Source organism: Xenopus laevis, chromosome 1L (genome assembly GCF_017654675.1).
Source record: "Xenopus laevis strain J_2021 chromosome 1L, Xenopus_laevis_v10.1, whole genome shotgun sequence".
Classification (NCBI taxonomy): Eukaryota; Metazoa; Chordata; class Amphibia; order Anura; family Pipidae; genus Xenopus; species Xenopus laevis.
Genome location: NC_054371.1, coordinates 28,854,236 through 28,926,324, shown reverse-complemented (window position 1 = coordinate 28,926,324; position 72,089 = coordinate 28,854,236). Strand labels below are relative to the sequence as shown.

Here is a 72,089-nt window from a genome sequence, read left to right as displayed (position 1 = left end):
TACCTAATTTTACCTCCAAAAACTGGGAAAGCTTATTGACTCGAGTATAAGCCTAGGGTGAGAAATGCAGCAGCTTCTGGTAAGTTTCAATCAAAAAATTGAGGGTTTCTGCTCCCATTGGAGGTGCCGGCGACCATTCTTGGACACTGGCGAATATTCTTGGAGACTATTCTTGGACGCCGGCGACTATTCTTAGGCACATGCGACTATTCTTAGACGCCGGCGACCGTTTTTGCGCTTGACCCGAGTATAAGCCGAAGTACAGTTTTTCAGCATATTTTGGGGGCTGAAAAACTCGGCTTATACTCGAGTATATATATACCACTCTGGGACGCACCACAGAGCAACCACATAACTTACTTTGATCAGCACGTATGAACTACTCATTTGCCACATCAGTTTGATTCGACCCACCATTCATGTGAGTAAATCATCAACAAAGCAACAAAAGAACCAGCAACTAATTCAAGGAATAAGAAATAAGAAGGTTAGGTGCTGTATTCACCTCATGTGTGTGGAAATATTAACTAACATACAAAGTTGACAGGCACACCAAAGAGCTGCTAACAGATGGTTCAATCTATTGAAATATAATGAAATCCATTCATTCTCCAAATACTAAGCCTGGATGGGCGAACTGGGCATTTGACAAACATGGGAACATTTATGCTCATTTGGTAGGTTTTTTCTCAAGAAAAATAAGAAAATGGTGCAATGTGCCAAATCAAAAATTATGTAGAGGCACCAACCAAATGTGCAACAGTCCAACTGAAAAAGTAAATAAAGACAGGGGAAGGATCTCGCAGTTCACCCTCGTCTGAGTGTACATATTTATAATCAAATGACAATGTGAGTTCCCCAAAAATAAAAGTTTTTTTCTCAACGTGCCCACCCAAATGGTGAGGAAAATCTTGATGATACCATCGTTTGGCCCTAGATCTTCAGGAGACTATCAATCTGTGCATTCCTGTCAGGAGAGGTCTGCATCCATGGCCCTATGCAATTCTAATTTGATGGGATGGTCTAGTCTTCCTGTTCAATATTAGAGTATGTCCTAATCATATATCATCAGCTAGACTGACACTTTGGACCCATAGTGATGCCATTTAGCATCTCCAAAGACTGCAGACCCTATAGCCAATATCAATTAATGTATGGTCATCTTTAAAGTAGAGTTCAACTTCTTTGACGCTGTATACGGTTATCCAAAGATAAGCAGACGTTTGTTTCATAAGCAGAATTCTGTCTGGTCTGTAGTCAGGAGCTGCTAAATTATCTATTCACCATATATAGGGCAGTGGCTTTTTTAGGACCTGTAGAACTAGTGCTATCAATGACCAGTACAGCTATATAAATATAATGGCTACTAGTGATGTAAGGGTGAGAAAAAGCCCCCACCTGACCCTAACCCAGAAAACCTTAACCAGAACCAGCAAAATGTTGACCTGCACCCAATCTGTGGTCTTTTAATACTGTGCATCTCTGGTTCTAAGACAGGGAATCTTTGGGAGCAGAGGAGTGTACTTCCCCAGTCTGACCCGCACCCAACCCTAACCTATAGTGATGGGCGAATAAATTCACAAGGCACTAGTATTCGCAGCAAATTATCGCGTTTGACCACCGGTGAATAAATTCACGAATCTACCGCAAAAATTTGCCGGCGTCAATTTCCAATTTTGACGTTTTTTTTGTGAAAACGTTAGAATTTCAAAATGTTTTTGTGAAAACGTTTGAATTTCATGTTTTTTTTGTGAAAAATTTCGAATTTCATTATTTTTTAGTGAAAACTAAAAGAATTGCGTTCCACCACCGGCGTATAAATTCGAGATTCTCCCGCAAGAATTTGCCGGCGTCAATTTCAGATTTTCATGATTCTTTAGTGAAACCGTTACAATTTCATGATTTTTTTGTGAAAACGTTTGAATTCCACGATTTTTTAGTGAAAACTAAAAAATCGCGTTTCGCCACCGGCGAATAAATTCTCCCGCGAAAAATTGCTGGCGTCAATTTCCGATTTTCACATTTTTTTTGTGAAAACTTTTGAATTCCAAAATTTTTTCGTGAAAATGTTCGAATTTCACAATTTTCATGAACTTTCTGATTTCACGATTTTTCCTCCAGTTTTTCGCCGTTTCATGAATTTTGCGGGAAATTCTCAAATTTTCGGCTAAGCGAAACAGGAGAAATTCGCCCATCACTACTAACTCACAATTGTTGACCAACTTTCAACCCAAATCTGCCCAACAGGTGGTAAACCCACGGGTCACTGCAGGTTTCAGGACATCTGCACATCACTAATGGATCATAAGCACATATCAGTGTAGATATGATGATGAGCTCTATGGTAGTTTAGCTGCAAAATGCCCCTGCAAATGATACAACTCTGGTGCCAATAAAAAATATATATGTATACAGTATAGCCTGATACTAAGGGTGCCAGGAGAGTCAGTATAATTACCAACATGGATGCCCTTCAGATGATGTTTTTCATTGCGAAAAGCAACCCAAGTGGATTCTTTGAGTTTGGAAAATTTGAAATCCAAACTGCCTGTTTTTCTTTTAAATAACATAAACAAAAGATTTGATTCCGAAATATATATATATATCCAATATATTCAAAAGACAATATAAGTCAGATGCATAGAACTCGTTCTCTGTTTATATACAGCACTTTATTCAGTGATCTCATTTTCATAGAAACACTTCCATGGAATTTTATATTTCATGGCATTATGACATTTTTTGCATTAGCCTTCTGCTTTTCCTGATCAAAAAATCAATTTTTTTTTCCGGAAAATGTAAGGCAAGATGAGAATTGATGCCGCATTCTTCAGGGAATCGTATGATCGTCGTGTCAGTGGAGATGTAGCAGGAGAGCCATTTATAAGGCAGATGCGATGGAAAGGGCAACGCTTACAAGGAGGTTAGAATTCCTTATGTGTCTATGAACCAGGGGAAATATCCAGCACTAAACAGAAGAAGCGACCGTGATTTCGATTTAATGAATTTGAATGAAGATTATGCAATTTCTGCTTTTCTGATAATGCAAAGGATTTCATATTCTGATAACCTATAACCGGATGCTTTTGAAAATTATTTTCTGAATCTAATGGGGAATGTGTATATATTTGATTTGGATACAGAAAGTGACTCATGAATTTCATATATACATATCCCTGAATTCCAGAGGGAGGTGAGCCTGGATTCCTGGAGATGAACACTATTTTTTTACACAACAACCAAACACATTGCGTATCCCACAGAACAGATACATAATTGGTCACTGCTGATCTTTTGTAATTGGGATTTTAACAGCAAGTGGGTTTTAAGGGAATTGGTTAAAGGCAGGCGCGTAACTACAGAGGAAGCAGACCCTGTAGCTGCAGGGGGGACCAATAGGTATTGGGGCCCCATGAGGCCCTAATTTATATCCAAGTTCAATAAATATTGGTAAAACAGGTCAACCGCTAGACATTTTGGGGGTCTGAAAAGTAATTTGCTGTGGGGCCCTGTAATATCTAGTTACGCCACTGGTTAAAGGGGCGGTTCACCTTTAGTATGTTATAGAACTCTATAGCAACTTTTTAAATTTGTCTCTTCTCAACTTTCAAATGGGGATCAATGATCACATCTAAAAATAAAATGCCCTGCAAGCCTACAAATGTATTGTTTTTGTTGCTTTTTATCACTCATGTTTCTATTCAGGCCCTCTCCTATTCATATTCCAGCCTCTTATGAAATGCTATGTTGCTAGGGTAACTTGGACGGTAGCAACCAGATTGCTGAAATTGCAAACTGGAGAGCTGCTGAATGAAAAGCTAAATATAGGCTACATTTTTTTTTAGGTAACCAGGTTCTCCCATACATTTTCTAACATATGGAGCATTAACTATACAGTGGGCTCATATGTAGGTCATTATAACAACTCTATTGTCTTTACTAAGGTTCCCTGGACTTGTGTAATGTAATGTATTTGCTGCAAGATATACGTCCATTCAACTTTAAATTTCCTGCCATATGCAAATTAACCTGAGCAAAGACCTGTAACAAAGTTGCACTAGGCAGAAATGAACGCTAGCGCATCTTCGCTTTAATTTGCTCGCATTGCCGAAGTAACGCTAGCGAAAATTTGCCGGCAACTTCACATTTTAGTAAATTAGCGTTGTCTGAGCAAATTTTCGCCTGGCAAAGTGTTGCAATGGCTGCAAAGTTGTTACTGGTGAATTTTCACCGCTTAGTAAATTTACCCCTAAGCATGATCCCTAGTTTTATTAAAGTCTGTCAACAAGCAACTATAATGGTTCTGTCAGTAACTGATCCCAAAGAGGAGACTGCTAGCTGTCAATCAGGTCCCTTTTATGAAGCAGGAGGCCCCTACATAAAAAACTGTTGTTAATCGATGCCCTTCTGGTGCCCTGTGTTGTCCATAGCAGCGCCTATAAGGAAGCCACTCTACTTCAAGTAGTCAGACGGTGGTTCATAGACAATTGGGAGGAACTGAAGGTACAAACAAGGCGGATAGGCACTACAGGTAAACACACTGAAAGAATAAGACAGATGCATAGCCAGGCAGAAGGTCATGACAGTTAGGAATTAACAGTGTGGATAATGAGGCAAGGGTCGAAATCAAAATCATTAAAATGAACAGACTTAGCACTTCATGCACACAAAACAACACTAATTTGGCCATTGGTATAAACCAACTGTACAAATTATAAAGTGTCTTGGTGCCAAGAATTTCACTGCATACAGTCATGTTTCTTATAAAAACGGTACACACTTTTTAATTAAAGTATATTGGAGATCGGTTTCTTTTTCATTAAAGAATGTAAAAATGGGATTTTATTTTTTTGCCTTTACATGTCCTTTGAGAGATTATCCCATACCGCCAATGCGTTTTGAACTGTCATATGTAATTTAAGATTATTTTATCTGTCCCTGGGATGTATCCAAGGTAGTGAAGCAATCTGCTGCTGCAGCTGATGCTGTTCTATTTGGATCCATTCTTTCTGATCTTTATGATGAAAACAATCTATGAGTCGGTTACAGATTGCAGCATGTCAATAAGTATAAAGGTCAGGTAGTCCTGCCCCCCCTTTCTGTTTACGTCTGTGTAAAGTTGTTAGTTTGATACGGGGTGGTTTGTTAGCCCATACAAATTGTGAGAATTCCATTTGCAATCTGAAAGAAGCTCTTTTTAGGTGGCACTTGGAGAGTTTGAAAGAGATATAGAATCTTCGGAAGGATTATCATTTTGATAAAGTTAATCCTCCCAAACCATGTGAGCTTTGATTGGTCTACCTTCTTCAGATCAGCTTTAATTTGCTAAGTAATTTGGAGTAATTGAGTGTTGTGGCTAAAGAGCTGTCTCATGGCACGAGTATCCCCAAGTATTTGAGAGGTTTTGGCTGCCATGTAAAGGGAAAATTGTTAATGCCTCTGCATTAGATAAGGATACATTCATTGCTTCTGATTTAGTTTTATTAATTTTGAAATTACTATGGAGGCCAAATCTCTCAAGCTCTTGCATGATTGGAGATAACAATAAGAAAGGGGATTTTACATAGACCAGTAGGTAGCAGTAGCAGGCCCGGATTTGTGGAAAGGCCACCAGGATTTTAAGGGGGCAGCATGCTGCTAAACCACACCCACATTGGTTCAAAAACACTGGGGATGCGCTGGAGATATTTTTTTAAATCCCCATTGCTCCGGTCCAGATGATGAAAATTTGCACGAATAAAGGGGAGGGGACAGGGGCGACAAATGGCAGTGGGCCTAGGGGCGCCCTCTATGTAAATCCGGCCCTGAGCAGTAGCAGCTGTATTTACTTCCCGGCTACCTATTTTAACTCCCTGTATTAAATTGTTCACATTTTAACAGCTTAGAAGAGAAAGTTGGCAGCCTTGTTTCTGAGCTTCCACTTGAAAAATGAGACGGAATATAACCCTTCTAACACCACATAAAAGAACTATAAAACAGATGAAAACAACTGTATATTTTCATAAAATGTAATGGAAAACACATTTAAAATTGACCTGCTAATGAATATGGAGGATTTACCCTTTAGCAACATAAATCATGGCAGTGGTGTTATATTAATGTATAAACTGGTATATCCACCTTTCATAAATCTTTTTACTTTACAAGATGTTTTATTTTATGTTTTTTTTCATCGTCAATATTGCTTTGTCTGAATTTAGTGATCATTAATACTAATCTAATTAATTTTAATTCTATGCCATTTTAGCATGATGCTGAAATTAAGACTGATGAACTCTCAAAATGTCAGATGCCTGTATTATAGATGAAGATATAAATGGGCATGAAATTACAGTTTGCTGAAAGCTAGGAATTAATTCCACATGAATTATTTACAGGACAACTCTAAATAATGCAGACATCCAATTTGGTAGAGTAATTAGCAGGGCAGCATAGAGCATATAGATTGTGTCTGCAATATGGGAGTCTCCATCTGTTGTTGGATTCCTGCTGCCAGGTATGGTCCTCAACTACTCGACAACTCCAAGAAATGGAGAAATCCTAAACAGTCACACTTGTATTGTCATTTTTCTTCAGTGGAGCAGATCAAATAGCAGTTAGGCAGCTTTCATAGAGGCAGCATTCTTGCATGACTGGATTGGCAGAAGACATTTTCAATTTTGAGCCATCGGATACAACTGCAGAGCCGTCAACTTCCCGTATGTTTTCAGGAGTTACCCCATTGTTGCCCCCTCCCCCTGGTCTCTTGTCACCCTACTGCATTCTCCTGATTATTTGGAGGTTCTCTTTAAGTTCCAGGGGCACAGTAAGCATTCAGGGAGTGTGTGCGCATGTGCTGTGAGTTGCAAGGTTTTCAGAAGCTATTGACATCAACTGTATCTTTTCAGGCTTTATATTTCATCCTTTAAAGGAAATGTATACCCCCCGGAACAATGTAGGTCTCTATAAAAAGATATTGCATAAAATAGCTCATGTAAATAAACCGTTTTCATAATAATATACTTTTTTAGTAGTATGTGCCAATGGGTAATCCTAAATAGAAAATTCCCATTTTAAAAAATAAGGGCCGCCCTTGGGATAGTAGGATTCACGGTGCACACAAAAAAACCAAACAAACCATACATTTAAGGTCACATGAACCAATTAACAGACAAAGTTGTGCCTTTTGCTTCCTCACTTTTTCCTGTTACAGTTAGAGCTGCAGTATTTCTGGTCAGGTGATCTCTGAGGCAGCACACAGACTATCACAAAATGGTGGCTCAAGGCAAGAGATGTAAAAGGGTAATATTTACTCAAATATTTAAACCAGTTTGGTAAGATTCTTTAATATGTCACTTAATATGATATGAACGATATGTTGCTTATAGGGATGCACCAAATCCAGGATTCAGGTCTGAATTCGGCGAGGATTTGGCCTCTTTCAACAGGATTCGGCCAAACCGAATCTGAATCCTAATTTGCATATGAAAATTAAGGGAGGGGAGGGAAATCACGTGACTTTTTGTCACAAAACAAGGAAGTAAAAAATGTTTTTCCCTTCCCACTCCTAATTTGCATATGCAAATCGGATTCGGTGCGGTATTTGGCCAAATCTTTCATGAAGGATTCGGGGGTTCGGCCGAATCCAAAGTAGTGGATTTGGTGCATCCCTAGTTGCTTAAATTTTCATTTTGGGGTAAAGATTTCCTTTAAGTGCTGAGTACCAGCAGCAATCCCTATGTCTATTACAGCTGCAGGCTTTTTAAGCAGGATTAAGTTCTGCTCAAGCCACATTGCAGTGAGTCCGAATCAACCCATATGGCCTGCCTTGTTTTGGAACTGGTTGAGCAGGGCCAGAACTATGGGCAGGCATAAGAGGCACGTGCGGTCAAGTATGGTACGTACATAACTCTGCTGGACCATATACATACCTGCCTCATGGAAGCACCCATTTGTAATAAAAACAAATATCTGTATTAAACCAGCTACATAGTTATATAAATAGTTACTAAAGAGAAAAAAAACATCCATAAAGTTTAAACTTTTGTCCAATTAAAGCTTCTTGTTACCTGGAAAGGAGTGAGCAACTGGATCATTTAGTGTAGTGATTGAAACCATTTTGGTAATCCAAAGAATAGCACCTTCATCCTTTAAATTGTCCTTGAAGTCTATTAAAAGTAGTCCATACTTTTATTATGAATCCAGCAAAGATGCAGCAGGGGGGCAGAACTGTACTTAAAGGGGTTATCCACCTTTGAGTTTACTGTTAGTATGATATAGAGAGTGATACTCTGAGACAACTTGCAATTTGTTTTCATTTTTTATTATATGTGGTTTTTGAGTTGAGTTTGGTTTTTAGCTTTTTATTCAGCAGCTCTTCAGTTTGCAATTTCAGCAGTCTCATGAATAAAAAGAATGAGAAGTAGAAGGCCAATAATTCAGAAACTATAAAAAAAATTAAGGCTATTTTGAAGAGATGCTTAGAATTAGCCATTCTATAACATACTAAAAGTTAAGCTGAACTATCCCTTTAATGTCACCCATAAGAGAAGTGGGAAACAACTACATTTCTGAGCAACAAGAGGCCACAGGGTGGAATGAGAAGAGGACTTTATAAATATATATATATATATAAATTATAGCCTTATAAACGGTGACTTCTGATGTCATAAGTTATAAGCAGTGAGTTCTGATGTCATTTCTGCCTTCAGCCTCATGTTTTTATATGGTCATGAAACTCCTCGGTAACTTATAATATCCTTATAATTTACAAGAGGGGGTACTTTATTCACTATATATATATATATATATATATATATATATATATATATATATATATATATATATATATATATATATATATATGTATATATATATATATATATATATATATTCGCAAAGAAGGATCACACTCTCAGGTCTTATGAAGAAATACAGATGTTTATTTCAGCAAGAAAACAACTGACGTTTCGGCTAGTTCTTGAACATCAGTTGTTTATATATCTCACTGCACCTTTATAAGGGCAACTAAAAATGAAAGACCACACAGACCTGTATAGTAGATGCAGATCACACACTAAGCAACCATAATCCATCATAGTGATTGAAAGAATTGTTTTCCCCTTTTGCCCTACGTAGGTTTTGGCTTTGTAACAAAATAAGTGTCAACAACTGACACTGTTCTTCTGCGGGAAAGTTGGAAAACTAGTGTCCCTCTTCTCATGAAGGTCATTATTCGTGTAGAAGTGGGAACAGTTTCAAGGACAGACGAGCCAAGTTCCTGGCAGTGAGCTTTGCTTTGTGTGGTGGAATTATGGCACGTGCATACTAATTCGTTGTACGTAGCTGCAAGCACAATTACATTTTAATTGGGGATTTAATAGAACTCTACGCAGAGGCTGCTAAAAGTGGTTACAAGGCAGATGAGGCCATCTACTGGATTAAAGAAAAACTGCCTTCAATGTCTGTGTAGCTGGATGAAGCTGATGTAATAAAAAAATGCAAAGATTGCTACTGTCATCTGTTTAAAAGCAAACGTCTTACTGGTTGCTATGGGTTACTGTACCTGGGCAAACTTAGTGCCTTTTATTACTTACAGGGAGGAAAAGTCCTTACACCCCCATTCTGGAACTCCAAGACCTGAACCCACATTTATTCAACGGAATATAGACTTGTGCAATACTGGGTCACAACTACTGGTCAGTAATACCAGCATCTGAATGTAATGTGGAATTACTAGTGCATATGATCTGTTTGCTGAACAGAAAATATATTAATAAAATATAATTTATGTTTGATTTAGGGGGTTCTTTATCAAAGGTCAATTTTGTGAGGTGAATAAAACCCACAACTCAAATGTTTGCTTATTTATGAAAAAAACCCTAATGTGAAAAAACTTGATTGATTGCAATCGGGGGAAAATAACTCGAATACTCGAGTTGATCATGTTATTGGCAAAAAAAAACTTGAATGCCTCAAGTTTCGAGCATTAACCAGTGATTAATACGTGAACATCATGAATGTTAAAAACATCTTCATATGGTTCAAGGGACCACTGACATTGACATCTACATGACCTCGACAGGTTTTAGCTGGAGTATTTTTGGATCTGGGCTTTTTGCAGTTTCAGGGCATAATAAATCTCGAAAAATTCAAGTTTTTTTAATCTCGAAAATTTTTTACTGAAACTACCCATGAAAAACTCAAATTTTTCAGGAAAAACTCAACTCGACCCTTAATAAATAACCCCCTTTTTGTCTTCTTTCTCTTTCCCTTTTTATTTTATACAGTTATGGGATTTGTCACTCGGCAATCCATTACCCAGAATGCTACGGATTATGAGAAGGCCATCTCCTATATCCTAAAACCCCAGGTCCCAACCATTCTGGATAACAGGTCTCATGTCTGTACCTGATGTGTGCCTTCTCATTTGTGCTGAGAACAGAATACCTATAGAATGTATATTCAATTATTGCAATTTAAATTATTTTTCTCCTGAATATCACAGTCTACATCATACCCAAATGTAAAGGGAATATCAACCCATATATTTTTGCCTAATAAATGAAAACATAATTCTAAGCAACTTTGTAATATACATTCATTACAAATTTGTTATGGCTTGCAATTTATCTCTATATGTATTACTAAAAAACTAAAAAGCAGTGTTTATGTGTCCCTTTCTATTCTCTGTCCTGGTGGCTCAGACTGTTGATACAAAGTACGACAAGGTGATTAACAGACCTGTCTTTGCTGGGGAGCTAAGACTTTTGCAACATTGTTTAAAAAGTAACCAGGTCCGGACTGAGAATTAAAATAGGCCCTGGCTTTTCAGGTACACAGAGGCCCAATCAGCCCACACAGAGGCCCAAACAGCCCACACCAGCCCACTAAAAAGTGACTTTCTATGGCACCTTATAGAAGCCCCTCTGGCATTTGCCAGAACCCACAGATTGCCAGTCCAGGTCTGAAAGTAACGACCAGGAGTTAAGCAAATGCTGCTTTCAAATAACTTTAAAAGCACTGAAAATTTTTAATAAATGAATATTGGAAAGTTGCCTAGAATTATGTTTCTTTTTATTAGGCAAATTTTTATTTTGGAGCTGACTTGCCCTTTAATTTAAAGGTGAAGTACCGTAATTTTCTGCAGACTGTGGCCAGTAAGCCACGAACTGCAGGTGGTTGCTGTTGATTCAAATTTATTATATTGGCTGCATAAAAGCTAATAATTATTTGAAGAATATTATAAAATACAATGAATGTGAATTGCAAGAGCATGCTGTACAATTTTTACCTGAATTTGATTTGATGGCTTACATTTCTTTAAAAAAAAAAAGAAAAAAAACAACAATAATCGCTTGTTAGGGAGAGACCCGTGGTACTGATGTACCCATGCTTAGGGCTTTTAACCCTTGCAATGCCCCTGATACAATGCCTTAGTTAAAATAGATATTTTGAAATGCTGTTCCAAGATATGGATATATGCAGATGCCGACTGAGAATTAAAATAGGCCCTGGCATTTCAGGTACACAGAGGCCCAATCAGCCCACACCAGCCCACTAAATACTGACTTTCTATGGCACCTTATAGCAGCCCCTCTGGCATTTGCCAGAACCCACAGATTGCCAGTCCAGGCCTGGATATATGTCAGGCCTTTGCTAGAGATACTACATACAGCTTTGTATAGAAAAGGAAAAGGGCAAATTCATGCATTATTTCTGTCCCCATTATTTTTTGGTTAATGAGACCTGTCTGTACACCAATGTTTCTAATTCCGCAACCCCATCTGTGTAATACAATACTGAAAAAATTAAAATAAAGGCTTTTGCTTTGCCTTTGGGTATCAGTGTTAAAGATATCATTCTTCTCTTACATTTATACAACACACTGAGCATTGTTATAACAGTCTGACATGAGCTGAAAATCAAGTCTACGAGACCCAGTCTTGGTCCCAGTTTGGTACCGTTCAGCAGACATCCTACGTTACTCTTTGTACTGTAGCCGTCGTTGTGATGCCACATACTCTCCATGCCGCTGTGCTTATTAATTCATACACTCTGCCTACATTATTACAGACAATTGGCAAATCAATGCACTTGTGATTGCAATAAAGCAAACCAAATTATGTCCTGATCCACAGGCTTCATAGTTATACAGACTTGTGCCAGCAATGTAGTTTTCTTTTGAAATGCGCAAATCAAGGTCTTATTAATTAATTGAATTGTTTGGCAGCATATGGAATTATTACAGAATTTTCAAACTGCTTCCAAGTATTCGTTTACTAAATCTACCAAACAATAAATAAAACACTGAATTCCGAAGCATAAACATTACATACTACAGCTCTTCTACATGTACTGCACATATTCACCACAATGGAAGAGGAACAGCATACAAGATATTGACAGTTCCATTACAGAAATGAACACTCCTCTTATGTTCTTGCTACATAAGTAAAAAGTTATGCTGTCAGATGGCACTGGCCATAACTGGGGGGGGGGGGGGGGTCAGTGTAAATTGGGATGTGATCTTCAAGTGTTTGTCCACCATTACGTTTAGTATGATGCAGAGAGTGATATTCTAAAACAATTTGCAACTGGTTTTCATTTCCATTATTTGTGTTTTTTGTGTTATTTAGCTTTTTATTCAGCAGCTCTCCAGTTTGCAGTTTCAGCAATCTGGTTGCTAGGGTCCAAATTACCTTAGCAACCATGCATTGATTTGAATAAGAGACTGGAATATGAACAGAGGGTCTTTAAGAAAGATGTGTAATAAAAAGTAGCGATAACAATATATAAAGAGAATTAGTTTTTTTAGATGGGGGTCAATGACCCCCATTTGCAAGCTGCAAAGAGTCAGAAGAAGGCAAATAATGAAACAATTATAAAAAATAAATAATGAAGACCAATAGAAAAATTGCTTAGAATTGGCCATGTACTAAAATTTAACTTCAAGGTGAACCGCCCCTTTAGTTGTCCCACTGTTCTGATGTTGGAAGGTGTAATTATAAATAAGTAGGATCTATTTTTGTGTTTAGTTAAAAGTCCATGACCTTGAGCCCCAGTAACTTACTGCATAGATTTATCCCATTGAATAAAGGCTCAAACCTGATAGGAAGGGAAAACAAGTCCTGTTTTCGTGGTTTTGGGTCTTTTCGCCGCATCTGGATTTTGGCTTTTCGAAACTTCCGCATTTCGGCTGTTCGGGACTTTGGAAGGGCGGCACGGTTTCGGCTCTGTCAAGGGGGGGCCAGCTCTTTCGAAAAGTTCAGCACTGCCGGGCCCCCCTTCAGGCCCGGGCCTGATACACTTGCACCCCCTGATGGCCGTCCTGCCCTTGGGTATAAGGTCCCCCATTCTGGCACATACACAAAATTTTGGGATGATACAAAGCTTGACTTAAAGGGGTTGTTCACCTTCCAAACACTTTTTCAGTTGAGTTGGTTTCAGATTGTTCACCACAAATAAAGGCTTTTTTCTAATGTTTTTATTTTTTACCATTTTTCCAAAATGTAAGTTTAAAAATTTAATGTCCCCGTCTCTGGTGTTTGAGTCTGGCAGCTCAGTAATTCAGGTGCAGATTCTCAACTGTTACAATTTGCTATATTTAGTTGATACATTTCTCTGAAATATCAGCAACTATTGTATCTTTCTAACTTCTGCCTTTAATGATACTGAGAGATTCTGCTCATAGATAAGAAATGTATCAACTTAGAATAGTTCAGAGAGTCGGTGCACCCCCCCCCCCCACAAACCTCCCAGAACTGTTTAAGAAAGGTGAAAATTTTGATTTACGCTTCAATATTAGAACAGGCACACATAGTGGTGAACTGTCTGAAACCAACTGAACTGAAAACATATTGGAAGGTGAACAACCCCTTTGATAACAGTGTTCACAAAATGACAGCTGCTGCTTGCTGTGAATCCCAAGACAGAAGGAAAATGTAAATAGTTTATATAGTGCAAGAAAAGTTTATTTTGCTTGTCAAACCCAATAATATATAATTTGGAATTATTTAGGATGACAGGTGCTCCTTTTTAAGGATATAATAACTGGCTAAGCTACCAAGGGCCAATTCCCTAACGGCCAAAGAACTGGTTGCAGTAAAATAATGCCACTTGGCTACCTTAGCAAATGCTATGTCTTGAACCTGCTTAGCACCTACCTGTATTAGATAGATAGATAGATAGATAGATAGATAGATATTAGCAGGGGCGTAACTATAATGGAAGCAGACCCTGCGGTTGCAGGGGGGCCCAGGAGTGTAGGGGGCCCAGTGAGACCCTAATTAATTAGCAATTTTAATATATCTTGGTAAAATAGGCCAACTTATAAATATTTTGGGGCCCTAAATTGAATTTGCTATGGGGCCCAGTAACAACTAGTTATGCAACTGGATAGTAGAGATGCACCGAATCCACTTTTTTGGATTCGGCCGAACCCCCGAATCCTTTGCAATAGAGTCGGCCGAATACTGAACCAAATTAGGGGTGGGAAGGGGAAAACATTTTTTACTTCCATGTTTTGTGACAAAAAGTCACATGATTTCCATCCCTGCCCCTAATTTACATATGCAAATTAGGATTCGGTTGGCCTGGCAGAAGGATTCGGTCGAATCCGAATCCTGTTGAAAAAAGGCGAATCCTGGCCGAATCCTGAACCGAATCCTGGATTCGGTGCATCCCTAATAGATAGATAGATAGAATATTATAGAATGGCCAATTCTAAGCAACTTTTCAACTGGCTTTTATATTTCATGGTTTTAATTATTTATTTTCCTTCTTCTACTGACTCTTTCCAGCTTTCAGATGCGGATCACTGATCCAATGTAAAACAAATGCTCTGTAAAGCTACACATTTATTGTTATTGCTACTATTTCTTAATAATCTTTCTATTCAGTCCCTCTTCTCTTCCTATTGCAGTAGGGTCGGACTGGACCACCTCATGGGCCCTTCCTCCAGCCTGTGGCCCTGCCCCTCCCGCCGTCAACACGCCATTGCGCGTTTGTGCGCACAGCAGGAAGAACTTCAGAAGTGTAGGGTGCGAATCTGGGCCAGCGGGGCCCACAAGAACTGGGGCCCACCGGGTTTTTTCCCGGTGTCCTGTCTGGCCCAGTCCGACCCTGTATTGCAGTCTCTCTCAATGCATGGTTGCTAGGGTTATTTGGACTCTAGCAACCAGATTGCTGAAATTGCAAACAGGAGAGCTGCTAAATAAAAAGTCAAGTAACCCAAAAACCACAAATAATAAAAAATGACAACCAAATGCAAATTGTCTCAGAATATCACTCTCTACATCATACTTAAAGTTTATCTAAAGGTGAACAACCACTTTAAATGGCTAAAAGCAATGCTTAAGTGCATTTAATGCATTAACGATTCTGCAGTAGACTTGACTCTAGACCGTAGGGAAGTGGCCTTGTGCTTTTTAAGCTTGGGAGTATTAGAGCAATACGTAGGTTTTTAAATGAGAATGAATCACTTGTTTTGGAGCTTTTTGCAGTTATGCTTTCCACAGAGAAGCAGCTGTATTTCTGTATTCTAAGCACATTTTTAGCTACACATTTCAGAAGATGGACGACCCAGGAGAAATGAAATGCCCAAGAGATAATGACTTGTATTGCTCGCTGGAGATCTAATCATCATCTGAGAATAACCCTTTTCTCTAAAGGACAATTAATTCCCTTACTTTCACCAGTCCCATTAAAGAGCAGCAGAGCTTTGGCTTGTCCGTGACACAGATTGCGAGAGACAAGGATTGCTCTGTTTAATTTCAGTGTGAAAAACTGGAAGCTGGATTCCTTGGTAATTTCAGTATTGTTCCAGAAATCACTTAAAAACATACTGAAAATGATTAGAGGTGTCAAGTCCAAGGCCAGTGCATGCCACAAGGCATAAACTCCTTCTATTCAGAGCTCTGAGCCTGTTGTCTGGCCCCTGTTATTCTTGCTGCCAACAATGCAGTCAGTCTTGCCCATTCCAACTGCTACAGCTCTGCCTTGACAAGAACATCTACTGTATAAACACACAACAATTACAAAATACAATTATACGCCACGGAGGCCAATTTAAAGGGTGCTGTAGTGTAGAATGGCCAGTTCTAAGCAAACTTTCATTTGGTTTTCGTCTTTACATTTTTTTTAAAAATTTGCATGTTTACTAACATTGGAAGTAAATATCTGGAGAGATTTCTGGAGATGTTGCCCATGGCAACCAATCAGCTATTAGATTTCAACAGCCACCTATAAAGCTGGCCATACACGAAGAGATCCGCTCGTCTGTCGACATCGCCAAATGATCGGATCTTTCCCTAATATGCCCACCAATGGCAGGGTTATATAGGGGTTATCCGAACATTCGGCCCTAGGGATTACAACAAGGAGCAATGGGATCAAGACGGGTTGGTCACCGGAAAATGTAAACCTTCCCAATCGATATCGTGGCCAGATATCGATCAGGAAGACCTGTCGGAAGCCCCCGTACACAGGCAGATAAGTTGCCAAATTGGCCTAAAGGACCGATAATGGCAGCTTTATCTGCCTGTGTATGGCCACCTTTAGTTAGAAAACAAAAGCAAAGATCTGATTGGTTGCTATGGGCAACATCTCCAGAAATCTCTCCAGATATTTATCTGCAATGTCAGTAAACATGCCCCTTAATTTTAATTATTTTGCCTCTGTGCGGCTACAATTTTATTGTGATTGCAACTTTTTATAACTGATTTTTCTATTCGGGTCTCTTCTATTCATATATATCAGTCTATCATTAAAACCACTACCAGGTTGCTAAGGTAATTTGGACCCTAGCAACCAAACTCCATACTGGAGAGCTGCTGAACAAAGAGTGAAATAGTTATAAAAAAACTACAAATAATAAAAAATTAGGGTCATTTGCAAATTGTCTCAGAATATTACTGTATACATCATAATAAAACTATAAACCATGATTAAAAGGCTGATAGTACAAAAATAAACAAATAAGGAGTGTATAATTCATAATAATGTATAATAATTCATAGTTTACTAATAATAATAATGACAATAATAACAGTTCAGACCTTCTCACGCAAGCCCTCCAAAGATATTTTTCTGATATGATTTCTCTTGGTAAGTAGGCAGGTCCAAAGAATTTCTGCTTTCATTTCAGCACTGTGGTTTTAAATTTCTATTTAATCGTTGCTTGGACAAGACAAGTACACCGATCTGCCAATAGCAAGATTTGACCTGTTAGACGCAGACTCCTTCCTCATAGGCCTCTGCAAGGATATCTATACTACGTGCCCTGTCCCGAGGACAAAATAGATAAAGGTGGCCATAGACGCACAGATAATATCGAACATAATTAATTTTCGTACATGGTGGGAAACAAGCCGACCGATACCGGCAGAAGACTTGGATATCGGGCGGCTCGTCGATCGGGCTGGACGGAAAATTTTGATCAGGTGACTTTGAAGGGACCCAAACATTGACCAATGTTAGTGCTGAATCGTCTGATACAGGTAGAATTCTATTGTATATCTGACAATTCAGCTCTACACGCGTGTATTGAATGAACGATCTTTCTTGAAAAGATCTTTTCCAAGAAAGATTGTAATTGTTACGTATATGGCCACCTTAGGTTACAAGATATACAATTGACCAGTTGCATTTGCTACATATGCATACCGTGAGCAGAAAAAACTAAATACACCCCCTCATTATCACCCATACTTAATTTTGCCTTATATCATCTTTTTTGGAGACAGGAGCCAAATAAGGAAAATACATATAAGATACAATTAGGAAGGAGACCTTTCTCTTGGCCTGCTGTTTTCTGCCTCATTAGTCTGATAAATGCACGCAGGTTTGCCCCAAGCAAGCTTGGCTGAAGTTTAATCTAATTTCAGCACTAAATACACACTAGGGGGCTTCAATAATTAGCCCAAATCATATTACAGCAATTCATATTAATTAATACAAGTATACCAGCAAGACATAATGACAAATAACCATATATAGTATATATATATATATATATATATATATATATATATAAAATAATTTTGTGTTGGCAGATACTCTAGATACTTAATCTGGCATAATAACAAAGTAGTGCAAAGATAGGGGAAGTGACTTCAGGAGGGTCCGGAAAACAGGGGACCTAGCGGTTGGTGGGGCCCAGGTCACAAGTTGCGCCCCACATTCAAAGTCTCAACAAATGGCTAAGCATTTGCTGTTAAGACTTTTATAATCTGTCAAAAATAGAATGGAATAAAAATTCCATTTTATATCATAGGCATTTCTTTATATCAAGGCACACCATTTAGCCTACTTCACTTGCACCTCCATCTTTTTTTTCTTTTTCCTTTTTTTCTCCTCTCCTTCCCTTCTTTTTCTTTGTCTCCTTTAACGTTTGTCCCTAAACCTTCTTCTATCACTTTGAATGTAAAGCATCTCCTATTTCTGAACAATTGTTTATTTAATATATTGAACCTAAACAGCTACTATGGCAACAGGCAGCTACCTTCTGAGTTATGCAAAGCATCATTTTTGTTGTTTTATTGTTATTTCTCTTTGTTTTTACTCTAAGGGAAATATGAAACCACTGCACGGATATAATGTTAATAACTGTACTGAATTATGCTCACTTGGGAGGATAAATACACAAGAAATAACTAAAAACAAAGAATTGTGCCATTGCAGTGTGAGAATTGTTTTTGGAAAAATATGCCCCTTGGGCTTTAGGTAGACATCTATATGAGGATCTTCTTATTGTGTTTATAATCCCATACTTCCCAACTGTCCCGGGACAGTCCCGATTTTGACAGCTCAACCTGCAGTCCTGGGTTTGTTACTGAAATGTCCGGACTTTCTCTTTGATAACCTGCACTAAACAGCCAGAAAAAGATACAACGTTTCTAACTTTAATTAGCTTTTGGCAGAGAGCCCATAATAGAACCTTACATAATTTTGTAACAATTTAAGATAAGCAAAGAAGCAATTGTAACAATTTGAAAATATTTTTGTCCCTCTTTCTATTTCCAAAGGTATTCCTCTGTACTATGCACAATTCTGCAGAATGCTCGGCACCTGGGGCTTTTCGGATAAAGGATCTTTCGGTAATTTGGATCTTCATACCTTAAGTCTACTAGAAAATAATGTAAACATTGAATAAAGTACAAGGCACTGATTAATCATTACAGAGAAATCATTTTTAAAACTTTGGATTATTTGGATAAAATTAAGTCTATGGGAGATGGGCTTTCCATAATTTGGAGCTTTCTGGATAACGGGTTTCCGAGTAACCCATACCTGTACATATAGTATATAGTTGTCCTTTAAATAGATAAGAGTTAGGCAAAATGCATACTGCAAGGTTGTTACGAAAACTACCTTCGGCAATTTCCGCGGCTTTCGGGCGCAGTTGTTCGGGACCGGAAAATTGCTACAACTGCGCATGTTCTGATACGCCTCTTACTTACTAAGGACTACCAAAGTGGTGAAGATGGCCCCTGTGAGCTCCGCTGCGTTGACTCTGCATCGAGGATAATTAAAGATGTAGGTGGCATTTACAGGTATTAACACCTGTGCGGAGGGGAACTATGGAAGGTAGGGGTTTTCATTAGTTTGGGGGTATCTTCTCCTTTAAAAACCTGACTCATATAACATTTATGATTGGCTAATTAGCAGGTGTATATGGCAGGCTGCAGCTGTTTCTGGGCTGCTACTAAGTGTGAAATCCTGAAACCTTAAAATCTGAATAGTTACAAAAAAAGATCAGTGCAGCTCCCACCGACGACTGCTTTTACCTAAATTTAAATCTTTGAATTAGCATTTTTCTTGGTTTTTAAATTTAATAGATACTACATTTTTACTACAGTTTTACAGAAGTAAAAAAAAAAAAAAAAAAAAACCCACCACATTTTTAGAGAAAGTTTGATTTGTGGGGAAAAAAAACTAATTTGAATTTCAGTAAATAGGCCCCTAGAAAAGCTTAAGTCCTCCGGCTACCTTCGGGTGTATAGCTTCTTACTGCTACTGTCCTGCCACCTGGTGGTGGATACTTAGTCCCTGTGTCCCACAGATGAGAGAATCCAGTTGGGCGACTACTGTATCTGTGCATTCATGTGGCCCTCACTGGATCCCTGTAGGCCTGAAAATCAGAATTGACAACACTGATTGGATCTGCCTTATTTGGCCCCATAAATGAGTTTGACAACCATAAAAATTGACCATGAACTAACGCAAGTACATTTTTAACATTTCTAACCCAAAAGCTGACCAACTAAAAACATTCAGCACTGCGTTTTTCTTCTTCATTCCAGTGAAGCTTCAATGTAGGCTCTACCCACAGGCCTCATGAGGGAAGCTCACGAAACAGCTGTCTTTTTACCTCACAGGAACCAATCAGCATTTGAGTCTAATCAAATCAGGGAGTAAAGCAATAAGTACCACAACCTGACTGGTTCCTAGGGGTTACTGTTCCAGAGTAACGTTTCCCTCATGGCTTCCTGACTCGTCCCATGTTACCCACCAGGTAAATACTTTTATAAATTCTCCCCCTTTTTTTTGTGATTTAACTTTCACTTCTCTTTCCAGCTTTAAAATGGGGTGTCTTTTGCACCCCCCCAAATTAGTTGACAATCTGTCCATACACAGTAATATATGCTTGAAGTTGCCAGATGAGCAAAGCTTGCCTTGATTTGGCCACAACCCCCTCCCCTGTGTTTCTTTTTTCTGAAACTTTATGACTTTCGGGAAATGCGCAGTAGATCCTTACCCATAAATCCCTCTACTGCGCATGCGCCACCAAATGCCGGCGAATGCAGGAAGAAGAGCACACAGGTGAACATGGCTGCTGTGAACTCAACATTAAAGTGGAGTGGCCCTTGGGCATTCGCCCGAACAGGCACTTTGCCAGTCAGGCCTGGCCACAACTGATTCACATGGGGGGTCCTTGTCTGTGGTCCCATACAAAGGCTGTCTACCCAGCCTGTGACCAAGTTTAGGTAATAGGTTAAAGAGTATACTCTGATTATTGGCTGCACAATCATGCCCCACACAAATCAATTTACTTTAGTTAAAGGGGTGGTTCACATTTTAAGTAAATTTTTAGTATGTTATAGAATGGCCAATTCTAAGCATCTTTTCAGTTGGGCTTCATTATTATTTAATTCTGCATAGATTCTGAATTATTTGCCTTTTTTTTCTGATTATTTTCAACTTTCAAATGGGGGAGGGGGTCACTGGCCCTATCTTAAAAAAAAACAAATGCTCTGTAAGGCTACAAATGTATTGGTATTGCTACTTTGTATTACTCGTCTTTCTAGTCAGACCCTCTCCTATTCATATTCCAGTCTCTTATTCAAATCAGTGCATGGTTGCTAGGGGACTTTGGACCCTAGCAACCAGATTGCTGAAATTGCAAACTGGAGTGCTGAGTAAAAAGCTAAATAACTCAAAAACCATGAATAATAAAAAATGAAAAGCGACTGCAAATTTTTTCAGAATATCACTCTCTACATCAGGGATCCCCAACCAGTAGCTTGTGAGTAACATGTTACTCTCCAACCCCTTGGTTGTTGCTCCCAGTGGTCTCAAAGCAGGTGCTTATTTTTGAATTCTAGGCTTGGAGGCAAGTTCTGGTTGTATAAAAACCAGGTGTACTGCCAAACAGAGTCTCAATGTAGGTTGACAATCCACATAGCCCTTATTTGGCACCCCATGAACGTTTTTCATTCTTGTGTTGCTCCCCAACTCTCTCTTTACATCTGAATGTTGCTCACGGGTTCAAAAGGTTGGGGATCCCTGCTCTACATAATACTAAAAATGAATGTTAAAGGGGTCCTTTACTTCTGAGATAACTTTTAGAATGATGTAGAGAGAGTCTGAGACAATTTGCAATTGGTTTTAATTTTTCATTGTTTGTGGTTTTAGATTTACAGTATAATTCCAATTTTACATTGGTCAGGGAACTAGAATAAAATTGTGTAGAATCCGGGGGAAATGTAAAATCAGGGAAATGTTTTATGCTTAATATATAGGTAGGACCACAAAACAACATTTTAAAATCAGGGGATGTAAAATGGGGGTTCTACTGTATATAGCTTTTTATTCAGCAGCTCTCCAGTTTGCTGTTTCAGCAATCTGGTTGCTAGGGTCCAAGTTACCCTAGCAACCATACATTGATTTGAATAAGTTACTGGAATATGAATAGAGTCAGGGAGAAGCTTTGGCTATGAAACCTCCAGTGCAGCAGATGTCACTGTCCGCTAGATGTCGCCCGTCAAATAACTCCTGGCTGGCTCCCAGAATTCCATGGTGGCTCCGGTTCAGGTCTTGTAAAGCAGCTGCTGTGTTTTGTATAAGTAATGAAACACGGGGTTTGTATCTGTTTGCTCCCAAATTTTTCGCTGAGCTCCGCTACCGGGAGGTTTGTGGCTGATACGCGCTCTCGTTGACTGACGTCATGGCCAACCCGGTGCCCGGAGATCCCAAGCTTGTGTCCCAGATAGTGAATCACCTGAAGAGTCAGGGGCTGTTTGACCAGTTCCGAAGGGACTGCCTGGCTGATGTGGACACCAAGGTAACATGGGGGCAGCGAGGATGCTCGCTTTAAACTGCCGCGGTGGCTCATGGGAGCTGTAGTTTCTCGGCTGTATAGGAGGAGACTTCTCTTCATTAAAGACACAACATGGTGCAGCATGAATGGAACTACAATTCCCTCTTTCCTCTGCGCCACTAGTGCCAGAGATTGTCGCTGGTTTCTAGAACTGAGGGACTGTAAGGAGATAATGAATGAGATCACTGTGCATAAGTGTAGTACAGACATTGGGGGCAATGGATATGGCGGCCAATAATAGGGAGAATCCTTGCTTCCCCCCCTTTATATGCCATTTGGCATTGGTACCTTTGCTGTGAGCCAGGATGTGGCCCTGACCCAAAAGGGAGGCTTGAACTGATTAAAGGAGAAGTCAACCTCATCGGTGCTAAAATCCCTCCCCCTCCCCTGTGTGTTTCTTTTTTCTGAAACTTTGTGACTTTCGGTGCATGTGCAGTTGATCCTTACCGATAAATCCCTCTACTGCCCATGCGCCACCAAATGCCGGCGAATACAGGAAAAAGGGCGAACATGGCTGCCGTGAACTCAACAGGAGAGGAACTGCACAGAGGGGTCAGTAACAAGTGTGGGGGGGGATTTTAGAGCCGCAGGGGTTGAATTCTCCTTTAAGATCACAGGGTGGTCAGGTCTAATTTTCAAAACCAGCCAAAGTCGGCTACAAAACCAGCCCAAAACTAGCCGAGAGGCACTTCAGAAATGGCACAATATGTGGAGTAAAAAAAAGTCTAAAAAATAAATATGTGAATACACCTTTTTCAAATGTTTTCCATGAAGCAAAATGGGACAGATTCACCAGGGGTGTAACTACAGAGGGGGATCCAGGAGTTATAGGGGCCCCGTAATAAATAAATATTGGTAAAACCGCTCAACCTCTAGACATTTTGGTGGCCAGCAGATTTTTGCCCCCAAATTGTCTGAAAGTGATAAAAGTCAATGGAAAATGCGAGAATGCTTAAGAGTAATGGGAGACTGAGACACAGAGCCTAAAATCTGGTAACTCCCAACTTCCACACAACTTAGTCCCATAGCATGCTGGGTATTGTAGTCTTGCATTCAACTTGGCAGTAGGCATATTGTTATTAAAAAAAAAAACAAAAAAACACATTACCCTACATGCATTGCAGGCTTGGCACTTTAGGGCAAGAAATTACTTTGGCTGGTTTTCTAAAGTACAAACCAGCCAAAGTCCCAAAAAGTAGCCCAAATCTGTACTTCAAAAGCCCTCCTGGGCTTTAAATTAGTAGCCCAATTTGGCTGGAAAACTGGCAACCCTGCTCTGCCAGTCTGAAAAATCTAATGCTCGTACTATTTAACACTGCGATGGATCAATTCTAAGGGGTGGTTCACCTTTCTGCATTCTAAATGCAGATATGTATGATCTAGGACTGTTTGCAATTGTGTGTGTGGTTTTTTTTTTTTTTTTTTGTGTTTTTTTTTTATAACTGCTCTCCAGTGTGGAATTTTCAGCTATCTGGTTGATGGGGTTCTGTTTACCCTAGCAACCATGAAGTGGTTTGGACATCTGAAAAGATTGCTGTTTTGCATTATGCACAGTATTTTATATGCACTTTAAAGACTGTCTACATTTGTCCCTAAAGCCATCCTCTGTAATCCCTGTCTGTACAGTGAATGGCAGGTTATTGGCTGGAGGGATTTATTTCTTATTCCTTAAAGGGGTTTTTCACTGTTAAAGGAACAGTTCAGTGTGAAAATAAAAACTGGGTAAAATAAAAAATGTTTCTAATATAGTTAGGCAAAAATGTAATGTATAAAGACTGGAGTGACTGGATGTGTAACATAATAGCCAGAACACTACTTCCTGCTTTTCAGCTCTCTAACTCTGAGTTAGTCAGTGACTATAAGGGGGGCCACATGAGACATAACTGTTCAGTGAGTTTGCAATTGATCCTCTAGATTCAGCTCAGATTCAAAAGCAACATATATTACCCACGTGCCCCCTCTCAAGTCTCTGATTGGTTACTGCCTGGTAACCAACCAGTGTAAACCAAGAGAGCTGCAAAGCAGGAAGTAGTGTTCTGGCTATTATGTTAGACATCCAGTCACTCCAGCCTTTATACATTACATTTTTGCCTAACTAACTATATTAGAAAACATTTTAGCAATCTATTTACCCAGTTTTTATTTTTACACTGATCAATTCCTTTAAATTTTAACATTTAGTATGATTTAGAGAGTGATATTCTGAGACAATTTGCAATTGGTTTTCATTTTCTATTATTTGTGGTTTTTGAGTTATTTAGCTTTGTATTCAGCAGCTCTTGAGTTTGCAATTTCAGCAATCCAGTTGCTAGGGTCCAAATAACCCTAACAACCATGCATGATTTGAATAAGAGACTTGAATATGAAAAGGAGAGGTCTGAAAAGTAAGATAAAAAAATAATCCGCAATAACTACATTGTAACCTTAGAGCATTTGTTTTTAGACTGGGTCATCGGAACTAGAGTAATACTTTATTTCTTTTCATCCAGCTCTTTATGGTCCAACTGTAAGTTGCAACTAGTAAGTCCAACTAAAGTTTGGTGAGCTTTCAACAATTGTGAATTTTAACGTCAACTCTTTAAAGGGACACGGAGGTGTATTAAATTAATATTGCTAAGAACATTCATTAAGTGATTTTTTCATTAATAACTGTTATACTTAAACGCCTTCTTAACATTGGTTGCTCTCTTTGTAGCCAGCGTATCAAAATTTGCGTCAGCGAGTGGATAACTTTGTCGCCAGTCACTTAGCAAGCCATACATGGAGTCCTCATCTAAACAAGAACCAGCTGAGGAACAACATCAGGCAGCAGGTGCTTAAGTAAGTCCTCCATTTTAACAGTCGCAAGGCAAAGGTTCTCTGTAGGACTGACCCACTTAAAGGAGAACTAAACCCTACAATATGAATACGGCTAAAACTGCCATGTTTTATATACTGAACTTGTTGCACCAGCCTAAAGTTTCAGCTTGTCAATAGCAGCAATGATCCCGGACAGTGCTGTCCAACTTCTGTGGTACCGAGGGCCAAAATTTTACTGGCATATGTGGTGGAGGACCAATAATGGAAATCCGTGTTGGCCTCTCCCCCTTTTAAACCACAACCACTGTAAACTACAGCCATATTACCACAAAAACTTTTAAGATCATATCCACATTAACGGTGGTAGCACACCAAAAAACCAAATGGTTGGTGCTCACTGCAGGGAAATCCCTCATCACTCAATCCGTATACCTCATCCTCCCCTGCGGATAATACAGCAACCCCCCCGAACACTTGATTAAACACCTTAAGGGCCCTTAACAACAATTTCCAAATGCTAACAAATCCCAAGAACAAACTCATAACAGGCCACAGGTAGCGTATGGCACACCCAAGCAGTTCTGGGCAAGCAGACAATGGCACATCCAAGCAGCTCTGGCCAAGCAGAGAATGGCACACACAAGGAGGGAAGGCAGAACAGAGCAAGAGACAGGGAAAGCTATCATTCTCATATGTACTACATACAGTGACACAGTGCTGGTGCACCATTAGCATTTTGAATAAGGTGTGAACAGGTAAACAATGTGGGCAGTTTCAGTCTGGATCTCGAATGTGAACAGTACAGGGGATTAGAGTCTGAATTTGAGGTTTAAACAATGCAGGGGACAGTTAATCTCTGTAGTGATACCTGTTAAAGCTTACATATGGTAAACAGACACAGCATGTGGAGGGCCACAGAAGGGGGGGGGGTTGCGGGCTGCATGCGTGCCAGTTGGGACAGCCCTGATCCAGGACTTCAAACTTGTCACAGGGGGTCACCATCTTGGAAAGTGTCTGTGACACTCACATGCTCAATGGGCTCTGAGCAGCTGTTGAGAAGCTAAGCTTAGGGGTCGTCGCTAATTATCCATCAGAAAATGAGGTTGGCCTGTAAAATAAGATGATGATGATACAGGGCTGATTTTTAAATTCTGATGCTAATTGCACTGGTTTATGTGCTGCCATGTAGTAATTATCTGTATTAATTACTAATCAGCCTTATATTGTGATATTTCTATTCTATGTGTACTGTATATTGTGAGTGGGTCCCTAAGATCAATAAGTGACGGCAGCACAGAGCATGTGCAGTGAATCAGCAGAAAAGTAGATGGGGAGCTACTGGGGCATCTTTGGAGACACAGATCTTTACTGCTAAAGGGCTGTGGTTGCTTTGGGCTGATGCAGAAGCACAAAACATAATGTACAACATTTCTACCTACTTCTTTAGTAAAGGCCAGTTAGGTTAAATTTGGACTAAACCACTATCCTTGATTTTTGAGAGGTTCTTGAATAACCTAAATGCATACATTAAGGGTTATTCACTGGAGGGTTCCAATTTGTTAGACCACCCCCAGTGCGTTTAATTAGACCTGGAATTGGCACACCCCTTTGCTGACAAGTGCACTGGTCCCATGTTTAAGAATGCAGGGGATCACTGTTAGTTCAGTGGGAAAGTACCCCGAACTTGTACACTATTCAGTAAGGACTGCACCAATGTGCAGTGGACAACACACTGATTCATCTTTCAATTGATTGCCCGTATCCCTGAGAACCTTTGTATATTTTTAGTCAGACATTTGTTTGTGTCTATAGGTCACACATAATCAGACCAAATTTAATGACCCTTTCTTTACAAGCTGTCCCACAGCTCCTCAGGGGCCTTTCTATACACTGCTTATACATATTTTTATTCTTTATTTTATCGTATTCCAATTTGTCGAAAAACAAATCTTTTTCTTATTTACACATTTCTTTTGGTGCTCTTGACAGGTCTGGAATGCTAGAATCTGGCATTGACCGAATTATTTCACAGGTGGTTGACCCAAAGATAAACCACTTATTCAGGCCTCAGGTGGAAAAAGTCGTCAAAGAATATTTGGCCATGAAGAATAATAAAGAAGACGGAAATGTAAATACAGAGCAAAACGAGGAGAGATTGGAAACCTCAATCTCTGTTCCTGGTATGTATGTGTGTTTCATGATATGTGTATGTATGATATCAATTTAGTAGCTACATTTTTCTTTCTCAACCAGCCATAGTTTCCAGATGAAAAACAAAAAATGTATCTAAGGGGCAGATTTATCAAGGGTCCAACTGAAAATTAGAATTAGAATTTCATAATTTTTTTTTTTTTTTTGGTCAAAACTGTGAAATTCAACTAGGGAGTTATTTAAATTCCAGTTTTTCAAAAAATCCAAATTTTATTTTTATTTTTTTTTATTTTTTTGAGATTTATAATATTCTGGCCTTTTAAGGCCTCGAATTTGACTATTCACCACGTAAAAACTGCCAAATTTCTGTAAATCAATGGGAGATGTCCAGGGATCAATTTTGGAGTTGTTTGCAGCCTTGCTGAATTTTTTTTCAGAGAATAAAAACTTCAATGGAGTTTTTAAAAAGTTAAATACGATTTGAGTTTTCAGGTCGATCCTATTCACCCGAGTTTAATTTTTTTTTATTTTTATAATAAATTTCGATTGGTCGAATTTCGAGTTCGTAAGTAGTTTTGAAAAAAAAACTCATTAACTGCCTCTAACAGTATCTTACATTTTCTTCTCAAGGTTCTCTTCCAGCAGTTGGGCCTAGCACCAATGTAGCGAGTGATGCAATGTCCATTTTGGAAACAATTAGTTCACTGAATCAAGAAGCAACTTCTGCCCGTTCCCTGGTGGATACTACAAACCATAAAAACAGCGACAAAGGGGCCAAGAGAACAATACAACAAAGTGTTGATGTTACAGCAGAAAAGGATTGTACTTCAGAGGAAACTCCAGAATTGGAAAAATCTGTCCCTGACATGCTCGTGGCAGAAACAGAGCTTGATATAAAGACAGAAGATTCCATTGATATTTCCTCCACTGTAGAAGCTTTGAAACTGCCTGATACAGCTGGTGTCTCACAAAGCAAAGATGTTCCAAATATAAGTGAGGAACCCAAGCCTAAAGCTGTAGAGAGTGAAAAGAAAAATGAGGTCAGTGAAACAGAGAAGAAAGAGGAGAAGAAGGAAGCAAAGACTGAAAAAAGGAAAGAGTTCCCCAAAAAAGGTGATGATGCTGTAAAGGAGGAAAGGACTGCGAAGGAAAATGAACTAGACAAGAGCAGCTGTAAACAGAAGGCAACTAGTACCTTAAAAGAAGGTAGGGTTTTTCTGGGTATTTTTGAATTCTTCCCACACTCCAAGAGAATACAGGCAGTTTAACTGGCTTCTGATAAACCTGCCCATAGTTATTGTGATTATGATGTGTAAACTCTGTAAATAATATAAAGATATGCAAGATGGCTCAATTCAAGCGTTTTAGTCCAAAATAAACTGCAAACCACATCAAAAACATTGTATCAGATTACATTGGAACCTAGATTTTTTTTAAGTCCCCTGATTTTAGGTGTTCCTGCATTTTACATTTTTTATTTGTGGTCACACCAATTTATAATGCATTTCAATGTAAGCATTTCCCTAACTTTTTAAGTAACGTTTTCCCGAATTTTACATCCACATTTTTGTCCTGATGTTCCCAAAAACTGCTTTTTTCCTTTATGAATGTATTATTTGCGAGATAGAGGTTTAAAATACTAAACAGATGTATATTTTACCATGGTTCAGTCTGTAAATGGTCAATTCCAACTAGTCTGCACCTTATTCAGGCCTTGCACATGCCCCCCATATTAACACTAAATATTGTATATCAAAGTAAAACAGACTTATATCCTTTCAGTACTTGAAGAAAAAGCTACTTTAACACGTTTTTCCTGATTTTACGGTTTCCCAGATTAGTCATTTTACATAATTTTTTCCTGGTCCCCTGAAAAACTTAAAATGGGGGTTCTACTGTACATTAAAACACACCACAAGGCAATTTTCTAACAGCCACAACTCCTCCGATGAAGCACCCAATGGCTCGAGACACCTTAGGAGGGCGTGGCTGACATGAGGTATGCAGACAGAGGGAGGACATTGCCTTGTGGTATGTTTTTTAATATAATCTGATACAATGTTTTTGATGTGGTTTGCTGTGATTATTTTGCACTAAAATGTTTGAAGTGAGCCACCTTGCATATCATTTATACTTTGTACTATATGTTATTGGACCTTGTGTCAAGGGGTTTAAACAGTAAATATTCAATTTGTGTTTGCTTAATTGTAATCTCTGTAGAATATATAATGGAATTCTACATTTATGATTTTATCACATTCTCTGTTTTACATTGGCAGAGAAGAACACTTTCCTGCCTATTAATTTTAATTGCAACTGCCTGTCAATGTGTACATGGGGCAAATTTTGGTTTGAAAATGCTAAAAGGTACCTTTTTTGGACCAAAATCCATCGTATTTGAACAAAGACAGGTTGTTGTGTTATTAAAGTGATCGTCTGGTTGCATGGACTGTATCGTACAGTCGTGTACTGCCATGTGCACTGCTGAAATGATAATGGGGTTGATTTGGGGTTAATTACATAAAAGGGAGTCATTTACTTCATTTAATAAGGCTTGTGCTGAACATACTTTTTGTCTCTTGTGAAAATCTCTTATTTCTTGAGCTAAATGGCAAAGTGGAGTCAGAATGGGGTTGAATACTGGTAAGACACCTAGGAGCTATGGTATATTGGGTCTTCTTATTTGGTTAAAAATATAACAAAAACCATCGTTTTTGTTGTGAGTTAAACAGTAGGCAAATTGAATATCTTGTTTATGCCCTAGTGTTGGGAAATGGGGTATACTGCCCCTTTACGCTTCCTTCATTTTCAGTATTTAAAACGTACTTGTGTTTTTACTCGTTGCAGAGAATCTCTCTGTAGATTCAGATATTGATGATTATACAGATGTCACCGTCAGCTCTGTGCATACAAGTGACCTATCTTCGTTTGAAGAGGAAAGTGAGGAAGACGCAGTGGTTTCAGATAGTACTGAGGAGGGAGAAATTACCTCCGATGGTAAGTTTTTTTTTATGCAGTGCTTTTTCAGGCTAAAGTTCATGCCCCTTTATCAGTGCCCACATAGTACATAATACAGAGATATGTAAACTATAACAAGTGTACCATTGCTCCAGGAAGCATTAATCTCCTGTTTAAAATCACCCCATTGACTTTATGGGTTACTGTATGCAAGCTTTGTGCCTCTTTATTACATTACACCTATTTGAGTTAGTTACTTTTCTGTAGTTCCTGGATCATCATGAATCAATCGTAGATCTTCTCATTTTAATTAATTTTCTGTAGTTCCTGGATCATCATGAATCGTAGATCTTCTCATTTTAATTAACTATCTGAATGGTGCCTCTTTCCTCCCCCGAAATGTTAGCTCCCTTGGCACAAAATTCCCATAGTTCAGGGTCTATTGTGTAAATCCTATCATACTGTAAAGTGAAGATGGGCCTGGTGCTGTTTTTAAACGTGTTTTATCTTTATTTTTTAATTTCTAGGATTTGAAATAATATTAGTATTAGTAGTATTAGTATTAGTATTATTATTCTTGTGAGCAATCATGCATACTTAAAGGGGTGGTTCACCTTTAAGCTAACTTTTAGTATGCTATACAACGACCATTTCTAAGCAACTTCGATTGGCCTTCATTATTTTTTTTCTTTTATATAGTTTTTAAATGATTTGCCTTTTTACTTCTCTTCCAGTTTTCAAATGGGGGGGCTCTTATCTAGAAATCTAGAAAACAAATGCTATGTAAGGCTACACATGGATTGTTATTACTCCTCTTTCTATTCAGGTCTTCTATTTATTTACTTTTTACCCTAGCAACCAGATTCTATTCAAACCTGTATACAAATATTTCTTAGATGAAGAGGACAAAGTAGATGACAAGAATATTGCCAAGCCAGAAACTGAGCAAAACGAAGTAAAAACCAAGTCGAGTCGTCCGCTGTATGTGCACAAACCATACTTGTACTACAGTGATTCTGATGATGAACTGTCAGTGGAGCAACGTCGGCTGTCCGTTGTGAGTTTATTAGTGGGTGTTTCTATTTGCTTGCTGCACTATAAAAATCTCGCCCCCTGCTGTAATTTCTCTCCTCTTCCCTAAGCCTCCCATTAAGTGTAAAGGTGGCCATACACATTACAATTACAATCTTTCTTTTCAATACACATGTGTAGAGCTGAATCGTCAGATACACAGATAGAAACAATAGAATTCTACCTGTATCTGACAATTCAGCACTAACAATGGCTGATGTTTGGGTGCCTTCAAAGGCACCTGATCAAAATTTTCCGTCCAGCCCGATCTATCGTACGAAAATTTGTTTTGTATATTACCTGTGAGTCTATGGCCACCTTTAGTTGCTGTGAACAGGGCCGCCAATGAAAATCTTGGTGCCCCATACTACTTAGTAGGGCCCTCCCTGCTATCCCTTCCCCTCTGATGGAGGGATAGCAGCGAGGGACCTGTTAAATAGTATGGGGCACCAAGATTTTCATTGGCGGCCCTGTTCCCAGCAACAGTAACCAGAAAGTAAGTAAAAAAATGCAATGCATGGATTTAGCTTTACATTGTCACACTGATTATTACTTATGATGTGTCTAAAAGCTCACCAGTTAATTAATTCAAGAAGGGAAATTCATGGGGAGGGTATAGAAGCCCTTGTGCATTATAGTGGTGGACATGAATTCGTCAGTAGGGGCACCTATTTATTGTTACATAAACCTTTCAAACATGAGATTATGTCTTTAGGTATTCAGCTTCTTTAAAGAGGGGACCTAGATCTTCCGAGCACTTAGCAATAGATTTCTTTCATTTAATTTTCATCCATTTATAAGATACTAGCATTTTTAGATGCCTAATATATTGCTGTTGGCTCAGCAGCATTGTCACAGATGTGCTCAGTTTATTGAACATGCAAGCAGCATCTCCAGTGAGGTGATGCTCTCATGTTCTGACATTCGTATAGTGAGTAATAGCTGAAGCTGTGCATGTTTCTGGTACCACACAGTCTAAATGTTGGATTTTATTAATGATCTGACATGCTGAAATACACAGGCTGATTTTAACCCCTGCTGCAGGCAGTGTTTTTTTTCCTGTTCTCATCCAGAGCCATTCGGCATATTTCAACAAAGCAACGCCAGACTTTGCATCCCTGCGGTAGGGACTGGAATTGGCCTACATATTTCAGGTCCCATGTGGGCCAAAATAATTGAGTGCATCAGTTTCATATAAGGTCACTGACTGAACCCATTGGGTTTAGAAACCTATTCTTATCTGGAGGGAAACACAAGCATAACACAAGGCAGCTTTGCCAGCTAAAGGAACTGTAACGTCAAAAAAATGAATGTGGTTTAAAGGGGACCTGTCACCCTAAGAAATAATTCCAAATTATTTTCTATCATTAGTTGAGCAAAATAGAAGTCACTTAGATTACATTTATTATTTACATTTTGTTTCCTTCGGTCTTGGAATTGCACAATTACAGCACGCAGGCAGGAGCCATTTTGTGGACACTGTTATTAAGACAAGTTGTATATCACCCCAAAATCTTGGGTATGTGCCCGAATGGGGGACCTAATGCCCTACACAATTATAGACTGTAAGGAGGCAGGGGGAATGTGCGCAGAACAGTGATAATGCAGGAAGTGCTGAATGGAAAGTAAAAGTAATTGACTGCACCACCTCTATGCCTCAGGCATAAAGACGGGGCAGGTAATCTATGATTGACAGCTCAGATATTTAAACCCCTTTTATAATGGGTATGGATGTTTTAATGAAAAATAATTTGGATTCCGTCTTTAGTTTGCAAATGACTTTAATTATACCACTTATGTGTTTGCTTTAGGAAGTCCACTATAATTTATATAAACAAGCTGCTGTGTGGCCAATGGGGCCGGCCATTCAAAGCTGAAAAAGGAGAAAAGGCACTGGATACACATCCAATAATATATAAGCTTTGTATTATACAATGGGATTCTTCTGAACTTATCTACGGTGTATAATGTGCTTGAATGGCTGCCCCCATGGCTACACAACAGCTTGTTTATATAAACGATATTTGTTTTTCCGTAGCAAACACAATCAGTTTTACCAGAGCAGGCAACAGTAAATTATATTGTCATTCGTTTTAAAACACTTCCAATGGTTTTGGTGTTACTGTTCCTTTAAATCTCAATAAGCGCCATGATGGTTAGAAATCAAATTAATTGCATAGCTGTAACAATTCCCAATTCCCATTAGTGTAAGCTTCCCACGCCTTTGCTTTTGACACAGTTTCTACTTATAGGCTATGGAAAAAGAAGAGAGACTGCTGAAAAGACGAATGAAAAGGGAGAAATTGGAAGAAAAGCGTAAGCAGAAAGCAGCTGAGAAAACAAAGCACTCGAAAATCAGCCAGGGTAAGTGTACCGTTCTGATGCAAGATTGTAATATTGACCTTTTGCTTGATTGACATTTGCTTGTGAGCTTAAACTTTAATCTGCCATTGTTTAATGGTACATGTATCGGATCCGTTATCCGGAAAGCCATTATTCAGAAAGCTCCGAATTATGGAATCCTATGGACTTATTTTATCCGACTAATCCACGTTTTGAAAAATTATTTCCTTTTTCTCTCTAATAATAAAACCGTACCTTGTACTTGATCCAAACTAAGATCTAATTAATCATTGGATTGGGATGAAAAACTATTCTATTGGATTTATTTAAGGTTTACATGATTTTCTGGTAGATTTAAGGGATGAAGATCCAAATTTCACAAAGATCTGTTGTCTGGAAAACCCCAGGTCCCGAGCACTCTGGATAATAGGTCCCATACCTGTACCTCTCAAAAGGATTTGAAAATACTTCTACTCACTATAGCTGAGCAAGAATGAGGTGCATGTCATAGAGCTCACACTCGCACCAGAAAATGCTCCTAGCAAGCAATAAGAATCTCTTGGTTTTGGCACGAGTGACCCAGTGCGCTTCTTATGTGCATGCGTGTGATGCAGCATCGATCAAAAGAAACTAAAAAACACCCAAACTATTGATTGATTCTGTTTTGCACCCCTGAATAGTTATGGCTGGGTTCTTCGTGATTGCTCATTTTCAAGCAGGTTGAAGAATTGTGACTTGTACAAAATAGGGGAGTTAGATGCCATTTTGTAATTTTTTTTTATTTATTTTTTTATTTTTTGTAAATTTACATTTGTATTTTTTTTGTAATTGCTTTTTTTTTCCTTTTGTAAGTTGTTCAAAATCGTTGGCTTACCAGAGATGCATGGGTGTTTGACTCAAACTAGGGTGTCGCAGGATTATATAATGAATTGCAACATCACTTGGATTTAGCAACTTTTTGTGCAGCATAAACTCCTTTTTCAAGACACATTTTTAACTTGTGTAAATAATAAGCTAAATTTTGGGTTTTTTAGGGAAAGCTGGAGCTTCCAAACACATCAAGGCAAAATCGACCAGCATAAAGGAGGTGCTAAAAGAACAAATGTTTTTAGAAAAAAAAGTAGCAAGGAGCAAGAAGAAAATAAGAGAGTCACGGTAATCCATCATTTTTGCAGTGTACAAAATAAATAAATCTATATATCTCTAGATAGATAGATAGATATCTATATAGATAGATATCTATAGAGATATATAGATATCTGTATAGATATCTATATAGATAGATATCTATAGAGATATATAGATATCTGTATAGATATCTATATAGATATATATATATATATATCTCCAAAGGAATGGTGCACTCCGTAGACAAAATTAATACCTGGGTGCCAGCATGGGAAATAAGCAGTGAAAAAGGATTGCGGCACTCACAGGGTTTTAGTGAAAAAAAAAAATGTTTTATTATTAAGCCTCAACGTTTCGATCCCCCACAGGGCTCTTCGTTTTTGCTCCTGACGAAGATCCCTGTGGGGGATCGAAACGTTGAGGCTTAATAATAAAACATTTTTTGTGTTTTCACTAAAACCCTGTGAGTGCCGCAATCCCTTTTCACTATCTGTATTAAAAAATGTTTTATTTTTTTTTATTTCAAAGCACTGGAATTCAATTCTTTTTGTTTTTAATGTGACTTTTTTTGCAAGGAAAATCTTTTGTGAATGCTAACTCACAATATGTGGTTTATACAAGTGTTCAGTATCTTTGTGCTGATAGCTCTAAGTTTGCACTTGTGAGAAATCACTGTGCGTTTGCCTTTTGTTCTGATTGGCCTCCACTGGTTATTGAGGAAACATAGCTGACACATTGTCTGAATAAAGTGAAGAGATTCTTTTTAAGGTGAATCTGAAGGGTAACTGCAGGCAATGGAAAGACTGAGGGGCGGTTTTATCAAAAAGTGAGAGAGTATACCACAGGGGAAAAAAACTTTCTATTCATGAAAGTGAGTATTCTATTAATCAAATGGTGAACTCTACCTTTCACTCATTGATAAATACACTTCTAAAAATGAATAAAGGTGGATGCATTTTTCTGTGGTAAACGATAATCTCACCTTTTGATAAATTTACCCCTTAGAGAAAGTATGACCAGTACAAAGAGAGAGGATTCAATATTCAAGTGTTTACTGAGGCTACTGAAACCCTAGCACTGATACAATCTTATTCATTATGGGCCAATGCCCCAACCAATGTCAGACCTTCTCCTATTTGTTCCTGTAGGATATCTAGCCACTTAAATTGTTGGTTTTATAGGGTAAGGGCCTCCTGTTTTCCTATTTCTTAACACATAATCTTTGTAAGTTTTCGTTATTTACTAAACCTTGGATCTGTCATCACCCTTTTTTTTTTTTTTATTAAAATAAAGTCTACCTAACCCCCATCCATGAATTGAACTCATTTATCAAGAAATCAGCTCAAAAAGTTGGTGCAGGAAAAGTCTTTAAAAAATTGTGTGACGATTCAAAAGGTGCGAATTCATGCCTGAATCACTCAGTTTTTTTGTTTTTTTTTGAGTTGTCGACAACCCCCCCCCCCCCAACTTTTTTGGATTATCGTACAAAAACCTCTAAAAATGAGTTTTCCCCTTTAAAAACTCTTATCACAAAAAAATCTAATTTAATAAATAGACCCCTTAAAGCGGTACTGACGCGTTACTATTTTCTACTATTCATAGGAATGGGTTAGTATCCAGTAACAATAGTTCCCCTCAAAGCTGCCCCCGGCCCTGCAAACCCTTGCGAAGCCGCTGACACAGCCAACTGACCTTCTGCCTTGCTTCTGTGTCGCTGGGCTGGGGGCTGAGCGATCCTTCCATAGGCTGAAGTCCTGTTTTCATTCGTAATTAGAATATGGAAGGATCGCGCCCAGTGTCACTGAACAGCAAAGAAGATCTTTTAGCAGTGTCGGGTCAGCGCAGGTTCGCGGGGCTGTGGGCGGCTTTGAGGGGAATTATTCCAGGTGCAGCAACGACTTGATACTGACACGTTCCTATGATTTTTATAAGAACATGTCCATATCGCTTTAATATTTGTGTTGTCAATATTTTTATTTATTTTTTTTTCCCCCCCTACTGGTCTAGCTACTACATATCTGCAATTATATACATTGTCCTCATTTATTTTTCTGTTTAACTTTACAGGAATGAAAAAAATACCCTGAAACCAAAATGTGACCTTTTGGAAGACGATATGAAGGATTTCATGAAAAATGAGGTAGTAGTTATGGTATGTGTGTGTGTGTGTGTGTGTGTGTGTGTGTGTGTGTGTGTGTGTATATATATATATATATACGTTTTAGAAAAACTAATTCCTGATGACAGCTTCGATGTAGGGGCCTAAAGGTTGAATAAATCCACTTCTCATTTTTTACAAGACCTGTGAGTGCGGTTGTTTTTCTAAAACTCGATATGTTGTAACAATTTTATCAGCACCAGCACCCAGGCATTTTTCCTTCTGTTCTTTGAGTGAACAGAACTATGTGAACAAGTGTTCAGTGAGATTTAGATTTCACTTGTTGCTGGCCACTTTAAAACAGTCTAGCATTTTGTGTTTAATCAGAACAAACATAAAAATGTTATATATTTTTTTACACACCTATAGATTGAAAGGAGACCTTCAGTCTGTTTGTGTAATCACAAGTATCAGTTCCCCAGTCCCATTAGGTATGCAGTATAATGCAGCCCCTCATTGCTTTGTTCCTTTGTGATGTGGTTGATTCTGGGACTTGGAATCCCTCTTTCCATAGTTTGTGGTGCACGGATTCTCTGGAAAGCAGAGGGACTCCGGGTTAGGGAGTCTATGCATTTAATGCTTAGCCTATGAGGGGGTTGGACTGGTCCCTGTGATCTCATAAATGTATGGTCAGAACTGGAAGTTTTTTCTGAAAAGTTAAAAATCTGGAGAAAAAAATGCAGATTTTGGGTATGTGTTTTTGCAAAATATGGCAAAAGTATTAAGTTATTCAAGCCCATAGGTTTTGTTGTGTTTTTTTAACTTATTTTTTACCTTCTCTTTCTGTGGGTGGGGGGAAATGCTAACAATGATTTTGGGACATTGTTGTAATGCTGAGTCTTTTTCTCGTTTAAATTCCACACTCAAAATCTTGAGTACAGGTATAACATTTATTCAACAACTAAAAGAACAAACCATTGCAAACTGTCACTTAATATCTGTTAGTCTTACTGTTGATGCAAGGTTTTCACTGAATTGTTTTTGGCAGTGCTAATTATGAATTTGTCATATTAATTTCCTTTTTCTTTTTCTTTTTTTTTTTTTTTTTTTTTTTTTTTTTTAGTCACACGACAAACCATTACTTGCCAAAGAAGCAAAATCTAATATTGGATGGAGTGAAAAGCCTTTTAAAGTAATGGCAGAATCAGCAGAAGAATGTAAAACTGACATTCGAATAGAAAAGGAATATAAGAAAAAAACACCACTTGAAAAGAACGAGACGAATGTTGAAGAGCCACAAAGACAGGAAAGTGCACATAAAACAGAAAAAATTGTAAAGAAGGATGGCCATGATTGTGAATCACCCAGCATGAAAGTGGAACAGAAAAAGGAGAGGTCGTCCTCCAAAGACGACAAGTCGTCCTCCAAATATAGATCTAAAACAGACAATATACATAAAACAAAAGATGATTCTGACCCTCAAAAATTCAAGAAAAATTCAAAAGATGATGATACCTTACATAAGCGTAGTCAAAGCAAATCCAGCTCTGAAGAAAGATCTGATCGAAAAAGTAAGCATAAACATGAAAGCAAATCTTCCTCCTATAGTAAAGAGGAGAAAATCTCAGCGACTGAGAATATTAGCAAAACAGGTGAAAGTGTTCTCCGGGAGAGTAAACGAGAAAGATGCCAGTCGGAGGAAAAATCAAGATCCGAGCACAAGTATAAGCGATCCCTTAGTGATTCCAGAACACACAGAGACTCGCAGAATGATTCAAGACAACATAGTAGTAATTCTCAGAAAAAGTCAAAGCTTTCTTCTGATGATAAAAGTGAGTCGGATATAGCACGCACAAATTATGCAAAGCAAGAGGAAAGCACAAATAGAGATAAAAGATCATACAGCTGCTCAGAAGAACGTGTTTCATCAAAGGCAAAATCAAAAAGTAGCAGCAAATTGTCAAAACTTGGTGACCAGGAAGAACCAGCACAAAAGAATGGCAATGAAGAAGCAAAAGATGCAGTCACTGCTCAAACATCAAGTACAGTATCAAAAGATGCCAGTTCTAAATCCAAACATTCAGGAGACAAGGAAAAGGTGAAATCTCGAAGTGACAATAGAGAACATTCCACTTCAAAACTGGATAAGAAGCATGTGGGAGAAAATACAAAAAGTACAAGCTCAAAGCACAGCCATAAGGATTCAAAACGGAAGGGGGAGAGCAGTAAGTCTGACAAAATAGGTTCCAGAAGCACTGATGAAAAAAGGGCACAAGAAAGAAGCAGTTTGGATAGAAAATCAAGTAAAAAAACCACAATGGAATTTAAAGGTGAAAGCTCTAAAAGTGGTATGCCTTCTAAAAATGGTTCAAAACTAGAAAGTGATGGATGTGATAATGCCGGGAGAAAAAGAAAGCTTTCTTCATGTTCTTATGACACCAAAGACATCCTAGCTATAACGAATGAAGAACTTTCTTGTGAGAGTGTAAAAACAGGAGGAAAGGAGAGAGAATCTAAATCTGCTGAAACAGTAGCCGCCTCAGAGGCTTTGGTTGAATTAAGCAACTTTTGTCTTAATGTAGATGCCACTAGCACAGAGAGTGAATATGGAAAGGAGAACCGACTAATGCAAACGTCTAACGTTCGCGATCTAAATGCTGCATCAGCATTTTCAAATAATTCTTCAGGTGAACACCGTGAACATGATACCAGACAATATTCAGAGACTGCTGCTGCTGCTGCAACTACAGTAGACAGTGGAAGATGTTTAGAAAGGTCCCATGTATCAAATGCTGAAAGTACTTCTATTAGCCATGTTGTAGATCTTCATCATGAAAGTGGAGGTGAACATTTTGGTCTTGAACAGACAAGTCCTATGCCGGAATCACATGTTAACATTAATTCCCGCATTTCTCCTCTTGATGTATCCTCTGAAATAACAGAGGCAAACAATGTGATTTCAACAACTGCAGTCTGTGACACTCATGTGAATCAAGACGCATTTAAAATAGAGCATGTCGGCTCTAACTGTGATGCTTTGGTAGTAGACAACATTGTAACTGGAAATGATGTTGAAGACCACATGCAGATGGCCATTGATAAAGATTTGGCAGAGAATAATTCTGAATCGACTTTTGGGACTTGTATGATTTCTTGTACCGAAAGCAGTGCAGAAAGTACAATTGTACAAACAAGTTCTGAAAGAAATAGCGATGCCTCCTTTTCAACTCGTGCACAGGACAGAAAAACATCGGAGTGCGAGGATACTGCCACATCATCCTGCTCCACAATTGAACATACAGAGAACGTGTTCCTCAGAGGAACCATTATTTATACGAACAGTTCAAGTGAAAATGCTGCAACATCAACAAACATACAGCTGGATAATGTTATGGCCACAAACAGTAGTGACAATGCTGTGGGTGCTGGTAATAATGGGGAGTGCACTGCCACCACTTCTGCTGAATTTGGAAACTTAAGTGAAGCAGATGTTACAATGTTTTCTGAAAATAGCTTTGAAGTTGCAACAACTTCCAGCACTCGTGTAGTATGCTCTCCAGAAAAAAGCATGGAAAGTGCAGCAACTTCATCTCAGGGAGAAATCTGTGTTGTACCAAAAGTAGAAGCTATTTGTGATATAATATTGAAACCTGCCACTTCTTCAGATGGTAATATGTCCTCTTCAGCAGGCACCCCTATAAATGCAGCAACATCTTCTAACAATCAGGAAAGTTATACAGAGAATAGTGACTTTAGTGAAGTTATTGAAAATTCCTCAAGACATGCAGCATCCTCTTCTGTCAGCATAGAAGAGAATGATGATAGGCTATTGAGCTCTGAAAATATCCTTACTCATGCAGCGACTTTTTCTGACCATGCAGCTAAAAATAAAGCTGCTCATTTGGTTTCTGATAATGACTCCACGAATGCAGCAACATCCTCATACAATGATTTGGGGAGAGATTCACTTTCAATTCCAGAAAATGTACGAATGCTTGCGGCGACATCTTCTGACAATGTGGAGGTGCATGATGATTGTTTTGTTGTTAGTAAAAAAGGGGGGTTAGTTGCAGCAACTTCATCTGACATTGGAGTGCCACACTCCAACCCAAATGGGTTTTCTGATGGTATTGGTATATTCACACATGCATCAACCTCTTCGGACGTCCATGTAGATAACAAGGTTCTTCGGGGGTCTGACATTTTTTTGGTAAATGCAGCAACCTCTTCAGACAGCACTGGAGAAAACTATGGTGTTCCTCAGGGCTCTGAAAATGTTCATGAACATGCAGCAACCTCTTCAGATATCTGTGTAGATAATGGCAACACTCTTGAGGGATCTGAAAATGTTCATGAGCATGCAGCAACCTCGTCCAATATCAGTGTAGATAATAGCGGCAGTCTTCAGACATCTGAAAATGTTCTGGCAAATGCAGCAACCTCCTCGGACAGTTTAGCAGAAAATGTTGTTCTTGGAGTATCCGAAAATGTCCTGTCAGCAGCTTCTTCAAGTAGTACAATTGACAGCAGCAGAGTATTACATCTTGAGGGTTCTAGAATATCTTCAGAAATTGGCAATGAAAATATAGCAGCATCATCCAGCAACATAATGGAGAGCAGTTTGGCAGATGCTTCTGGTGTATGGTTGCAACATCCTAATGGAGACAATACAGCAAGCTCTTCAAGTTACTTAGACAGAGACTCCAAATTTCAGCATCAAACCACACAGTTGGGTAGTGCTGAGGAAAGCAAAAATGCTAGAGCAACTTCGACTACTCAGAAGGATGTTGCCGTTAATGACAGATGTTCAAATATTATATCTTCAGGGACTCATGTTGTAAACTCCGCTGATATGGACCGTAGTCAAATGGATGGGGGCAATGCAGCAAGCTGTTCAAGTAGTGGTACAGAACAAGGTTACAAAGACCATAAACATACAGATCACCCAAGAGAGAATACAGCCTCATCAAGCTGTGCATTCGATAACGGTATAGAAGATATATGTGTTGATCCTGAAATTCCAAGCCAGAATGGAAGTGATGAAGCTGCATCATCCTCCAGTTCTTTAAATAGTAGCAGCAGTGTTCAACATCTAGTCCATAAAGCCTCATTAAGTCCCAACAATGCAAACATTGCAGAATCTTCAAGTGTTGCAATGAACAGCAGTAGTGATGGCCTGAATTTTTCTGTACGATGCCCTGGAAACAGTACTGATGATGCTGCCACCTCATCAAGCAACATAACAGTTAGAGGAGCAGACTATGTCATTGGCAACAATACACAAGCTACAACCTCTTCAAATATTTCCATGGACAGCAGTACTGGGGAAGACATAGAGCTGGATACCGAAAAAGCAAGTACTTTGACATCTTCAAGCACTTTATTGAACAATGAGAATAGAGCACAAGCTCTTGAGACTGAAAAAGACAGTGTTACTGCTTCTTCTAGTACTGCGATAGAAAACTGCACAAATGCAAATGAAGAGACTACAGGTAGCTCCGATAAAGTCAGTGGGAATGCAGCCACTTCTAGTAATCTTACTTATAGTAGTAACGAGAAAAATACTAGTTGCAATGCGATTTCTGATATTAATACTGCTACTACCTCCACAGCTATTGAAGAAAGATTTACTGCAGATGAGCGAACTGAAAACCTAAACATTTGTTGTGACATCAACAGTGAAGCTACAGCAGCTTCTTCAAGCAATGCCACGGAATCCTCCTCCGATAGTGGTGGAGGAAATGCAACATCCTCAGATTGTGTGATGGATTGTAGCTTAGAAGGAGAAAATGTGTCTCAGACCACACATCAGGATAAAAATGAGGAGGCTGCTAGTTCTTCCAGTCTATCTACTAATATGAGGCTGCAGGAGATCCAGACTGAGACAGTGGGCAGCCAAAATCTTGAAGATGCAACTACTTCATCCAGCACAGAAAGAGCAAATACTTCATTTGTCTATAGCAGCAACACTAGTGAATGTAATGGTCGTTTTCACAATGTCGAGGCAGCAGTTGAGTCAAGCTTAACATCAAGAAGTGACATTGACGCATCTGGTACTCCAGGAGAGACTATGGCTTTGTTGCCAAGTGCCATGAATGCAGCTATGCATCCTGAACTAGACCATGTAAATCTGGATTATGAAAGGGCCAATGAAAAGGAGGATGCTGTGAGTAGCGCGAGCTCTCAAGAACATAAGATACCCAGCAATGGTTGTAGGCAAATTGAAATGCTAACAAGAGATGGAGAAGTCGATGGAGCTGTTACCAGCGGTGGAGCAGAAGTGAGTGAATCCTCTATGGTTTCTGAAAATTCTGAGACATTTGGTCTTGTGACTTTTGCAAAAGCAGGGGTAATTGTTGATGATGGCAATGTACTCCATGTCCCAGTGGAGGAAGCGCCTGTCTCTAACAGAACTGACGCTAGTGATGAAAGCTTGGTTATAGAGGATACAGAAAACAATCCTTCTTTTGAGAGTGGAAATTGTGAGACTGCAAGTATAGGTGATACCAATGAAGCCGAACCCCCAAACCGGCAACTTTCATTAGAGGAAGGGGAAGGTGCTGTCACCAGCACTGGGATAACAGAAGAAAGTGATAGAGCAAAAGTGAGGCAGGACATAAGAAAAAGTGACAGTTCTTGCACTGGGGCTGAAATTGAGCCTGGTGGCCATGCCATGAGCAGGCAAGAGGTGACTGATTCAAATGCAATTATAGAAGATGATGAGAGTGCTATCACAAGTACAGGTGCAAAAGAAGAGGAAGAGGAAGGTGAGGGATTTGTAACTAGCACTGGAACTGCAAGTGAAGATTCTTCCTTATCAGCCAGCGATGAGAATTCTAATTGTGCTCAAACTTTTAATTCTAATAGCAAGACTCGACATACAGCTGTTCGTTGTGAACATGAGAGCGAGTGGAAAAGGAACCACGAACTTACTGAAGAAATGACTCTGAGCGTAATTATTGCAAATCCAGCAGGTAGTGCCCAGAGCATGGCAGGCGTAAGTACAGAACAGAGTGATCTGCACACAGCAGATCAAAATGCATCAGCCTTAACTACTGATAGTACATCTATACCAGCAAAAAATCCACTTCTCGATCAGCTGGAGAATAGTTCAGCTGAAATGGAAATGGGTACATCTCCACATACTGAAGTGATATTTGGAGGGGAGAGGAGTGTGTCAATACAGCCTGCTGCAGATGACCTGACGACTGCATTAAATGTTCAGGGGCAAAATCTATTGGAAATGAATGAAGAGGACCCGAGCACCTCAGCCGGTGAAAGTGGTTCAGTGAGCATGGCTTTTCATTTACAAGATAAATCTGCAATACATGATCAAAATGACCCCAACCTTTATACATCTTCCAAACAAGTCCCTTCAAATGATGAGCAAACTGTTGCAGACCACACGGATCCCAATCCTACTGTTAAAAATAAAGATTCGCCTTTGGCATCTGAATCTGTACCGAGTAACACCGCGGCTGCTGATGGCCTGTCCAATGAGCATGGCCACTCTTTCGCTGAACATGATTCCGTAAACAGTGAGGTAGTAGAAGAAACCGAATGTTCCAAAGTTCCTGGTGACGGAAGTGTTGTCTTTGCAGGTAATTTTAATCCATGTTGTATTCATGTACTGCTGTTGACACTTAACATCTCAGAATGTGCCGGAGTTAATAATTACTACTGAAAATGTGTTGCCCATCTTTATTTCCTTTAGAGCAAATTTGCTTTAAACATAAGGTCAGCTACAGGGAGCCAGCATAGCCTCTGGCTGAGAGTTAAGGGGCAGCAACCATGCACAATCCTGCTGGGCTAGCTACAACTGTAGTGCAGAAGTCCCATTCCCCTTATCCCAAACCAGTCAGTCTGGAGGAAGGGTTGTCCCTTTTTTTTTCTGCACATTTATTCTAGGGCTGTCCCAACAAGCAAGCCAATCGCAGCTCCTGTCTGCAGCTTTGTGTTTATCAGGAATAAAATCTACCCTTATTGCACATATACTTCTAGCAGCAATGTCGTAATGTGAGTCTTATGGTGCATACGTTCTTTTTTCTGGCATGCTTTTCTTATTTTAAAATGCAATCTTGTTGTCCAGGTCACTGACCTTGGCAACCAAGAACTGTGGGGCTACAGTTTTATTGTTCATTTTTATTCTCTTTGGCCACTCTCCTATACAACTTCCAGTCTATCATTCAGCTTAAATTGAACCCTAGCCACCAAAGAGCTGCTGAACAAAAAGTTTGAAAACTACAAACCATAAAGAAGACCATGCAGCTGTCATTGAATATGTATAGTAACATTTTGAGTTTATGGTGACTACCTAATTTTTTAGTCTGGTGTTTTTTTTTTGTTATTTAGCTTTTTATTCAGCAGCTCTGCAGTTTGTAATTTCAGCAGTCTGGTTGCTAGGCTCTAAATTCTAGCAACCATGCATTGATTTGAATAAGACTGCAATATGAATAAGAGAATCTGACTACAAAGATGGGTAATAAAAAAAGTAGCAATAACAATAAATGTGAAGCCTTACAGAGCATTTGTTTTTTAGATGAGTCATTGACCCCCATTTGAAAGCTGGAAATAGTCCGAAGAATTGGCCATTCTATACTATACTAAAAGTTAAACTTAAAGGTCAACACCCCCTTACTGGTAAAACCGTCCATTAGAAGCTGGCCAAACCTTAATGCGTTGTTGACATTATTGCTGCTCATTTGTATGTGCATACACAATTTAAGCTGGCAAAATCCAGTGCAAGTACAGATATGGGATCCGTTATGCAGAAAGCTCTGAATTACAGGAACCATGTCTCTCATATACTCCCATTTTATTTTTTTCTCTGTAATAATAAAACCGTACCTTGTACTTGATCCAAACTAATATCTTCTTATTGGAGACAAAACCAGCCTATTGGGTTTATTTAATGTATAGATTATTTTCTAGGTACCTAAATTTGCTGGAAACGGAATATCCATTTCGGCTGATGATCCGTTCTAGTCTGTGCTATCTGGTCTGCTAAACGTGTGGCCAAATTTCTGGTTCTTGGCAGGTTGTTTAATTCAGGACATTTCAAGGCAGTTTTGTGCCTTATATCATTGTTGTTAGACTTAAAGGGATACTGTCATGGGAAAAAAATTTTTTTTCAAAATGAATCAGTTAATAGTGCTGCTCCAGCAGAATTCTGCACTGAAATCCATTTCTCAAAAGCGCAAACAGATTTTTTTATATTCAATTTTGAAATCTGACATGGGGCTAGACATTTTGTCATTTCCCAGCTGCCCCTGGTCATGTGACTTGTGCCTGCACTTTAAGAGAGAAATGCTTTTTGGCATGCTGCTGTTTTTCCTTCTCAATGTAACTGAATGTGTCTCAGTGGGACATGGGTTTTTACTATTGAGTGTTGTTCTTAGATCTACCAGGGAGCTGTTATCTTGTGTTAGGGAGCTGTTATCTGGTTACCTTCCCATTGTTCTTTTGTTTGGCTGCTGGAGGAAAAAAGGGAGGGGGGTGATATCACTCCAACTTGCAGTAAAAAAGTGAAGATTATCAGAGCACAAGTCACATGACTGGGGGCAGCTGGGAAACTGACAATATGTCTAGCCCCATGTCAGATTTCAAAATTGAATATAAAAAAATCTGTTTGCTCTTTTGAAAAATGAATTTCAGTGCAGAATTCTGCTGGAGCAGCACTATTAACTGATTCATTTTGAAAAACATCTTCATGTGACTACTTCTAACTCTGAATTTAATTGTAATTGAAACAGATGAACCTGCAGCTGTTTCTGAGACTGGTGTGTTACAGGTAAACCTTCATAATCTGTTGTTTATATTTTATGCTCGACTCTACCACAGATACGGTGACAGTTTTGGTGCTATATACTTACTTTCTCTATCCTCTCAGACACATCTAAAAGTGACAATATACTACATTTTTTTCAACTGTGATGAGATAACTGTTCAGCACGCAGGCAGTACATGAATGCTGATTCCATTAATGACTGTTGTATAGTGGATAGAAAAAGAGTAATTAGTTAGTATTAACCAGCCTTTTAAACTATACACTCCTCTGTAGTGCCCAAAAATAACCTTCTGTCCTCACTGTAGTATCCTGTGGCTTTTCTGCTAGTGTGCTAGTCATCAAGAATGCACCTATGGAAGCCTCTATGAGACAAAACACTTCCCATGCGTGTTCCTTGTAGATTTGTGGTGTTTGTCTGACATCCTAGAGGAATAAAAACAATAAATTAGTATCCGTATTTTATAAGGGGAAAGAGATTACTGTAGTTTGTTTATACACTCAAAACATCCAGGTTTGTAGGGTGATCATGCAATAACAAATGTGCAGAGTTCACTCCAATAACTCATAGCAGTGATTCAGCAGGCAACATTTTTTTTGGTCAACTGTTTAAAAGTGGATATCCGGTTGGTTGCTGTGGAATACAAGAACTAAAGCAAACTGCCCCTTTTACACTGCCCCTTTTACACTGCCCCATACATCTACACCTCAAAATTTTTTTTTTTTTTTTTTATGGTTTAGAATGAGCAAAAGGAAATATCTTGCGATGCAAAGGAGGAATGTTTGGAAACCACAAGTGGTGATGCAGTCTTGGAGACAAAGGGTCAAGGCAAGTATCCAGGATGAATGTGGGCAAAGTAAGACAATTCTCTCTCTCTCTCTCTCTCTCTCTCTCTCTCTCTCTCTCTCTCTCTCTCTCTCTCTCTCTCTCTCTCTCTCTCTCTCTCTCTCTCTCTCTCTCTCTCTCTCTCTCTCTCTCTCTCTCTCTCTCTCTCTCTCTCTCTCTCTCTCTCTCTCTCTCTCTCTCTCTCTCTCTCTCTCTCTCTCTCATATTCTGCTGTAACGCTGAATATGTTTTTTGTTTTAGTAGATGAGGATCTAGCTGAAACCAAAAATTATTTGAATCTGACAAACGGTCAAGAGGTAAGGGAGAGATTAAAACAGATCTTTCAGGCTAACGCAACACCCACCATCACACCCATACAGCTGCTGTAAATGTAGAGTTAAAAAAAAATGCCTTGATGATGAGCTCCTGCGTACTGCCAAACAATCGCTGCGATGTGCCTCATACAGCACGGGCTTACTATCATTTAAATCTGTTTTCATTAGAGTGAAGTAATTAAGCTAAAGATATTTTATTTGTCTGGTCAGAGTTTACTAATAGATGCTGCCCCACGAACATAAAGCCAGTGACTGTACTGTAGCATTTTCCAATTTTTATGTATTTCGAAATGTATTTTTTAGAAACAAAGTAAGTAGATATGCAATGGGTCTAGCGTCCCATTATTTTTTGCCTGGTATCGGAAGACTCGTGGAAAATATTTAATGCTGGGGTTACCACAGCGGAAGTTCTTTCAACTTTGGGGGTTCTTTCTGCTAAATAATAAAGGGTTAAATATTTTTTATTCTTTAATGATGTTTTTTGTAATTTGGTTATTTTACAGGAAGAAGTTGAGATTCCCACAATCCAACAACCTAAAACAGGTACCTAGCAATTTTAATTAATTAATACAGTACTTGCTTTGGGAGTTATGGGTCCAATTTATTTCCTAGTAAATTTTAAAATTGTTAAATGAGAACTAAAGCCTTACTAAAGAAGTCGCTTTAGCAGTAAAGATCTGTCTCTCCAAAGATGCCCCAGTAGCTCCCCATCTTCTTTTCTGCTGATTCACTGCACATGCTCTGTGCTGCTGTCACTTACTGAGCTTAGGGACCCACTCACAATATACAGTACACATAGAATAGAAATGTCACAATATAAGGCTGATTAGTAATTAATACAGATAATTACTACATGGCAGCACAGAAACCAGTGCAATTAGCATCAGAATTTAATAATTAGCCCTGTAGCATCAGCTTATATTACAGACCAACCTCATTTTCTGCTGGATAATTAGTGATGACCCCTAAGCTTAGCTTCTCAACAGCTGCTCAGAGCCCACTGAGCATGTGAGTGTCACACACTTTCCAAGATGGTGACCCCCTGTGACAAGTTTGAAGTCCTGGATCATTGCTGCTATTGACAAGCTGAAACTTTAGGCTGGTGCAATAAGTTCACTATATAAAATGACATTTTTAGCCCTATTCATTTTTAGGGTTTACTTTTCCTTTAATGTGGGATAAAAAGTTACAGGTCATTTTAAGATTTAACAATTTGTTTTTTTGCTATGGAAAAAAGGGATAAAGGACTATTCCATGTTGGTTCACAGTGTTGCTGCTGAACTTGAATGCCCCAAAGAAAATAAATGTGTAATGACTGCTCAAAGCTGCTGGTCATTGGCAAATAATGTAAGCAAATGTGTCACTAGGGGAAGCTTTTGAAATGTTTTCTAAAGTCTTATTGTCAAAGTATATGAGTGGGTGTTGGCATCATTTCTGTTTCCTGTAGATACCAACTGATACCAACCATAGTCAAATTAGAATAACACACTCTATATATTGGCGGTGCAAAATTCCAGACTTTGACAATAGGTGCCATTTATTTCTTTAGTATGGGTTTCTATGTTAAAAGCAATAGTTTTCCTTGTAGTTAAAGTTTTAGTGCCTTATACCTCTGTACAAGTAGCCAGAATTAGTCATAATCCCAGGCATGTCCTACCTGTGCCACTGCAGCTGTTGTGGAATCACAGTTTGATTTAAAGGGACAAGTGTTCTCTTCAGGATACTGGGCATTATTCTGTAGCATCGGGGAGATTATGAAATCACGATGGTGATAATAAAATGATCGATATTTTGGATCTAATTCAGGCTTTTTTTTTTTTTTCTTTTCTAGGGAGGTCTGAAAGGGATCCAGAATTAGGGCAACCGCTGGAATCTTCTGATCTTGGGAAGGTAATTGCACTTTTATATTTTTATTTTTTTTTTTCTCATAAATGTTAAACCTAAGTACGGTGTTTGAGCTGGTATGGCTAAAATGAATCTCGTATTCTGTAGAAGAGTTCTCACATAATGCACATTAGTATTGTATTAATAGAAATATGTCCATATCCAATTTCTGAAAAAGCAAAATATTGTTTGTGTTGAGTTATTTTATGAATTGCTAACCACTCGTCTGCCTAGATACCCTATAAAAATGTATCTTTTTATTAGAACACCTTTTCACAGGCAGCAAAACTAATCTGGACTGCACTCCACCATTAAAATGCCATTATTGTTACATCCTGGCACAAACCATGGTGTTTCAGGTCTTTTTGGGCCTTTTTTTCAAGTTTGATTGGTCCTAGATACCTCTATCTAACTGATTTTCACGTGGGACCATCTACCAGGCATACGTGCAGTTTACCAATAATTGCAGTGATTGCTTTGGAAGTGCAGATTAAGGTCAGGAGATTTACCCACACAAAGGGATTCTACATTGAATTTTATGATGTCATTTTATTACACTGTTTGCACTGCAAATAATTCACTGTACAATATAAAGTTTAATTTCTGAACCAGCAAGTGTGTGTGTTTTTTTTTTTAAGTTGTAATATAGGTCTGTAGGTGCTTTCAGAAAGAGCCAGCACATTAGGATGGAACTGCTTTCTGGCAGGCGGTTGTTTCTCCTACTCAATGTAACTGAATGCGTCGCAGTGGGACCTGGATTTTACTATTTAGTGCTGCTCTTGGCTCTGAGCTGTTATCTTCTGTTAGGGAGCTGTTATCTGGTTACCTTCCTTTTGTTCTGTTATTAGAATTCTGGGTGGAGGGTGATATCACTCCAACTTGCGGTAAAGAGTGACTGAAGTTTATCAGAGCACAACTGACAATATGTCTAGCCCAGGGGTCAGCAACCTTTACTATCAAAAGAGCCATTTTGCCCCTCTTCCACTAAAGAAAAATAGTCTGGAGCCGCAAAACATAACACAGATTATAAACTTTTAAAAGTTTTAAAACAAACAGAAGTGCAGTGTGCATGTGTAGGACTACTTTGAAATAAATAAAACACTGAATAGCCCTATTAAATGCTAGTGTTCTCATCTGTTTAATGTAAATTCTGTTTCTGAAGTTCAATGCTGATCTTCCCTATATTGTCTTGAGTTTGTGACCGCGTTAAGGACCATGATGAATCATATTGCTGCTGCTCAGTCTTGCCTGTCACTCCTGGGACGTCTATACAGCCCTCACAACTGGCAGCTTCCTGAGTGTGCGACTGCAGTAATCTTACCGTTAACTTACCCCGGTCACACACTCAAGCAGCCGCCAGCAGGTGCGACGGCAGTATAGAGGTATAGCCAACCTGATAGGCAAAGCCACAAGACCGAGCCGCAGCAAGCAGGATAAAGAGCCGCATGAGGCTCCGGAGCCTCAGGTTGCCTACCCCTGGTCTAGCCCCATGTCAGATTTCAAAATTGAATATAAAAAAATCTTTTTGCTCTTTTGAGAAATAGATTTTAATGCAGAATTCTGCTGGAGCAGCACTATTAACTGATGTGTTTTGGGGGGGAAAAACATTTTTCTCATGACAGTATCCCTTTGTCACGTGCCTGCCATTTTGTTGGTTTGGTCACTCTAGGTTTTGGTGCAGCGAAGTCATTCAGAGATGCTTGTACAGTTAGGACAGACTTTTTCACATGATATATTTAATCGGTTGGCTTTTTATAAAACATTTTTTTTTTTTGTTTTCTGTAGTCCCAATATTCTTCTTATAACATGTATTTCATGTTTCTGCTTAGGGCCAAAGCTTTGGAGAGGCAACTGAATCAAATACTTCAGAAGAACCGCAATCTACAAAACAAAAGAACCTAGAAACAATCAAAGGTATTTCCTTGTTTTAAGTAATTGTGAGGCTGTGAATAAAGCAATCTGCAATTCATAATGTAAATGTTGGGCTGTAAGATTTTAGATTAGATTAAGCACTGGTCTGCAAAGCGTCTTTACTTTGTAACTCGTAATGCCTTGCTAATAATTTCTACACAATATATTTTTGACTTGGTAAATGCATGCTTTAAATGTTCTCTGATAAGGCTATTTCTGCCAAAAATTTCCACAGACAGGCTAAATAATAAAGCCACTTATTTGAGAAACTGAACTAATACTGTCGTGGCTTAGCAGGCCCTGAGATGTGCACATACTCTAAGCTGTATTGGTCTAATGATAATGACTTTCAATATTAATGCCCTGTTTATCTGTACAGTTAAGTATGTAATGTACAGGGTTTTATATGTCATATTTATAGATGTAGATGCACCGAAAGAAAGTGCTACCTGTGAAACTTCAGGTCCAGAAGCACGAGAGGTAAGTTGAATCGAATATTTTTTTCCCCTTGTACTGTTTTTCTCATGTACGCATATTTCAACATACAAAATAACTATTAAAGGGATACTGTCATGGAAAAACATGTTTTTTTCAAAACGCATCAGTTAATAGTGCTGCTCCAGCAGAATTCTGCACTGAAATCCATTTTTCAAACGAGCAAACAGATTTAGTTTTTGAAATCTGACATGGGGGCTAGACATATTGTCAATTTCCCAGCTGCCCCCAGTCATCATCATCATCATTTATTTATAAATGATGTCATGTGACAGTCATGTGACTTGTGCTCAGATAAACTTCAATCACTGTTTACTGCTGTATTGCAAGTTGGAGTGACATTACCCCCTACCTCCCCCCCCCCAGCAGCCAAACAAAAGAACAATGGGAAGGTAACCAGATAGCAGCTCCCTAACACAAGATAACAGCTGCCTGGTAGATCTAAGAACAGCACTTAATAGTAAAAGCCAAGTCCCACTGAGACTGATTCAGTTACATTAAGTAGGAGAAATAACAGCCTGCCAGAAAGTAGTTCCATCCTAAAGTGCAGGCACAAGTCACATGACTAGGGCAGCCGGGAAACTGTCAAAATGTCTAGCCCCATGTCAGATTTCAAAATTGAATATAAAAAAATCTGTTTTCTCTTTTGAGAAATGGATTTCAGTGCAGAATTATGCTGGAGCAGCACTATTAACTGATGCGTTTTGGAAAAAACATGTTTTTCCATGACAGTATCCCTTTAAAATCCCCTACAGTTTGAATGCATGTTTATATCCACTTCAATTTCCTGCAAACTGATTGCAATACAGGTGTATTTTCATGAGCTTTGTTGGAATTTTGCATGAATTGTAAAATTATTTTGTTACACGCCTGTGAAATTTTGTTTGTGGGTTCTTTATTTCTGATGTTGAGGGATGCATCCCTTTGAGTGCAACTGAATCAGTGTTTTTCACTTTGCATTGCTTAGGAGCCTTGTTTAGAAGAATCCACTCCAAAGGTGAAAAAGCCCAGTGGCCATAAAAGTCTTGAAAACCTGAAAGGTATATTGACATATGGGGTGTAACGCCAACGCTTCGGGCATATTTATTGTGTGGTGTAAAAAAGGGCAGAATAATTTGGCACACATTGCCAGGCATCACCATGTAAAAATGGCGTTTTTTTTTTTTTTTGTACCTGTTTTTTATTTTTTGGAGCAACTTCTGCAGGAACTTACAAAGGTCTGAAGATGTTTAAATTAACGGCAGAAAATCTGGCGTTCACATGTTGTAAAATAAAACACATCTTGATTTCCCATTTATTTTACACACCTTTTTTCCTTTTTTTTTTTTTTTTGTGTGAATTTCGTTTTACACAGCATAATGAATGGGCCTGTGAGTGTATGTGTCACACACATACAGTCATATGAAAAAGTTTGTAAACCCCTCTTAATTCTTTGAAGTTTTGTTTATCATTGGCTGAGCTTTCAAAGTAGCAACTTCTTTTTAATATATAACATGCCTTATGGAAACCGTAGTATTTCAGCAGTGACATAAAGTTTATTGGATTAACAGAAAATATGCAATATGCATCATAACAAAATTAGACAGGAGCATAAATGTGGGCACCCCAACAGAGATATTACATCAATACTTAGTTGAGCTCCTTTTGCAAATGTAACAGCCTCTAGACGCCTCCTATAGCCTATGATGAGTGTCTGGATTCTGGATGGTGGTATTTTTGACCATTCGTCCATACAAAATCTCTCCAGTTCAGTTAAATTTGATGGCTGCCGAGCATGGGACAGTCTGCTTCAAATCATCCCATAGATTTTCCATGATATTCAAGTCGGGGGACTGTGACGGCCATTCCAGAATATTGTACTTCTCCCTCTGCATAAATGCCTTTGTAAATTTCCAAGTGTGTTTAGGGTCATTGTCTTGTTGGAATATCCAACCCCTGTGTAACTTCAACTTTGTGACTGATGCTTGAACATTATCCTGAAGAATTTGTTGATATTGGGGTGAATTAATCCGACCCTCAACTTTTTAACAAGGGCCCCAGTCCCTGAACTAGCCCCACAGCATGATGGAACCTCCACCAAATAGGTAGCAGGTGTTTTTATTTGAATACAGTGTTCTTCGTCCGCCATGCAAATCTTTTTGTTATGACCAAATATCTCATATTTTTGTCTCATCAGTCCAAAGCACTTTGTTCCAAAATGACTGTGGCTTGTCTAAATGAGCTTTTACATACAACAAGTGACTATTTGTGGCGTGAGTGCAGAAAGGGCTTCTTTCTCACCACCCTGACTGATGTTCTTTGTGCAAATTGCACTGAATTGTAGAATGATGTACAGATACACCATCTGCAGCAAGATGTTCTTGCAGGTCTTTGTTGGTGATCTTTGGGTTGTCTATAACCATTCTCACAATCCTCAACATATGCCGCTCCTGTATTTTTCTTGGCCTGCCAGACCTGGGTTTTACAGCAACTGTGCCTGTGGCCTTCCATTTCCTGATTACATTCCTTACAGTTGCAACTGACAGTTTAAACCTCTGAGATAGCTTTTTGTAGCCTTCCCATAAACCATGATACTGAACAAACTTTGTTTTCAGATCTTTTGAGTGTTGCTTTGAGGATCCCATGCTGTCACTCTTCAGAGGAGAGTCAAACAGAAGCACAACTTGCAATTGGCCACCTTTTAATAGCTTTTTTCATGATTGGACACACCTGCCTATGAAGTTCAAGGCTTAATGCGCTAATCCATCCAATTTGGTGTTGCCAGTGATCAGAATTGAGCAGTTACATGCATTCAAATTAGCAAAATTACAAGGGTACCCAAATCTTTGCACAGCCAGTTTTGCACATTTGACTTACTTAAATACAACTGAATACTGCTTCACTAAAACGCTTTGTTCCTGGGAAAAAGACATACCACTATTATCTTTTTTTTTTGTTGAAAGTGGAGTCAATTATTATGCAGGCTGTGAGGGGTTCCCAAACTTTTTCATAAGCTTGAATATGAAAATACTCCATCTAAAACACGTTAATTTCCCCTTGAACCATTTGAAGATGCTGACAGCCTTCATGATATTTGAGTTGGTTTTTTTATTTTTTTGGTTTTTTTTCAATCTATTCGAGTTTTTCACCCAGACTACATCTATTTGAGTTTTTTTACATTCAGGTTTTTTCTTATCTTTTTTTAATTTATCTGGTAATGCGCGGCACAAGAATTAAAGCCTAACTAAAGTAGCTAGAAATGTTGTACATTGTTTTGTGCTTCTGTACCAGCCCAACCACAGTCATTTAGCAGTAAAGATCTGTTTCTCCAAAGATGCCCCAGTAGCTCCCCATCTTCTTTTCTGCTGATTCACTGCACATGCTCTGTGCTACTGTCACTTACTGTGCTTAGGGACCCACTCACAATATACAGTACAGATAGAATAGAAATGTCACAATATAAGGTTGATTAGTAATTAATACAGATCATTACTACATGGTAGCACAGAAACCAGTGCAATTAGCATCAGAATTTAATAATCAGCCCTGTAGCATCAGCTTATATAACAGACCAACCTCATTTTCTGTTGGATAATTATTGACGACCCCTAAGCTTAGCTTCTCAACAGCTGCTCAGAGCCCACTGAGCATGTGAGTGTCACAGACACTTTCCAAGATGGTGACCCCCTGTGACTAGTCTGAAGTCCTGGATCATTGCTGCAATTGACAAGCTGAAACTTTAGGCTGGTGCAATAAGGTCATTATACAAAATATGGCATTTCTAGCCATACTTATTTTTAGGCTTTATTTCTCTTTTAAGTACAGGGAAGAATGAATAACCTCAACTATTTCTTGCTCCTTTTCTGTTTTCTCCACTGACAGACCAGCGCTGACTGAGAAAATATCAACCCTGCCTCTTATTTCCAGCTGCGCTGGCGTTTTTCCTGCTGGTGGAGAAAATATATATGTGTAACATTAGCCTGAATAGCATTCAGTAGAACTCTGTGGTACAGTCATCTCTAATTACCCTTCTCCCTGCATATTTGAAACAGGAATTTAATTTCTCTGTGGTCTTAGGGGGACACAGGGACCGATGGGGTTAAGCTCCATCCTCCGGAGGCAGGACACTTGAATAATAATTAATTAAGTGGGTGTGTCTAGGGGCTTAACCCCGCACACTGTGCCATATCATTCAGTTTTTTAAGTGTCCTTGCTTCCGGGAGGATGGACCTCACACAGAGGAGTGAATACTACGGTCAGCTTGCTGACACCCGGGGTGATACCTGAAACAGGATTACCTGTTTCTTTGCTGTTAGCCCCCAACGCTAAGGACGCCACCGGGGTCAAACTCCTAGCCATGAGGCTATAACGACCACCCAGATTCATTCCTACATTTCTGTCAAGAATGGAGAAGGTCTGGCCGGTGTGACACGTGAGTTATTTGCTTACCGGCATAGTGGCTATTGTGGCACCCTGTCTGGTTGATTAGTGGCTGGTAACACTCCTATTCAATAGGACTGGAGTGATCCTCTCCCTCCCCTCTCCCCGTGAGTCTGCTTCGCTCGGTATTACTGAGCTGGACAGAGTGGGCACGCAAAGCATTCAGCTTTCCTACCTCGCAGTGACTGGGAGAACATAGGCGCTAAGTGAGCACAAGTTATTTCGCTCAGTCGGGAGGAACGCAGGCTGAAGCGCATGGGTTTTTTCCTCCATAGCCGGTCATTATGCGCCATCTTGTTTATTCGCGCGCCCGGTGGAACGCAAAGTGCGTTCCAGCGGCCATTTTGACTGCATTACAGGACGCGACGGATGAAGCGCACGGTCCTGCAGCCTGCATAACTATTGAAGCAGCCTACAAACCAGTGGGAACTACCAACTATAGGTTTTATCCCACACACTTGCCTATCTAGCTGAGCGACCTAGGTTCAACATGGCAGAAGGTAGGCAACGGGGATTATTCACGAGGGCGGGGGGAAAAGCCCCCACAACAGCACTGGTAAAATATTTTGCCTGCACTAAGTGCAAAGCTAAACTACCAGCTGGCCAGAGTGAGTCGCTCTGTGGTACCTGTTCCACTGAGCAGGGTCAGTCAAACTCCCCAGGTGGTGACCATCCCTTACCTCCAGTCCTCACAGAAAGTATTCAAGAGGGTACATCCCAAGGAATAAGAGAATGCCCGTCCAGCTCCCTTATGGGCAATTCAATTGTCTCAGTCCCTTGCGTCTTTGCAAGGATTGCCATCTATTGCAGATAACCTGGGGAGGGCCCTAGAAAAATTTACTCACAAGAGAAGTGTTAAACGTAAACGCCTAGATGATTCTAGATGTGATACTGTTACACACTCACCATCTGAGGGGTCGTCAATAGACCAAGATTCATCGCAGTCTGAAGGCGAAATTCCCCTGTCAGAGGCTTTATCTGACGATGAAGAGGAAAACCGAGAAAAAGAACGAGATATACAGCACGACGTTGATAGCATTATTAGGGGAGTGCTGGAGGTTTTGAATATTTCACAAACACAAAAACAAGAGTCAACAACTCTGTTCAAAAGGCAGCACAAGTCCACCATCTGTTTTCCACAGCATGAGCAACTGCTGAATATTATTCAAGATGAATGGAATTCTCCTGAGAGAAAGTTTCAGGCGACAAAGAAATTTACTAAGTCTTATCCTTTTCCTAAGGACATTGTTGATACATGGTCTAATCCCCCAGCAGTGGACGCGCCAGTTTCAAGATTGTCAAAATCGACCACCCTGCCGGTCACTGATGCAGCAGCATTCAAGGATCCATCTGACCGTAGGTTGGAAGGTTTTTTAAGGGCTACATATTCCTCTTCAGGTTCTGCAATTCGTCCCTGCCTGGCCTCCGCTTGGGTATCCAGGGCAATTCAAGCCTGGTCGGAAACTCTCTGCAAAGACATACAAGATGGAGTACCCCGAACACAGCTTATGGCATCCGCACAAGCAATCAGGGAAGCATCCGCTTACCTGTGTGATGCTACACTCGATTCAGCTCAGATAATTACTCGTACTTCAGCACTGTCCATAGCAGCGCGAAGAACACTGTGGTTTAAAAATTGGTCAGCGGATCTTAGCTCCAAAAAGACACTAACTTCATTACCCTTCAAGGGACAACGGCTGTTTGTAGAAGAACTGGAGAAAATAATTTCCCAGGCAACAGGTGGAAAAAGCACCTTTCTCCCCCAGAATAGAAATAGATCTTCCACATCACATAAACGGGGAAGGTTTTTTCGAGGCCAAAGTGGACGTTTCCAGCGGCGAAGCAATTCGCCACAGCGCTCTCATTTTCGCAACAAAACTAACGACAAAGGCCGAGCCACATGGAAGACCAACAAGCCCCATACAAAGCCCTCAACAGACAAGTCCGTATCTGTTTGACGAGGCAGTCCCTCCGGAATCGTTGGAACTGATAGGGGGCAAGTTACTACGATTCCGGGAGGTGTGGACCCACCACTCTTCGGATGCATGGGTCAAAGAAATCATTTCAGAAGGCTATCATCTGGATTTTACAGCCAATCCACCAAGGCAATTTCTAATGTCCAGGGTTCCCTCAAATCCCAGAAAAGCACAAGCCTTCCTGGACTGTATATCCAAGATGGAAAGGACCGGAGTGATTATACCAGTACCTCACCAAGAGAGATTCTGGGGGTTTTACTCCAATTTGTTCATAGTTCCCAAGAAGGACGGGTCCTTCAGACCAGTACTCGACCTCAAGCGATTGAACAAGTTCATCCGATCAGTTCATTTCAAAATGGAAACATTACGTTCAGTCATTCGAGGAATGGAACAGGAGCAGTTAATGATGTCACTAGATATCAAGGACGCGTATCTCCATGTCCCAATATGGCTGCCTCACCACCGTTACCTACGATTTGCCTTCACAAATCGACTATCAATTTGTGGCACTACCATTCGGCCTATCATCAGCTCCCAGGGTGTTTACCAAACTGATGGCGGTCACAGCAGCAACGTTACGCCTGAAGGGTATTTCGGTGATGCCCTACCTGGACGATCTCTTAATCAAAGCAAGGTCAGAGCAGAAGGCCATGGAGGACTTACAGCAGGCATCCCAGCTTCTGCAGAGCTTTGGCTGGACCATCAACTGGTCGAAATCCAACATACGCCCCAGCAAACAAATGACATTTCTGGGCCTCCACTTCAATACTGCCACGCAGATAGTATCCCTTCCACAGGACAAGCAGATCAAGCAATGCAGGTGCTGGGACTGATGGTGTCAGCCATAGAAGCAGTCCCATTTGCACAAATACAATTACGTCCTCTACAAGCCAACATTCTTGCTACGTGGAAGGGAGGCTCATTGACGCAACCTCTGTTTCTGTCTCAATCGACGACCGAAGCTCACCAATGGTGGTTACAACCACACAACTTGGCAACGGGGCAATCATGGGCAACCCCGGAATGGAATGTGATAGCCACAGATGCCAGTTTACAAGGCTGGGGAGCAACATGGGACATCCTGTCTGTACAAGGTCGATGGTCTCTAGAGGAATCCAAACTGCCAATAAACATTCTCGAACTCAGAGCCGTAAAGATAAGTTTACTACAATGGACACAGTCACTACAACAAAAGCCAGTTCGAATACAGAGCGACAACGCCACCACAGTGGCATACATAAATCGGCAGGGCGGAACCTGCAGCAAAAAGGCGCTAGCGGAAGCCAGACAAATTCTGAGCTGGGCAGAGAACAACTCCGTGAGACTTTCGGCCATGCACATACCCGGAATAACCAACACGAAAGCGGATTTTCTCAGTCGAAACCAGTTGGATCCAGGGGAATGGGAACTCCATCCCGAGGTATTCAAGAAGCTCGTAGACCACTGGGGATTACCACAAATAGATCTGATGGCGTCCAGAATCAACCGGAAGGTGCCAAGCTTCTTCGCACGGTACAGAGACAATATGGCAACAGGAGTGGATGCAATGACACAGAGGTGGCGCTTCGATCTAGCATATGTGTTTCCACCTCTTCCCATGCTACCTCGAGTTCTAAAAAAGATAAGACAATCTCACATCACAGTAATTGTAGTGGCGCCATTCTGGCCTTGGAGGACTTGGTTCTTCGATCTTCAAGAACTGTCAGTCGCACGACCGATCAGACTCGAAGCCAGACCAGATCTTCTACTACAGGGTCCAATAGCCCATCACAATCCCGGCCTGTTCGCTTTGACGGGATGGCTGTTGAGGCATCCATTTGGCGGAGCCAAGGACTAGCTGAAGACGTCATTCCGACAATGATGAGGGCACGCAAACTGTCATCATCCAAATCCTATCACAGGGTGTGGCGTTCCTATTTCAACTGAGTTTCCGAGTTGAGTGCACTTTCATGTGATCCTGCGTTTCTGGTCTTTCACAAGGATAAGGCAGTACTACGTACCGTTCCATCTTTCCTACCCAAAGTTGTATCTTCCTTCCACGTGAATCAGGAAATTGTAGTGCCATCCCTCTGTCCTAACCCTAAGAATGTAAAGGAACGCCGACTACACAATCTGGATGTAGTTAGATCACTTAAGTGGTACTTAGAACGATCAAAACCTTTCCGTCGTTCTAATTCTCTGTTCATTCTTCCATCTGGACCCCGCAGAGGGCAGGCGGCACCAAAGACATCCATCGCAAGGTGGATCAGAGAAACGATCAGACAAGCTTATCTTTCCAAGGGAAGAACACCACCAGAAGGGATCCGAGCTCATTCTACAAGGGCAATGGGAGCCTCCTGGGCGTGGCGCAACTCTGCCTCATTGGAGCAGATCTGCAAAGCGGCTACCTGGTCATCAGTACATACTTTCACCAAATTCTATAAAGTTGACACATTTTCCTCAGCAGAGGCATCTCTGGGGCGAAAGGTGTTACAATCAGTACTAAAATAAAGGAATTATTGATCTAGCTCGTTCCCACCCTGCTGTTATGGGACTGCTTTGTTAAGTCCCCATCGGTCCCTGTGTCCCCCTAAGACCACAGAGAAAACGGGATTTTTTAATACTTACCGTTAAATCCGTTTCTCTGTAGTCGAAAGGGGGACACAGGGCTTCCCGCCCATCGGACGAGCTGTTGATCTTTTGGTCAGGCCAGAATAGTTCCTGGCTTAGCATTCTGCCTGTTAAACATATGGTTTTGTTACATAGTTAAAGGTTATTATCGTTAGCAAGTCTATCTTTGGACAAACTGAATGATATGGCACAGTGTGCGGGGTTAAGCCCCTAGACACACCCACTTAATTAATTATTATTCAAGTGTCCTGCCTCCGGAGGATGGAGCTTAACCCCATTGGTCCCTGTGCCCCCCTTTCGACTACAGAGAAACGGATTTAACGGTAAGTATTAAAAAATCCCGTTATTTGTTATTAATATGATTGCAGCTTTATAACTTTTTTTTTTTCTCCCCTTTCCTTTAAAAGAGAGCCTCCCTAAGGATAACAATACAGAGGAAATCCCAGAGGTAGTTTTGTTTCTTTACCCTTTATTGTTGTCCAACTGGTTTAACACTCACTTCTGTTTAACAAAATAAATGGCTGCATACCTTAGATCTTGCAGAATGCTAGAAGCTGGAGTTTAGTTTGGATACAACCCTATGTAAACATGCAAATATGCGATGAAGTAACGTTCTGGCTGATTGTTGCATATTATGAGTCTGTGACTGCTTTGTTCATGTCTGCTTCAAGAAGGGTATTAACGATTTTTAAAATAAAGGGGGGAGGGATATTAATGAACTTTAAGTAACATTGCTTGTAATGTTCATGTACTGTACCCCCCATGCCCTGTTTACTAAGCCCACTGGTTTTTATTGACAACTAGGATTGCCACCTGGCCGCTATTTTAGGCCCAACCGGTAAAAATGTTGCTTGATCCCAATGTTATTTATAGGGAAAATCCATAAAATTATAGGAAGGCCGGTATTTTTTTCCAGAAAGGTGACAACCCTAGTGACCGTACAGATTTGCTTGAGTAAGTCTTTTTGACCCAGCCAAGGTTCTCGCTTCATTTGCATTCAATGCAATCAATTTGTACTATATTTTTTTTAATGCTTTTCCACTTTATTGCTATTTTTACTTTAAGAAAACTAAATATTTTGATTGTGTTGTAATACAACAATATATGTGTGTGTGTATTAGGGATGCACCAAATCCAGGATTCAGTTCGGTATTCTGCCAGGATTCAGGCTTTTTCAGCAGGGTTCGGCCGAATCCTTCTGCCCGACAAAAACAAATCTGAAACTTAATTTGCATATGCATATTAGGGTTGGGGAGAAAAATTGCGTGACTTTTTGTCAAAAAATAATGAAGTAAAAAAAACATTTTCCCTTCCCACCCCTAATTTGCATATAAAAATTAGGATACAAACACATACACAAACACACAAAAAATGTATTTCGTACAAATTCAGCCAGGCCCGGATTTCCCTTTGCGGATCTCTGAGACCGCATGGTCCTAGCTCCCGACCGCTTCACACTTCAGAGATGAAGTTTAAACTTCACTGTAAACATGCATGAAGCTTTGAATGTGCCACTGATGCATCTTATATTAGTGATGATAATGTGTGGTGATAACAGCAACTTCGTTCCTTGTTTTAGGAAGCCAAGCCGCCAGTTGAGACAGAAAAGCGGAAAAGAGGGCGGCCTCCAAAGAAACTGAATTTGCCTCCAGTTCCTGATACAGGTTGGTTTACACTTATTAATACCTAATATTCATTCTATAGTCTTAGCAGTGGCAGCATGAAAGCTAAACGTAAATTGTTTGTTTTCGCTTTTTCAGAATCGTTGCTAAAGGAGAGTTCAGAAGAAGGAAAAACATCAAATGTAGGTTAATGAAATACAGCATTTGTTGTTTCCGTAGTGTATCTGTGTTATGTCTTACCCTATCAATCACTTGTGATACTGCAGCTATATAATAATAAAATCTAAGGCTAAAATCAGCCTACTTAAATATGTTGGCTAAGTTTAATCCCCTATGCGGGCAGTAGCCTCCTTTTCCATTGTGTTTGCTCCTGTGTGAACACACTCGCCTGATTTTGGTTCGAAATGCAAAGTTTCATGTTTCGTTGCCGAAATCTACCGAGTGTGTTTTGTGTCGAAGCGGTTCCGGATACGAAAAGTAGAGGAGGCTACTGTCTCCTTTGGGGCTAAAATTGGCCTGCACATTTCATCCCGCGTGTGGCACTCGCCTAAACTGCCATTAAAGATCTAGTCCAAAGATCCCCACTACCCATTACCATTCCAGGACCTATTATGATTAAAAAAAAAAATTCTGAGAAACCTATGTGATGTGAAGTTGTTTATATTGATTCAGGGAAAACCCTAATAGGACTGTGTAGCTTAAAATTAAAATTTCCATCAGCATTACAATGCACAAATTTACTTCCTGTAATATGTTTTCTTATGCATTTCTTTATAGGCATGCCATCGGCAGGAAGAAAGTGTTCATATAAAGAAAGGTTTGTTTATTCTTATTCTCTGGGGAAGGCAGTGAAACAATAACTGCTTGTGCTTTTTATGTTGGACTTATTTCAACTCATTGACTCGTGTGGGGCAGATTTGACCCATCTCCCCTAAATGGCCACCACTAGGGCAGGCTAGCATTCTTGTGGTCTCGTTTAAACTGAGCAGCGTGTGATGGTTATAGCCGAAAACAACACTTGGATTTGTTCACATAGAAACCTCTTTCTGGAACACTAAAAATAAATCATTGTGATGCGTTAAATTATTCTTCTTTATGAGGAAATGTCACACAGCCTAAAGCTTTTCTTGCTTTGGCTCTGACAACTCTGTCTGCTATAAGCCCAGTCATTGTCATCTTATTCTATTCGAAGCAGTGCAGTTTCAGATGGTCCTTGAGAACTGGAGAAAATGCTCTTTGTTCTCTAGTCCTAAAATACTAAATCCTATTGTGCTTTATGCAAAGTTCTCCCTTCAACTGTATTCTATTTTGATATTGAGGCAGCCCCTACTAGCTGGGAGTGAAGTAGTGTGCACGTTCCATGTTGTGTTCAGACAGTTGATCAACAACTTTCTCTTCCGTTGACCAATAGAGATGGCAAAGAGAAATCAATATTGCTCAGACACTTTCCCTTTTCCCCCCTAACAATGCTGAAAATGCAACAGACAGACCATACCCAAGTTTGACAGCATACCGTACTTTCTTATTCTGTTATGTATCTCAGAATTGCTTAACTAAAAACTGTTTTGTTTATCTAATAGATGTGCATACCTTGGAGAAGGCTGAGCATTGTCCGAAACATTCTGACGTAAGTAATTCACGGTAACTTAATAATCATGCTGAATCAGAAGGTTTCAGTAGCTAATATTTAATTTATCATGTAGGAAAGGCCAGAAGAAAAAAGCGTGGAGACTGTTCACCGCAGAGGAAGAAAACCGAAACGTTCCCTCAGCTCTTCAGAGAGTGGTAACTTTAAATAAAGCCTTACTAAAAAGGATATTCTTTCAGTAGTAGTGTGCATTATATTTAGGCTTTTTAAAGATATACTGCTGGAATAAATCCCATGATTTGGTTTTAAAGGGAATATTTGAGTAATTTTTTAGTATTATGTACAGATTGATATTCTGAGACCATTTGCACTTGGTTTTCATTTTTTATTATTCGTGGTTTTAGGGTTATTTAACTTTTTATTAAGCCGCTCTCCAGTTTGCTATTCAGCAATCTGGTTGCTAGGGTCCAAATTACCCTAGCAACCATGCATTGATTTGAATAAAAGACTGGAATTGGCCATTCTATAACATACTTAGTTAACTTAAAGGTGAGCCATCTCATTTTTACTTTCTTTAATGAAATAGAAACCTATCTCCAATATACTTTAATTAAAAAATGTGTACCGTTTTTATAAGAAACCTGACTGTATGCTGTGAAATTCGCCCTTCATTTACTGCTGTGGATAGGAATTGTCAGACGGTCCCTAACTGCTCTGCAAGGGAAACAATCATACTTATGAACAGCAGGGGGAGCCCTCTGCCTTCCCAGCCATGCAGAACTCAAGCAGCTTTGTTTGTTTCCCTGTAGAGCAGTCGCGACTGTGTAGAGATTTGTATTGGATTTTACTTTTGGCTTTACATCCCCTTTACTGTTTCCAACTCCAGCTGCAGGGACAAAGATCATGGAGACCGATTTAAACTGATAAACTGGGATTCTATTTGCAGGATTATTTTGCTGCAGCCACTGGTTCTGCAGAGTTGGAGAAAGTTTTGTTAAACAATACAAAAAACTAAAAAAATCCACATTAGAATATATGACAACACAGGACCCAGTGCAGTCTGTATATTCTGATTATTAATCAGTCTTGCTGTATCGGCTTCTGGCAAACATTATTGGACTTGTGCTGTTTTGATCATTTATGACGATCCCTAAGCAGTCCAGACCACACTGAGCATGTGCACAGTCTTAGTCTTGCAAAGATGTTTAACAAAGTTACAGGATGGTGACCCCTGTGGCCAACGTTGAAAGCGTAAATCATTTAACTAAACTTGGCTCTTTTTGGCTGCTGGTAGACAGCCTGTTGACTTTTGTATGGGACCACAGACGAGGACCCCTATGTTAATCGGTTATTGCCAAATCAAGGCAAGATTTGGTCATCTGGCAACCTTAAGCATATATTACTGTGTATAGACAGACCTAATAAGGGGAGGGGAAGACCCTTAGGATTAAGGGGCACAAGGAGCTTTGTCTTGGTAGACAGAACCCTTGAGTTTTCTCTGATGAAAGTTTAATGAAGGCCATGAATTCACAGACAAAAGCATTGCAAGAAAACAGGAGGCTGCTGAACCCAAGGCAGTGAATCTTGGGTTCATTAGCCTCCTGTTTTCTTGCAGCTCTTTTGTCAGTGACTTCATGATCTTCATTAAAAGAGCATTTTAAGTGGTTGTCTTTTATAAGCAACTGTGTCTTACATATTGTTTTTAATGTTCCTAGAACCAGAAAAAAAGCGCAAGAAGTCTGTCTCGGAAGAGGAGGAGCAGGAGAATGCTGAACATACAGACGACAATGAAGATGATCCTAAAGGTGCCACAACACGAGCAGCCTCTCGACTGGAAGCAGAGAGGTAATTCTTGACTTAGTGATTTGTCTTCCTAAATTACTCTCTGCTTAAGTATGTGGGCCATGACCTTAACTCATTGTGTCTTCTGCTATTTTAACCCTTCAGTGAACTCCTGTGAATTCATTTGACTTGGGTTTCTAATTAATCGACTCATATATTGATACAACTTTGGTCTCTTTGTACCTGTTCCATAAAACAACATCCGATATTTGTGTGGAATAAATTGCTCTGAAACCTTCAAATGTTGCTTTAGCCTCATGTCTAAGTGTAGAGATTTCTGACTTGAAGCATCTTTATTGGGTGATCGAAATAATATGCTCAAAAGCCATTTACCGTATATACTCAGCCGAGTTTTTCAGCCCCCAAAATATGCTGAAAAACTCTACCTCGGCTTATACTCTGGTCAAGCGCAAAAACGGTGGCCGGCGCCTTAGAATATTCGCCGGCGCCTTAGAATATTCGCCGGCGCCTTAAAATATTCGCCGGCGCCTAAGAATATTCGCCGGCGCCTTAGAATAGTAGCCGGCGCCTTAGAATAGGAGCCGGCGCCTAAGAATAGTCATCCAAAAACGAGATTGAAACTTACCAGAAGCTGCTGCATTTCTCACCCTCGGCTTATACTCGAGTCAATAAGCTTTCCCAGTTTTTGGAGGTAAAATTAGGTACCTCGGCTTATACTCGGGACGGCTTATACTCGAGTATATACGGTATAAAGGTATTTTTGAGCCGTTTCTGTACAGTGCCATGAGGTCCCGAGTTAAATTTGCTACTGGTTTCCCCGCCTATTTAAAATGCTACAGTGACCGTTTCCTTTGGTGCACCATAGCATAACTACAAGTCTCACACAAGCAGTGTCCTCTCATATCATAAAGCTGCAGGCATCCTTTTTAATATTAGTGTATTCTCAGGATAGTAACTTGGTATCGTATTGATCTTTCTGAAGGAATACAGGCATGTTTACAATATGTAATGTTAATAAACAGGTGTGGCATCTGTAATCCAGAACATTCAGAAAACCTGATGAATATGATTTAAACATTAAACAAACCGATTTAGGATTGTTTTGCCACCGCCATGAATTCAAATTTAAGCCTATTATTTGTTCAAAATGGACTCTGTGGGAGATGGCCTTCCAGTAATTTGAATCTTTATGGATAAGGCATTAGTCAATATTCCATTAGGTGTAGCTGAATAAGTGGAACAGTTGACTTTATTTACAGTGTTCAGTTCTGGGTTAGGAAGATCTACAATTAGGAAATGTACAAAATGCCAACAGCCTTTCGAAACCTCCAAGGAGATAATCTAGAGATTAATATAAATCTATAAGGACTCTTCAACCTTTATGTGGATAAATTGTTGTAGTTATCCAAATTTAAAAAGACTACTAGTCAAGCTCTTTTTGAGGTTTCATCAATTAAATGGACACTTGACCCAGCACCTGCTCTTTTGGTAGTCAAATGCTAAGGGTTTTTATATCATATTTCTGAATTTTTTTTCGTGGAGGGGGTCTAGATTCTCCCACCTTTTCCTAACGGGTTACTGCAGCATTGGAATAAAATGTACTGGATATTTTATTTTCAGAAACCTGCCTCACAAGCCCACTACCCGCGCTGCCTCAAAGTTACGTAGCCCAGAGCCTTCTTCCCGTAAGAAGCGCAAAGATAAAAATCCAGCAGAATCGAAATCGCTCAAAAACACACACACGAGGTGAGTGTAAAGCCCTACAATGCTGGGACATTCAGAGCCCTTAACTCTTTGAGATAGACAAATAACTTATGCTCTACAGAAAGCTGGCCAATATCAAGTCTAATTAGCATATTAGAAATGTACCCGATTTGTTTGTTTGTTTTTTTTTTTTGTTTTTTTTATCTTTCTGAATCCTAAACTATATCTTGGATTTGGTGCATCTGAACAAAACATGCTTGGTGGTAGTTAAGATGAATTGCAGTAGCAATTATTTTAAAATACTTAATTTATACAAAAGAATTTAAATCTTTAACAAAATTGCATCATCTGGAAAAAAAAATGGTCCCTTCAATTGTACAGCACTTTAAGGAAAGAGACACACGGTCCGATTCGGGGAGATTAGTTGCCCGGCAACTTATCTCCCCCGAACTGCCGTCCTGCTGACTAGAACGGAAATCGCTGGCGGAATAGCACTATGAGTGCTTTGTTTTCCGAAGTCGCCCGAAGTTTCCTCACAAGGCGACTTTGGAAAACGAAGAGCTCCAAGTGCCATCCCGTCGGAGATTTACATTCTAGCCAGCGGGAAGGCACTTCGGGGAGATTAGTCGCCCCGAAGAAGAAGAGATCTCCCCGAATCTGACAGTGTGTCTCTGTCTTGGGGTCAGTCCACACAAGCAGATTCAGGGAGATGTCGCCCCAGCGACAAATCGACTCTTCTTCGTGACGACAATCTCCCTGAACTTGCCTCACGAAACTTCAGGCGACTTCGGAAAATGAAGCACCGCTTGTGAATTGCTGCAGGCGATTTTTCATTTTAGCCAGCGGAGGGCAGGGGGAAGGCAGTTCGGGGAGATTGTCGCCCCCAAGAAGAAGAGGCGATTTGTCGCTTTGGCGACTAATCTCCCCGAATCTGCTCATTTGGCCTGCCGCTTAAAACCTCAAGATAAGAGTCCTGATTAAGTTTGGCTGAAAACAAAAAGCTCATCCAAATCTGAAACGTTCAAAACTGCTGAGAATATACCAATTCCCTGATCCAGTGCAGTGTATCTTTACGTACAGGTGGAGAAGATACAATTATTGCCAAGTACATAGAAGACCCGATGCCAGACTTAAAATTTCTGAGGGCTGTACACATACATTGATTTATTATCAAGCATGCTTGGGACCTTATACCAGTGAGCACCACGAAGAGAATAATTATTTATTCGTAAATAGTGATGGGCGAATCTGTCCTGAAAAATTTGTGAAACGCATTGAAGTCAATGGGAATCAAAATTATTTTGACGTGCAACAATTTTGGGGCGAGCGACAATTCTGATGCAAATAAATTCGCCCGTCACTAGAAACTGGTTTTTATCACTTTCTGTGCTTGGAAGTCAGAAAAATGGGGAGAAAAATTAAAATATCAGCCACCCATATTTAATTTTCCTTTTTCCATATAAAAGGATGAAAACACAATCGTCTGGCACAAAGCGGCGTCGAGAACCAAGTCCTCCTCCGGCGAAGTCTCGCGGGCAGCAAACATCAGAAGAAATCACACCGAAAAGGACAAAGCGTCAGTGATTTGGCTCTCGGCTGGATACAAAATATGACGAAATTTATTTATATGACTACAATCTTTTTATTCTAATTTAATACTCTGTATAAAATATACTTTCATGAAGTGTTCATGATGTATTATAAGATACCCCAAAAAAGCAACAATGTTGTATTTAGTTGAATAGATTTTTTTTTTTTTAGGATGGTTTGTTTGGAGCAGTGATCCCCAACCAGTAGCTTCCCTTGGATGTTGCTCCCAGTAGCCTCAAAGCAGGAGCTTATTTTTAAATCCTGGCTTAGAGGCAAGTTTTGGTTGTATAAAAACCAGATGTACTGCCAAACAGATCCTCAATGTAGGCTACCGGTCCATATAGGGGCTACCAAACAGCCAATCACAGCCCTTATTTGACATGGACTTGTGTTGCTCTCCAACTCTTTTTACATTTAAATGTGGCTCACGAGTAAAAAAGGTTGGGGACCCCTGGTTTAGAGTGTAGGTACTACACTGTATATAGTCTTGTAATATAGTAGTTTAATTTAAGAGTAGTCCTCGTTCTATTCTTTTTGGGGATGCACCGAATCCACTATTTTGGATTCGGCTGGACCACCGAACCCTGAATCCTTCTGCTCGACTGAACCAAATCCTAATTTGCATTTGTAAATTCGGACTGGGAAGGGGGGAAAACATTTTTTACTTCCTTGTTTTGTGACAGTCACAGGATTTCCCTCCACATATGCAAATTAGGATTCAGATTAGGTCCGGCCGAGCAGAAGGATTTGTCCGAATCCTGCTGAAAAAGGCTGAATCCCGGATTCGGTGCATCTCTAATTCTATTTGACCTGGGTGACTATTGTTATGCATTCACCACCATTGACTGTTTATACGTCGCAACAAACCGCTTTGAGCTGAGTGTCTGTTAGGTCTTCTCCCCAATACAGAACCTGTGGGCGGGGCTTAGCGGAGCAGGCTGGAAGCTTTGCTGTAGGAATATATCAATACCTCTTGCTTGTCGGTTGTACTTTATCAACAGCCTTGGTGAAGGAGACAAGTCCCCATTCCCCTGAAATGAACCTGAACAAATTGAACTCATTCTACAGTATGTCTATTGCAAAGATGCTTCTAATTATGTTTTCTGCTATTAGCTAAATGTTTATTTTAGGGTTGACTTGCCCTTTAATTTAATGGGTGAAGTCTAACCTGTCTGTCTGGCCGCATAGCAATAGCTGCCCGAGACTTGTAGCTGGACGGTACAGACCGGGTTCTCCATAATTAAATTATGGTACTTTATTGAAATATCGAAGTTTAAGAGTGAATATATTTTCGCAAATTCCTTAAAGGATAAAATATTTCTGGGAAAAAAAATAGATTTTTTTTAATTTAAATGCAGTTGCAAATTACACGTCGTGAAAGAACCAGTCGTTTATTCTAGATTTATAATCTGTTCTGTTCTTGTCTAATTCATTCAAAAGTGCTTTGTACATACACCCCCCCCCCCCCGTAAATAAATACTTGTATAGATTTTGTTATGTACATTTATTGCAGCCTATAACTGAGCTATGGATACTCCTAAGGAACATATTCTAGTATTCTGTTTTGCTCTGCCTCCTGCTTTAATGTTGCCCAATCATAAATGTCTTTCTGCTGTTGCATTTCATACTGTTTTTTTATAATTTATAATCCACATTATGTATTTTTATTATCATTTGTTGCACATTGGATATTTTGTTGATACATTACTTAGTTTCTTACATGTTTTCTACTTTAAAATATAAATACTGGTTCCAGAATTGCATTGGGACGTGTGGTTATTATATGGTGTAACTGTTTCTCTAAATCAGGACTGCCCAACTCAATGCCCGTTGGCTCGACGTGGCCTTCCAAGATTTTTATAGCCCCCAGGGAGCGGTTATATGTATGACATATTCATTATAGTGTGTTCTGGCCATGGAACTCGCAACACTGCATTATAATATAGGTATGGGACCTGTTATTCAGAATGCTCCGGATCTGCTGTTTCCAGGTAAAGGATCTTTCCAGAATTTGGATCTCCATACCCTTTAAAAGAACAGTTCAGTGTAAAAATAAAAACTGGGTAAATAGATAGGCTGTGTGAAATAAACAATGTTTCTAATATAGTTAGTTTGGCAAAAATGTAATGTATAAAGGCTGGAGTGACAGGATGTGTAACATAATAGCTAGAGCACTACTTCCTGCTTTTCAGCTCTCTAACTCTGAGTTAGTCAGCGACTATAAGGGGGCCACATGGGACATAACTGTTCGGTGAGTTTGCAATTGATCCTCCGCATTCAGCTCAGATTCAAAAGCAACCGATATGACCCATGTGACCCCCCTCAAGTCACTGATTGGTTACTGCCTGGTAACCAAGAAAGCTGCAAAGCAGGAAGTAGTGTTCTGGCTATTATGTTACACATCCAGTCACTCCA

General features: G+C 39.6%; 1 protein-coding gene across 4 annotated transcripts; it reads left to right on the top strand.

Moving 5' to 3' along the window:
• Positions 1 to 19,909: 19,909 nt before the first annotated feature.
• bod1l1.L (biorientation of chromosomes in cell division 1-like 1 L homeolog) lies at positions 19,910 to 69,932 on the top strand. 4 transcript variants are annotated; one of them, XM_041588020.1, is made up of 27 exons: positions 19,910 to 20,494; positions 25,275 to 25,399; positions 27,368 to 27,558; positions 28,160 to 28,735; positions 30,377 to 30,528; positions 31,383 to 31,544; positions 33,811 to 33,922; positions 34,936 to 35,056; positions 37,097 to 37,169; positions 38,251 to 44,728; positions 46,880 to 46,917; positions 47,653 to 47,740; positions 47,999 to 48,054; positions 48,576 to 48,615; positions 49,904 to 49,962; positions 51,786 to 51,870; positions 52,289 to 52,347; positions 53,330 to 53,402; positions 61,775 to 61,815; positions 62,947 to 63,031; positions 63,128 to 63,171; positions 63,767 to 63,806; positions 64,570 to 64,616; positions 64,693 to 64,774; positions 66,293 to 66,422; positions 68,001 to 68,126; positions 69,551 to 69,932. In XM_041588020.1, exons 3-27 carry the CDS (start codon positions 27,375 to 27,377, stop codon positions 69,666 to 69,668), a joined length of 9,069 nt encoding a protein of 3,022 aa, XP_041443954.1. In that variant the 5' UTR covers positions 19,910 to 20,494; positions 25,275 to 25,399; positions 27,368 to 27,374; the 3' UTR covers positions 69,669 to 69,932. The 4 variants fall into 4 exon arrangements, with proteins under 4 accessions (XP_041443954.1, XP_041443957.1, XP_041443946.1 ...); XM_041588023.1 differs by lacking the exon at positions 19,910 to 20,494 and adding an exon at positions 22,286 to 22,543 and having other exon boundaries at positions 30,377 to 30,526; positions 31,384 to 31,544; positions 48,002 to 48,054; XM_041588012.1 differs by lacking the exon at positions 19,910 to 20,494 and adding an exon at positions 22,286 to 22,543 and having other exon boundaries at positions 30,377 to 30,526; positions 31,384 to 31,544.
• The last annotated feature ends 2,157 nt before the right edge of the window (positions 69,933 to 72,089 follow it).

Coding starts and splice junctions, on each gene's coding strand:
- bod1l1.L (XM_041588012.1), top strand. CDS start 22,427: ATGGCCAACCCGGTGCCCGGAGATCCCAAGCTTGTGTCCCAGATAGTG. Junction 30,527..31,383: donor GGGAGAAATTACCTCCGATG/GTAAGTTTTTTT, acceptor AATATTTCTTAG/ATGAAGAGGACAAAGTAGAT. Junction 49,963..51,785: donor AATCTTCTGATCTTGGGAAG/GTAATTGCACTT, acceptor GTTTCTGCTTAG/GGCCAAAGCTTTGGAGAGGC.